Source organism: Gadus macrocephalus, chromosome 5, assembly GCF_031168955.1.
Source record: "Gadus macrocephalus chromosome 5, ASM3116895v1".
In the NCBI taxonomy this organism is placed as follows: domain Eukaryota; kingdom Metazoa; phylum Chordata; class Actinopteri; order Gadiformes; family Gadidae; genus Gadus; species Gadus macrocephalus.
The window spans coordinates 17,525,766-17,594,411 of record NC_082386.1 but is presented as its reverse complement, the minus strand read 5'-3'; the positions used below and the strand labels follow the sequence as shown (position 1 = coordinate 17,594,411).

Sequence of the window (68,646 nt, the reverse complement as noted above, 5' to 3'; positions counted from 1 at the left end):
GGGAATCAAACCCAGAGCCTGAGGACACTGGGGAATCAAACCCAGAGCCTGGGGACACTGGGGACACTGGGGAATCAAAACCAGAGCCTGGGGACACTGGGGACACTGGGGAATCAAACCCAGAGCCTGGGGACACTGGGAACACTGGGGAATCAAACCCAGAGCCTGGGGACACTGGGGAATCAAACCCAGAGCCTGAGGACTGGGAATTACACTCTAACCACTACGCTCCCTCTCTCTCCACCCCCTCCTCTCTCTCCACTCCCTCCTCTCTCCGTCCCCTCTGCTCTTTCTCTCGCTGTCTCTCTCTCTCAACCCCCATCTCTCTCTTTCTCCACTCCCGTCTGTCTGTCTCTCAGTCTCTTGTCTCTGTCTTTCTCTCCCGAATTTTTTTCCCCCGAACATGTCCCCCGCCCCCAGCTGAAGATCCTGGTGGAGGAGGTCTCTCTCTCTCTCTCTCTCTCTCTCTCTCTCTCTCTTCCCCCCCCCCCCCCCCCCCCCCAGTATATTCATATGTCTCTTGCCCCCAGCTGAAGGTCCTGGTGGAGGAGGTCTCTCTCTCTCTACAGTATATACATGTGTCTCTATGTCTCTCGCCCCCAGCTGAAGGTCCTGGTGGAGGAGGACTCCTTCAAGGTGGCGGTGGACGGGACCCACCTGCTGGAGTTTGAGCACCGGATGGGGGGTCTGGAGGAGGTGACCCTGGTCCGGGTCCAGGGGGACCTGCGGCTCTACAGCGCGGCCCCCAGCATGATCTGAGACCCCTACACCCAGAACCCCACCCAGAACCCCCTACACCAGGAACCCCACCCAGAACCCCACCTGAAACCCACCCAGAACCCCTTACACCCAAGACCCCCCAGGACCCCTTCCAGAACCCCGCCCTGCTTTAGTTTCTCCGGGGCTAACCCCCCCAGCCTCACCGGTCCGATTCTCCTCCGTCAGTGGTGGTTCAATCAAAGGGCAGTGCTGGGCAGGTGGCTTCTAAAGCATGAAAAAGCGTATCCTGTTGAATTCTATGTTCTTATCCGATTTTTCCCTGGATCTGGCTGAGCACTTGCATTCATCATGCATTTATCATGCTGGTTTAAGATGAATACCATGAAATTAGCTGTCAAAGCATGAAAAATATCGATCAGTATTTTATTATACATTCATGTTCAATTTTGACATTGATTTGGCGCCCGCTTGCAGTACCCTCTCGGGCCACCGGAAGGCGGTAGTACATATAAGGGAATCGCTGATGTAACAGACAAAATACAAAACACGCACTGCAGCACACACACACACCGCAACACACTGAGGACTCGAGCGTCAACCTCGAGTCCTCAGGAAGCCCTTCTTGTTCAGACCACTCGCTGGTGAAAATATACAGGCACATATTCAGAGAAATCAAAAAAATCATATTTTACGTTAGTACTCTGAGCATCTGAACCACTTTGTGTCTATAAAGAGTGGCCTGTGTGGTGGTTTGCTACACGATTAATTGTATTATTTTGTATTTTAGACTAAAAGACGTTTAGCTGACGGTGACTACCACTAACACGACTAATAAACTATCACGACTCACGAAGTAGATCGAAAGCAAAGAGTTGGGCTGTCTTTCATGTCTTTCTGTCCGTCTCCATAGCAACGCACCAGCAGGTGAATCTTTTGTGTTCACTCTCTGCGGTGCTGATTGGTCAAATTAGCCTTTTTTCTGCCTGATCCATATGCATGACCTTGTTTGCTATTTGCTGATAATTGATGAGCTGTCTGTCCCGAGACGGGACCACCCATCAGTCAGGGGTAATGTGAGGTGTCGTTTCGTTTCTTTTGAAGGGCCCCTATTTTACCAGCAGGTGTGACGGCCTTTCTAATTTGACCCCTTTAGTGACATCACAAGTGGCCGGGTCTGCGCTGGTGAATAAATGCAATTGTATCCAGTCCACTGGGAGGTGGGTGGTCTACTCATCATGCATACAGGTGGACCGTCCCATGTGTGCTGTCACTACAGGGGACGCCTCGTCAAGGCTGATCCGCGTCACACCCTGTGGGGGAGGCCGGGCCTTTAAGCAATATTTATGAGCCATGTTCGTCCCCTGCCTTTCTTCAGTCCTCTGTATTGTTTTTGGTCACATTAAGTTAATGGTCACGTTAAGTTTTACAGCATAGGATTTACGTTTGAAGTGTCATAAACCATGAGTAGGTATTAGAGGTTTGAGAGTGATGAGTGGAAGGGGTGGTAAACATTTTCTCGCCAAAGACGGGATGGTTGTATTCGAGATTGTATGCGTATAAATAAAGACAGACAACCGTACGAACCGTGTGGATTGTGAGTTATGTTAATTAAAGCAACCCAAGACTTAAGTTATGAACTTGGAACATACTGAAGATAAATATTATCACAAAATCTCTAATTCTAAACGTGCCACGGATTGCAACCTTATTGTATTATTGTATCCATGCTCCTTGGTCTTTTCTCCATGCTCCTTGATCCATGCTCCATGCTCCTTGGTTCAGTAATAGGTCACCCATCTAAAATAAGAAGTGCCGCGTCTCAACGGCAGGGGGCGGTACGATCCCTGCAGACTGCGCGGGGGAAGAAGACATCCAGCCAGCAGACAAAACCGAAAGCGAAGCGATCGATCAGAAGTACTGCATGAGGGGGAAAAAATAGTTTGTCCCCCCCCCCCCCATCTTCGGATACACAGGAGTGTAACAAAATATTCACTGTACCCTATTTTAAACATGAATGGCTCGACGCACTTCGTCGCCAACGTGGTGGACATCCAGCTCAAGCGGGGACCTTCCGGTAAGATTGAAAACTCCTTCAATGAAATACCACAGCTAGAAGCTACTTAGCCGCTGTAGCCTCCAGCCTCCAAATCCCTCTTTTAAATAGAACCATGCAAAAGGTTGAATAATCTTCACAGATGGACTTTGGAGAAACAGCGGTCGCTGCTAATGCCATGTCTATGATACAATAAAATGTGCGTTGGGCATCTCCAAAATGTCCACTTTTCGAGATATTTGAAGGCCCCATCGGGTGACAGGAAACTTTGGGTTTTGCAATGACGTTGCCATGATTTCTCCTCAGTAGATCAGAAGAAGGCAAGCCTTCTCATGTTAACCATGTTAGTGTACACATGTCCCACTGTCACGTCGTTGGCGACAGAGGCACGCACATTGCTTATGTAGCCTTCCCAATGTTGCATGTGAAATTGCGTGTGTAACAATTTATATTGTTATTTTCGTAGCGCAAGTCAGTCGTTATAAAACGCGCTTCGTATCAATATTTTGTTACGTCTATACTCCTCTGCAATATTCGGACAGCTTGAACTTTGACAAAATTAGATAAATACTTTATATTATCTGGCTTTGCCGAGTTGGGGTTAAAGTCATAAAGACCCGTAACTACCAAGATTAGAATGTCTTTCTCGTTCTCCGATCATCAAGTGCGTGTGTGTGTGATTCCTCAGGCCTGGGCTTCAACATAGTCGGAGGAGTGGACCAGCAATATGTGGTCAACGACAACGGCATCTATGTGTGTAAAATCAAAGAGAACGGCGCGGCAGCACTGGACGGAAGACTAGAAGAGGGAGACAAGATCCTGGCGGTGAGTGGAAACACAATCTCTTGTCGTGGTGGTGCTAATGTTAGAGTAAACAGGGCTGCCGACACGCAGGAAGTCAATGAACCGAGGTTGTTTCATTATTGATGGTAGCAACCGCCCAGATGACTGGGCACCTAGAAAGTCCATGTTTGTGCTGATGTGGAGGTCCTGGTTCACAGAGGTCTGTCGTTGGTCTGTGTTGTGTCATCAATGAAATCGAGAAGATTCAGCAGAATCTTGTGATGATTCGAGGCTTGACAGTGAAGATTTGATTCGGGGGTAAACCTTTTCCATGTTGTGGTTCACTTTTATAGTATACCGCGTGTAGTTGTGTGAACCTTTAGGCCCAAGGGTCATTACACTGTCTTCCACAGTGACCTAAGTAACAACATAACTTAGGCTGGGAGGAGGCAGGAAAGTGTATTATCAGAAACACCTTAATGGTGTGCTTATGCTACAGAAGCCTTAGGAATAACAAATGCAAGCTACGTTATTATCGTATATTCATTTATTAGCAGTTGGCCATAACCACTACAACAGATATCCAAATACTTTTCTAAATTCCACACCTCAGCTGAAGAAAGGTCAAGACTACCTGTGCTATATAATCACACATCACCACAGTTAACACATCGTAACATACAGGTCAAGACTGTGGCCACAGGGTTGGTATCTGGAATTCTGTTCAGTCTGTAACCCTATCTTGATAGATTGGTACCACAGCTGATAATCTTTATGTGCTTCACTGATATGAATTTGCATCTCGGTCCCTGAGGCCAGCGGTACTTTAGATACTGCCTTTGTGTTTTTATGGTTGGATAACCTTTTAAGGTATCTCCTAAAATACAATGGCACGTATTATTTCAATCGACAGTGTAATAAAACCCTTTAGAAAAATAAAATACAATACAGGCTAAAAGCACTTTGAAGATATCCCTGTTTTTAAATGGTTATGGGAATTACAGTTTGCATTACGGATGGATAAAGACTGTTAATCTAGGACGCAAGACTGGACCGTAAATCATGAATAAAAAACACAGTGAAACTTTACAAAGGAAATGTGTTTTTTGCAGCCAGTTGGAGTCGCTGGTTTCAGCAGGTACTATGGCGCTGACTAGTGGTCCTTAAGGGGTACTGCACGAACGGAAGGAAATTAGTGCATTTGCTCGGCATTAGTGCATTTGCTCGGCAAAATGCTCCTGTTCTTTCCCCCCCCCCCCCCTTGGAGTCACGTGTTTTAACAGAGTCCTCTTCATCATGTTCTAACGGAGTCTTCCTCATCGTGTTTACTGGGTCTGTAGATAAACGGGAACAAGCTGGAGAACTGTAACCACGGAGTGGCGGTGGACCTGTTCCGGAGCGCCGGCGAGGACATCCTGCTGCAGGTCCAGAAGAAGGTCAGCCTCGCATCAGATCAGATCTCAATCCGGATTCGGCCTGTTCGCACATGGTTATGAAGCGTTACATCTGGACCCTGTTCAGAGTTCCCGTAGACTCTGCACAGCCTGCCCCCTTTGCTCCCCATTACCCCTACACCCCTCCTGCACACTTATTGTACGTTGTACGCCCTGGAACTTAATTTACGCACTTATTTTGAAAGCAACATTAACCGTTAGAGCAACATACATTTTCATCAGCTACGTTGTTTTAACGGTTATTGATACTTTTTTTTTTTAAATAATCGTCTATTCATTACGTGTGTGTGTGTGTGTGTGTGTGTGTGTGTGTGTGTGTGTGTGTGTGTGTGTGTGTGTGTGTGTGTGTGTGTGTGTGTGTGTGTGTGTGTGTGTGTGTGTGTGTGTGTGTGTGTGTGTGTGTGTGTGTGTGTGTCCCAGCACCCGCCCCACAGGAACGGCCCCTCCAGCCCGGATGCGGGGGGGGACTCAGCGCTGCCCGCTCTGGGCGTGCTGGTGGGGGTTCTGGGCGCGGCCGCCCTGATGGCCCTCCTCTACCTGCGCTTCCAGCCGACCCTCCGGAGGCCCTTTTAACCAAAGACACCCCCCCACTACCGCCCCCTCTTTTATACCCCTGGCCGAGACACTTTACCCGGACCACACGGGAAACGATTAACACAGTAACCTAACGAGACGTAGAACCATCCTTTGTTTGGGGGTGTTGGTAGATATGAAGGTAGCCGGTGCCTGCCCCTTGTTTTGCATATGTATATGTACCTGTATTTATGTATATGTTACACGCCGTAATCGTAGAGGTGTGATCGCCGCCGCCGCCAAACATGGCGCCTGACGTCGTTCTACGAAGGGGAGACGACTAATGTAGCCCATGCACTACAAGGATTCCTTCGTAATTAGCGTAGGTCAAAGGTCACCGCATAGCACCCGACATTTCAATGCCACCCCCCTGTGTGTGTGTGTGTGTGTGTGTGTGTGTGTGTGTGTGTGAGATACCAATTCACATCACTGTTCATCCACAGCGCCTTTTCACATCAGTGACCAATCACAGCCCGCAGGCGGCCATGTTTCTCTCCCCACCCAGGTTGTGTGTGTTTAAAAAAAAAAGAAAACGGGGTGTGATTTCCATGTGCATATTTGTCAAACGAAACAACAAAAGCCATATAAGTGCCGCTTCATGTATTGCGTCATGAGGGAAGAGAGGTGAACTGCTATATTTAATGGACTCTGATTGCCTTGTTTCCATTCTGTACAGGTTTGTCTGGTTGGCTCATGGGATGCGTAGAAATGGTCGCGTTCAATGGAACACAGTCACTGATGGTGTTATTTGTTAATTGAACCCCGTCGTTGTCTGCCGAATATTTTGCATACCGACGCTAATTGGTGGCAATGAAGAAAGTCACGTGTTGATTGGGTGACGGAGGTCAGGTGGTTCGATTGATTGACCGCAGCTAAATACTTTATATTTTCACCATTGCGGTTGGGAAACAAAAGTTCTCAATCTAAGAAAAACACCACCGACTCGTTGTTTTGCACTATAACCACGGTCTCAAATCATTCTGTCATTGCCTAGAAAGCCCAGCGGGTGTTTTTGATGAGGGGGTTAATTGCCATGATTGCTTTTGTTCATGATCAGTCAGTGTGAGGTGGATGTCTTGGGTTTAACATAGCTCTAGTGTGTAAATACATTTCGTTTGGCCGTGCTGGATGAGATAGTGAGTATGTAAACGTATGCCAGGATGAAAGATCAGAATCATTAAATTATGCAAATACTATGTGTTTGAGGACCAAGCACCTATTAAAATTCATGTTGAATTCTCTTATTTGTACTTTGGTGTATCTATACTTTGCGTGTGTGTGTGTGGGGGGGGGGGGGGAAGAATGATTGTTGTTATTTCCGATTATTTTTAATTTGAGGTTATTGTGTTACTGACTCACAGCCGATCCGGATCCACATACGCGCATCGTTTTCGACATCGGTTATTGGAGGATGTTGCCACAGAGGTGACTGATGTAATCAAATGCTTCCCCCTTCAGTGTGCTCTCATTCGCTGAGGGATAGGGCAGCGGTGTTCGTCGCCGTGTAACTCTTGAGCGATTAAACTGATCGGAACATTGTTAAATAAAAATAATATTTTTAACGAAACACTACTCCGGTATATTCGGTCCCGTTACGCGGATATTCACCGCGGCGACTTTGAAAGAAATTGATGCCAACAGAAGCGAGTGGAGAGAGCGGCTACGGACTACCGTCCACGGGAGATGCTGCTAACTCGGCGGATGTAAACCTCCGTATTGTGTCAACATGGCTCCAGCATCCTCCGTGACTGCTGCTTCCCTCGCTGTGGCGTTTTTTGCCTGAAAAATGGCTAGTGGTCGATGGGTTCGCTCCAGCTGCCTTCCCCCCGCCGTGGACGCCCATGAGAGGAGAGTGATATCGGCCAATGTGATCTCTGTCTTCGATTTGACCGAGTCGTTTGAGGCCTACCCTGCCCTAAGGATCAAGTTTTTCCATCGCTCACTGCTGCTGCCTCTGATCGCTTCGTCCATTCAAATTTTTTGAGGAGTCTTAGTTTTCTTTCTGCGAACTACCCCCCCCCCCCAGCTACCATCAATCTGTTCTGAACAGACTCCCCGGTTTCTGGCAGCGGGCGGTGGGCCGCAGTCTCCAGCCGCTCGATGCGCTCTGCTGGGATTTGATTTCAGGGCTTTTCGATTTTTTTTGTGGAGCTAAATTGATTGTGACATATCGCCGGGCATGATTTTTTTTGTAAACACTTGTAATTCTCATTTCTTCGGACATTATTCTGGAAAAACAACTTCCCTTTCGGGGGGGAAGGGGGCTGCTTGCCTCCACTGACCGAGAGAGGGCTGCTGTAGAGCGGTCTCTGATGTCCGCGCTGTCCGCTAGACTTGTTGTTTAGTGCGGGGCCACCAAGGTGCTGAAACTACTACGACACGTAGGCTACAGGACGCTCGCCTTATCCTCTCAGGTTTAAACCATGGCAAATGAACCTGTGATCCTTAATGTGTATGACATGGTAAGCAACGGTCCTCCTCCGCTTTAATGAATACAATGCATGAAGGGTAGTCGGTGTGGGCTTAAAAAGTGTGCAAAACACGGTTGCACGCCAAGCGTAGTTATTCCTAGTGTCTTGACATTGTTCTACGGTGTACACAGTACACCATCACTTAACCCTCCACAATACACTCCAACCAAATCGACGCCTCGGCGCCCTGTCCATCATATCTGATCCGAGATCAGATACACTACAGAGAATGATACACCGCTGGCCCCCAGTGGGACATAACGTCCTGACGGAGTAATCTGCAGCCATGACAGGGCTATCTAAATCCCCTGTCTATAACTTATATTTAATCGCCTGCCTTTAGGCTTACATTTTTTATATCTTCCAATCCAAGATAGTTCCGCTGACCAGCGGGGTGAATGCATAGGGCCTCCCCTCCACAGAATTTCTCGACACGGATCATAACCAAATAACACCCTTTGTTATTATTATTATTTTTTGTCATTGTTAATGTTGCATACGCGTCACAACAGTGTGTAAAGTTGTCTTCGACGCAGGCGCATTGGGTGTGAACAGTCGTCGTTTTTTTCAATTTCAAATTATTCTCGTCTGCCACAAAAGCTGGCCGTTTTCAAGTGTGTGATCTGAGTCCCACGATCTCGCGTGATCACCCCCACGGACGGAACACAGACGAGGCCCATCGTTCAGGCGCCCACTACATGCTCCACACATGTGAATAATGTACTACCAAGTCGACTTAGCCGCATTATTTACCACTATTTCTCAAATGTTGCATTTTAAGAAACTTACATTTGATTCCAAAAGCACAAATTTTGAAAGAAGTTGGGAGTTGGTGCATGCCTATATCGATGTGTACACGCTTCAGTGATGGTCTGGGAGACTACGGTTAAATATTACTATGATTGCGTGCTGGAATTAATAATGACTAACTGTATCACACACACACACACACACACACACACACACACACACACACACACACAGTCTCAAAAACAGAAGCACAAACGGCATGCACATAGTCTCACACACATTGAAATGCACACTCACACACACAAACCATACTTCCTGCAGATGGTGTCACACACACACACACACACACACACACACAGATATCTTCAAGTAGCCTCTGAGATGAGGACCTAGAGGAGGCCCCCAGCAGACAGCTGAGGGGGTCGGGTTTCAGTGTGGCTCCGCAGGGAGTCCGGGCTGAGGCACACTGCCGCTTTCGGGCTTCGTAGACAAAACGACACAGGAAGTGGACCATATCTGCCTCTCGGCGTTTTACCAGAGAGCGCAGACGAGCTGCAGGGGCAGGGTCGTTTGGCGGGGAGGTTGATTAGCCCCGAGGCCGGAAGGGAACGGGTTTGATCCCCGACGTCCACAGTCGAACAGTCGGCCTCACATTTACATTCCGGGCATTTAGTAGACGCTTCGTCTTGCATTTGCACCCTTGAGCCAGGCATCCCGACCCGCCGTACCTCCCCCCTTGATGACCTGCGTCTGAATCCACCGTCAGAGACACAGGGGAGGAGGGCCTCGCCGAGTGGCGCCAACGCTCTCCGGCGCTACAGCGCAGACAGACGGGTCTGGGCGGCCTCGCCTCTGAAATCATGCCGTCGCTCCAGTGACGCTCTGGCATCTCTGCCCGGCCGCTGGAATGTTGCGTGGGTGTGCCGGTCACATGGTCACATGGGGGGGGGGGGGGGGGGGGGGGGGCTGGCATTCCGTCAAATACCAGCCGGAACAGACACTTGAGATGTGACAGGAGGGAGAGCGACGGGTGATGTCCACAGCAGAGTGCTGAGCTGGGAGGAAGAGGAACACGGCGGGTTTCAGGGGAGAGTTTCGTTGTCATGTTCGAGATCCCAGACTTCTTCTTTTGTACCCTGAAGACGTTGGTGGGTCAGGGGGCAGCACACGGGGGGCCAGTTCCTCTGTCAGAAGACGCATGAAACACGACACTGTACGCAGCACAATGCACAATGCTCTCTAGGGGCTGTCAGCCCCCCCCCCCCCGCTGCACTCAGCCCCCCCCCCCCCCCCCCGCTGGGTAGCAGCCACTCCAAAGGGGTGACGGCATTGGTCAGGATAATTGTGAGGCAGCAATCTTGTTCTGTGATTAATTATTGACGGCTGGCCGTGCATGGATAGCTTTTAACGTCGGTCCTTTAACGCAGGCCGGAGGGGTATTGGACCCGGGGTCAGATGGGTTAGCAGGTGCAAGCTACTGGCGGGAAGTAACACTGTGTGGTTCCTTGAGTGACTTCCTGTTTCCTGTTAATCTGTAAGCATCAGCGGTTAGCGTTGACGAGTGTAGAAAAGACCGAAAGACGATTCGATGCTTTCGGCCCATGAAAGTATTCAAGATGAAGTGCGTGTGTACTGTACTGCTTGGAGGACACACGCCCACACAGACAGACACAGACACACACACACACACACACACACACACACACACACACACACACAAAGTATACTAGTGTGGTATAGACTCAATTAATTAATGAATAAACCTGCAGCCATCCTGCACCCATATGTGGTTGCCAGGGAAACGTTGCAGTGCAGCTCCTAGGTTCCCAGCTCCAACGACTGATGACTGATGATGTTTTGATTGTTTATCCTCGCTTTGGATAAAAGCGTCTGCTAAGCTAAATCAATGAATGAAAATCAATGATGTATGCTGCCTGTGCATTAGCACACTCTCTTTGATATCAAAAAATACATTGCGGTGAATTAATTCCCTGTTCCAAACCGATCTATACTGTGTGTTGACCTCTCGTTTTTCTGTCTGTCCTTTCTCCGTTGCCTTAGTACTGGATCAACGAGTATACCTCCAACCTGGGCATTGGGGTCTTCCACTCCGGGATCGAGATCTACGGCCGAGGTAAGGACCGCGGCGGCGGACATGTTGGGGCTAGAGCCGTGGTTTGACAGACATGATGCCATCCAATGATGGAGTCATCAGTGAGTCATCACAGTGTGTTATTGTGGGTGATTATGTAACGGCCATTGTGTTTCTCAGAGCCTGACTAGGTCAGAGAACTTTTCTTAATAACTTGAATTTAATTTTCTCCATGCAAATTCCTTCCCACATACAGTTTGTGCAATCAGTTATCAGTATGAAATGTAAATAACATGTATTATTTGCATATGTCATGGATGATGCCTTAAAGGGCCTCTGTTTTATCACCAAGGGCGAGGCTGATTTCAAAGTGTATCTCCTGGGGACATCACAAGTGGGAGGGTCCACCCAGACAGATAAATCATGTTAACGGCCTACCCAGTGGACTTTAACCCACTGGTATGCCTGGGGGTCGATCCATCACATAGTGTTGTACACAACCCCACTCGCTGATGTCACCAGCGGGCAGATTTTGAAATTGGCTTCTTATGACTCACTGCCCTGACACCTGGGCGTGAAACAGAGTCCCTCCTCGGGGCAATGTCGAACCATCAGACCTGGGGTCGGCAGAGACCGCCGTCCTACGCAGCGCTGACCCCCCCCCGTGTCTCCGACCTTCTGCTCCCCAAACGTAGAGTTCGCGTACGGCGGGCATCCGTACCCGTTCAGCGGTATCTTCGAGATAAATCCCGGGAACGCCAGCGAGCTGGGAGAGACCTTCAAGTTCAAGTGAGTCCCCCCCCCCCCCTTACACCCGCTGGTCTACACACAGTCACCCTCAGGGCGGCGTGGTGTAGTGGCTTATCTCTCCGCTGAAAGGTCGTGGGTTCAATCCCCAATGTCCTCAAAGCCTACCTGTAGCCGTCGTGGACCGAGGTCCCCTTACCTGCCTGCTTCTTAACGACATGTGTTGCACAACCTTGTGTATTTAATGTAAGAAGATGTCTCTGATAGTAGTAATAGTACAGAGGGATATTACCAGATGGTGCACACTAACACTCATGCACTGATGGTGGGGTCGACGATGCCCATCCGGTCTCTAGTTTTGTCGGGAGCCGTCGTTCGAGGACTCCTTGAGCGACGCACTTCAGCTCAGAGGAACCGGGGGTCCGACCTAAAGGCCGAGCCCCTGAGCGGTCCACTGCTCCGGTTGGTGATTGCTTTTGCGTTTCGTAAACAGGGAGGCCATAGCGCTCGGCACGACGGACTTCGCCGAGGAAGACATGGACAAGATCATGGAGGAGCTGGGGAAGGAGTTCAAGGGGAACGCCTACCACCTCATGCACAAGAACTGCAACCACTTCTCCTCCTCCCTCTCCGAGGTCAGTCCTGGCCCGGCCTTCCTCTTCTGCTTTTCTGTCTGTGGAAGTTTAGGTTCACTAGATACCTAAACCAGATAAGGTAACAATGTTCATGAAGTAACAATAGCTTCGAAATTCGCATGCACAAATAGATCATTCAGTCAGGTAAACTTTATTTTTTGCAAAACTGCATGCATCTGCAAAACAAGAGCAACAACACAATTAGAACCAGGATTAGTTTAAAATGAACAACATTTAAAATCTTAATCTTGACTTGAAGCAAGCTAAACTAAATTGTTAAAATATCTTCCCATTGTACTGTCCTCAAGCCTGAAGACTCCCTAAAGACTTTAACCCCTTGAGGTTCTACTTCCTGTCTGTGCGTCTCCGGTTCTTTAACCCACTGAGGTTCTACTTCCTGTCTGTGTGTCTCCTATTCTTTAACCCCTTGAGGTTCCACTTCCTGTCTGTGTGTCTCCGGTTCTTTAACCCACTGAGGTTCTAGTTCCTGTCTGTGTGTCTCCTATTCTTTAACCCCTTGAGGTTCCACTTCCTGTCTGTGTGTCTCCTTTTCTTTAACCCATGAGGTTCTACTTCCTGTCTGTGTGTCTCCGGTTCTTTAACCCCCTGAGGTTCTACTTCCTGTCTGTGTGTCTCCGGTTCTTTAACCCCTTGAGGTTCTACTTCCTGTCTGTGTGTCTCCTATTCTTTAACCCCTTGAGGTTCTACTTCCTGTCTGTGTGTCTCCTATTCTTTAACCCCTTGAGGTTCTACTTCCTGTCTGCGTGTCTCCTGTCCCTCCAGCTGCTGTGCGGGCGCGAGGTTCCCCGCTGGGTGAACCGGCTGGCCTACTTCAGCTCCTGCATCCCCTTCCTCCAGAGCTGCCTGCCCAAGGAGTGGCTGACCCCGGCCGCGCTGCAGAGCCACATCAGCATGGGCCTGCACAAGGACGGCCACGGCGACCCCAGCGACGAGGACCGCTCCTCGCCGTCCTCCCCCACGGGCGCCGGCGGCAGCGGCACCGCCTCGGGCTCGGGCTCGGGCTCCTCCCACAGCTGCCGCCACAACGCGCGTCTGAGGGGCGGGTCTTTCCCGGCCCCGTCTCTTCCGGCTCCTTCTCCGCTCCCCCCCCCCCCCCCCCCCCCCCCCCTCCTCGTCGTCCCCGCGGTCCCCGGCGACCTCTGACCTCCTGAACAGGACAGCCTCGCGGGTCGCCGTACGACCCCCGAACCAACCAACCACCTGACCTCACTCTGCCCCGCCTCCGGGTGCGGAAGGAGGCGGGGACAGAACAGAAGGAAGACCTCGTCTTGGACCTCATCAGCGGAGCGGAGCAAGACACCCCCCCCCCCCCCCCCCCCCCCCCCGAGGCGGCCGGACCGCCGCGCTGTGAGACGGACAGGCAGACGGACGGACAGGACCCCCGCGGTGCGCTGAGAAGGTGCTGAACAGGCTCCTCCTCCTTTTCTTAGTAGTTGTGTTTAGTATTTGTCCATGAACCTCTACACCCGTGTCAGCCTTTTACCCACCACCCCTCCCACCTCCTCTGGCTAGCTGAGACGACACAGGCTACCAGGAACTCCTAACCTGCTGGCAGTCGGGCAATACTTGTTGGATAACCTCTACGTGGCCTTGTATTCATACTACTAACCCATGCTCCCCCCCCCCCCCCCCCATCTTGAAGAGGTTTCCGATGGGCCGTTGTTGTTTTTACAATCTGAAATAGTAACATCTAGAGTTATCAAACGTCCCGGCTAGACAATGCCTCAACCCAAAACCTTCTTGACGGTGGATTTAGGTAAAGGTCATTAATGAGCAGGTAGGGGTTAGGGCATCTTGCTGAAGGATTTGAGCAGACTTGGGAATCGATCCCAGTACATGTCGACTTGGAGTCTAAAACCCGACCTTCCAGTGACCACTTAAATAAGCTGAATTGACCCTGAGGGCCTAGCTAGTCATATGTACAATTAATGGTTATTTCCATGTAATTATCCCCACTGACTCACATGTTTATATTTCCAGACCAACAATACGTTTGACAGTAAAAAACTTCAATGGAAGTAGCTTTATGGCAACCAGATGCAATGGAGAATCATGGGAAATGTAGTCTTTATTCCTGAACATGCTCCTCTCTCTTCTTTAGCCTTTAACATGCCCGTCAGCATCTTAGGGGCCCCATATATGAATGGAAACAGAGGTTTGTGGTCGTAAAATATTTATAATGTAGATGGGTAATGTAAACTTTGAGCCATTTCTAAACCTTTACAAACACTGTCTGATTTATTCTGGTTCCTCTATCTGTCATTGAGGAACTGGAAATGTTCAGTACAGTCATGTTGATGAGGTTTGAGGACAGGAGGTTTTTATTTTGAAGCAAATCAATGTAAAACGAAGCAGCTCTATAGACAATAAACAAGAACCTGACTTTCTCAAAAAGCAGTGGATGCTCTTAACTTTTATAATGAAGGAAACTTTATATTACAACAACAAAAACAACAACTGTGTTACTAACTTCCTCCGTTTGAAATGCAGTTCTGACCTGTACTACTGCAATGTTCTTCTACACCAAGTGTCTGGGTGGAGCTCAGCCTAATCACATTGGTTCTCCACCCAAAACTCCACTATCATGGCTTTATATTTGTTGACAAAAGGCCTACATACCTGCTATATACAGGTAGCATTATACAAGGATAATGTGATTCAACATGAATTATTCTGCCCATTATATTTCTGTGTATATTATTTAGTTAGAATCAAGAACAGTGGCCCTTTAAAGAAATGAAACCTTTAATTATTGTAATTCTTGATATGTTAATTCAATATTGATTACTTAATTCGTATTAAACAATATGGTGCTGAACTTTAACCCCCTTGGTCTGCGGTCTGCGGCTGTATTTGTCCAAATGAGATGGAAATAGAAAATGAATTAATCATTGTTTTTCAGTACAGACAACTGTTTTTGTTGTTTTGTGTTACTGATTCAATGCAGGCTGTCGGTACAGCCTTTTTAAATCTCCAAGCATGTGTATCATTGAATTGCCATGTGTTAACGTTGTTAAATCTGAAACATTAATCCATTCATGGGCTATCCTTAGTCTCGCGACCCCTCTCTCAGGAAGGTATACGTGGCCATTCAAACAAACTTAACAAGTGTATAACAAGTCTAGTTTATGGATGTATGTGTAAACCATCTATTTTAATGTATTTATTTTTTCATCACCGGTCAAGTCCTGTTACATTTCATCATGTGTCTAGCGTTTTATAATGGTTTTATTTGACGGTTTTTAATAATATGATTGATTACACTTTGGATTGATTGCAGTATTCCATGCTCAAAACATTTGGACCGACTGACAGCCAGACAAACCTTTTGATCTCCATTGTATTGTGACATCCGTAACCATGTATGTTCCTTTCCTAATGCAAGAAAGTTTTGAACGGTATGCTGTATTAGAATAAATTCAGACAAATCAAATAACAATGAAACTTTCTGTATATCCTAGTCGAGACAAGATATGTGTTTTTTTTTAAACCATTGTCTACTTATTGGACGTTATTAACTTTTTTGATTCAATCAATTACTTTTGTATCCTGTTAAAATATGTGTTATAGGCCAATAGTGGCCTACATATATCATACTGTATACATCTACACAATAGGGCTATATAACCCTTCCCAAAGAGTAATACATTAGATGCATCATCTGATTTTGTCAAGTAACACAACTAACGTAAGGATTTACTCCCAAAAACATAGTCCTTAATTAGGCCACAACAGGGTACAATGTAAATTCGCTTTCAATGTAAATTCGGTTCCTAAGTAGTACCGCTGGGTTGCCATGACCACGATATGACGTGTCGATTTTTTAGGGTTACTACTGAAGCAACTTATTAACGCACTTTGGGTCATTTTTGTGAAATGTAGCCTTAATATATATTAATTTAGTTACATAATTACTACCTTAGAATATCTAAAAGGTGTTTAATTATATCGTACCATTTAGTCTGGAGAACATTTAGGTGCGACGAAACAGCGGATGTGAACCAACCTGGCAACCCTTCCTCTTCCTCTACTGCCGTTTCGTACTTCGCACGGTCTCGCCATTTTGATCCAACCACCAAACCCTGAAGTTGTACCACACTCTCAGATTTAACTCACTGCAGAGAACACCAGACGAAACTTATGTGAGTATATGTTTGTGATTGTATACGTGTATAGCAACATGGATTAAAATGTTGTGGGTGATTGTTTTAAATAGATGGCTAAAACGAGGCTGACTCGACGCTAGCTAAATGCTACTAGCTAACCTAGCTAACGCTACCTCCTCGTTTGCATTTCTTCCTAAAGTAATACTAGCCGGGGTTCAGTTGAGTGCAAAGTAAAAATAACGTCGGCTCTGAAATTAACCTTCGGCCGGCTGATTATATGGGGCTGAACCAGTACTGAAGCGGCGTGGTCTCTCCCCCAGTCAGTGCAACATGAGCGGGTGTCGTGTGTTCATCGGCCGCCTCAGCCCGCATGCCCGGGAGAGAGACGTGGAGAAGTTCTTCAAAGGATACGGACGGATCCGGGAGATCAACCTGAAAAATGGATTCGGATTTGTGGTAAGTTTTTGGTTTTTGTTTTAAGCTGATACGTTTTTATTTTGAACTCGTCGAATCAATGGACCTTTTTATAAATGGCTCGAACTAATCCTAATGTTTCAACAGGAGTTTGACGACCACAGAGATGCCGACGATGCGGTTTACGAGTTGAACGGAAAGGAATTGTGCAGTGAAAGGTATTTATGGAACTCACAAAAAGATATTATTTATTAGTAAGAACTACAAGTAAAAATTAAAAAACAATTATTTCTATATTGCGTCCCCTTGTGGCCAACGTTATTTGTACTAGTTTATCAAATTCGTCTGCGTCGACACGTTACAGGCACGCCTGGATGCTCTTAATGGTTAACGCTCGGTAAAAGTCCACCAATGTGTAACTTTTTCCCCTTTCACTTCTTCAGGGTCACAATTGAGCTGGCTCGTTCCAGGAAAGGAAGGGGTGACGGAGCCGGCCCAGGGTCCAGCCGCTTCTCCCCACGGTTCAGCCAACAGCGTCAGTCCCGCAGCAGTGGATCCAGGTAGGCATCTTGGTTTCCCCTCATGGTGGGCTCTCCTTCTGTTTCTTGGTAACCCCCACAGAACCAGTATTACGGGTTAATCCTTGGTTCCCCTCCCCCTTCTCTTCATTGTGAGGCTAAGGTTACCCGTAGTCTACTTCAAGACATCTTGGGATACTAATTTCTTACTTTTGTTAGGGTTAGGCGTGTTGAAAATGTTACGACTTTCGTCCGATAGTGCAAGCAAACTAGGGCTCAGCCTAACACTGCAATAATTCGGCACACATCTTCGGCACCCCATATGGCTACATGACATGGTGGTACTAGCCGTGCTAATGACTCAATTGTAAACCTTATACAATCTATTTATTTTTAGTTGTGGTATCCCACTGTAAGGGGGTCTAGTCCTGCTGTGCAACCGGCCTGTTGGCCACTGGCTCAAGCTCATCTCTAATTGTTGTTCTTTTGTCAGGTATGGCCCCCCTGTGCGTACAGACCACAGGCTCATAGTGGAGAACCTCTCGTCTCGTATCAGCTGGCAGGTGAGGATTTCAATCTGTTTGTTCCCATGTATATTAACTGCCATCTGATCTGTCTAACCCTGTACTTTCCAAATGCAATGAACAGCCTTTGTTAACCTGTTAAATCACATTGTAACAATGTAGTAGACTCAGTATAATTACAATACATTCAAATTTAGCTTCAGTGTTCTCTAATTTGACCGTGGTTTCTTTCACAGAAGGCACCGTTAATACGGCTGCTCTTTTTTTTTTAGCCGCTGTTCTCATATGGTTTGTCTGTTCGGAGCTGCATGATGCACACCCTCGCGTTTGAGAGGCTGCAGTGCATAGCGCCCTCTCCTGGCTGTTTGTCTGAATAGTGTCCATTTGGTGCCTCTCCTTACACGCAGTTGCTGCTGGTCTAAGTCTTGGCGGGGCCCCCTAGCGGGTGAAAGTGGTCTAGCGCAGGATACGGTAGCTTAAGGAGGTCTGGCGGTTCTGTGGTCTGGCTTCCCCCACGACTGCTGTAACCCCTTCATCCCGTTTGGGTCTTTTTCTGTTGCTGATGGAGCTTGGTCGGGGGTGTGGAGTGGGGCGCGCACCCCTCTCCTCCGTCCTCCTTGCTCTCTGGTGGGTCCTTGCTTGTGGAGGCTGGATTCCCAGGTGAAGGCCGTGGTCGTTTCTCAAGGGCTTAACACTGCATTGGTTCCCCATTGGTTTTCTATGTGGACTCGTGGCTCTAGGCTTTAATCTACCCCTGGGTATGGAACGGTAAGTAGCAATAAAACTCATGTGATTGGGGTATTTTCTTTTTTATTTAAGGGGTTGGGCTGTTAAAACTGTAGATGGGTAGGGGAGCTACATATGAAGGGCTGTAGATGGAGGGACGGTAGTTAACAGTAGTTAATTAATTACACTGTACTTTGCGGGAACCCAATATTGATTAGCCACAGATAGATTTGTAATTGAGAAATAGACTTGAAAAGATTGTCCACTAAGCCATAGTGTGTTTATATATCTAAATATATTATCAATGCCCTGTGAATACCTTTTTTTTAACACTTTCCTTTGTGTTGGCCCATGTAGACCTACATTAAGTGTACACATTGAAACTTCATAAGAATAGAAACTAGTATAGATGAACCCCACTGGTACCTAGATAAGGTGTTGGGTCTATGGCAGGACACTCCCCTTTTATCTGACCCATCACCTTGAAGCAGATTTGAAATTTAAGGACCCAATTACTGGGACTTATTTTCTTTCCCATCAACGTACCAATGGCTGATGGAAACTCTCAGTACAAACACAGCACTCCACCTATTGGCCTGACACGTACAGGTGTAAACGCTGTTAACTGTTGCCTGCCCTGTTTGTTTTTCTTACCAGGTTTGAAAAGGATTTCAATGACACTAGACGGTCACTTGTTTTGGTCCTTCGTTAAACGTCTGTCTGCCCCTTTTTGCGCCAACAGGACCTGAAAGACCTGATGAGGAAAGTAGGTGAAGTCACCTTTGTGGATGCACACAGAACCAACAAAAACGAAGGGTAGGTTGTGGACCTTCAGGAGAGACCTGCTCCTTTCCCACCTCACGGTCGCATGTGTTCTGCCAAGAGGAAGGGGTGTTGTGTGCGTTCTAACACAGGGTTGCTCTCGCTTCGATACCCACAGGGTGGTTGAGTTTGCGTCTCGCAGCGACCTGAAGAATGCCATCTCCAAGCTGGATGGCACAGATTTGAACGGACGAAAGCTGAAGATCTTTGAGGATCGCAGAAGGAGGTGAGAATTCTGACCGGGCTACACAAAATAGACGCCCGTGTGGAGTTATTGCACGCCGATTTAATTAAGTTGACAAAAGTAGCAGTCAAGTACAGTAATACACTAGAAAATAATAGAATACAGTAGAGGTATACCATAATCCCATCTACATTTCTGAATAGATGTGTGCTATTTGGGGGATTGTTTCAAGTTACATTTTATTTGTAAAGCACTTAATCACAGGTCCAGTCTCAAAGGGCTTAACAGGCCGTATATTTATGACACCCCCCTGACCCTAGCCCCCCTGAGGTCAAGAAACACTCCCCAAATTAGCAAGGAAGGAATTCAGAGTGGGGATCCCTCCTTCCAGGGACGATCAGGAGTGCAGTGGGTGCCGTAATACACATGCATACAGGCAAAACATTTGTCTTCCAACGCTGGGCCTACGCACGCTCATAGTGTGGGTGTTTCCCCAGAGGGCATCAAGCCCTGCCCCTGGCGTTGTCGGGGGTTCTCGATGTGTTCCGACGAGGGGTAAACCTTAACACTCTCCTTCCTGTCTCCACAGCCAAAGCAAGAGCCGCTCCCGCAGCTACTCCCGCTCCAAGAGCCGCTCCGCGAGCCGCCGGCGTTCCCGCAGCCCCCGCAGCCGCTCCCCGCGCTCCCCCAGCCGCACCCCGGAGCGCAAGTCCTCCCGCAAGCCGGCGGCCCGCTCCCTCTCCCACTCGCCCTCCCGCTCCAAGTCTCGCTCCAAGTCCCGCTCCAAGTCCCGCTCTCGCTCCCCACGGCCCGCCCAGACCAAGCAGGCGTCCCGTTCCCGCTCGCGCTCGGTGTCGGCCGGCAGCCGGCACTGATGGCGGGCCCGGCCCCACCGCCGCCGCCGCCGCCACAGCGTAACGGACTGATGCACGGACACCACCACCACCCTGACCCCACCCCTGTTAGCCGGCGACGGAGGCGGCCGGCCCTCCTTTGATCCGGTGCGGGTCGCTGACCGGCTGGCGGGGCAGGGCCTCTGTAAGGAGGCAGTCTGTTCGCTCTAAATGCTCTTGAACATTGTTCTGCGGTAACGTCGTTGCTTCGTTTTTTGTTCATGGTTTGTTTTCCTTTTTCTCTTTAAAATCCCTCCAGCGTGTGTCGGGAGCTCTTGAGTGGTGCGTCGTTTCGTCTGGTTTAGCGTAGGCCTTTTTGTTTGGTTCTGGACAAACACTTGAGTTCAGTTTTTTTTTTTTTAATTTTAGGCTGAGCGCGTCCGTCTCTCCAGAGTCAGCGAGTGAAGTGAGTCTCCCCCAGCAGTGGTGTTGTGATGTGGTCACATGCTGTGACTCCGTCGGCCATGAATCACCTGGAGTCCTCTTAACAATGATTTATTTTTCTGTTTTTACATTCACTGCCCTGTTTATGTGAAGTACTGCATGCTCCATTAACTTAAATTCAGTTTGCGGTCTGTGGGTGTGAACTGGCCGTGGTGTAGGCGTCCTTTTGGCTTTTCAATTCTTCTGTGTCAGTCTATCAATATTTTTACAGTAAAAACCTGGTTTTAATGTCTGTCATGTAGTCCGTTTTTTGTGTCGGTGCAAGTCGTTCTCTGGACTGCTCACATTAAAGAGGCCCTTTTTGTTTTGTTAGCGGGCTCCAAAAGATGAAGGTTGTCATTGCGTCTGGACTTCGGAATGATCTTGACCTGGGACATTTCAAACCATCTCCAATGGCCCTCTTGACTATACCTCATTTCAACAGTAGTGATAACTTGACATGCAAATCTAATAACATTTATAAAGGTGAAAAAGAAATGTAAATATTTTGAGTTTTATTAACACTTCAATAAAATTTGGTCCAATTTTAAACTGGCTTGCTTTTTTATCACCCTGAAATGAATAGATGAAGGCTGTTGCATTTGTTTTAGACTACTCCTTTTCCGTTGCCATGATCGCCCCGTGGACAATGAGAATGTACACGGGTTTCAAACTTGAGGCAGTTTGCATGTCGTCCAAGAGAGGCTCAGTGGAGCCTGAAGTCGTCGAGCTGATAGGGTTAAAGCTAGCCAACCAACCCGGTTATGGTAAACGGGTAAAGGTTGGGTTTGTCAGTGAACTCATTGTTTCAGCTCGAATTTGAACACCATTTGTGGGCGACAGTTCAAGGAAATTGGGCGGCGTGTTACGACAGATTGACACATTGTGATACTATTTGAGTACAGTCATTGGGTGTTGGCGTTGTAATGAGCAACGTATATAAAACATGACCCATCGTGGTGTGATACTTAGAAGTAACCAGTGGTGTAGTCTATTTTATTGTAGTGGGTATACTGTGATGATTCCCTCCCATCCTCGTACAAACCCGTCCCACCGGTACGTGTACGTGTGTGGCGCTTATGGGATGTCGCACCACACTCACCAACGCAGGGGTCTACAACCCGCTGATTTAAGAGTATAACGATTATCAACAATCATGGAAAGCTGAGTAGGTTTATCAGTTTTAATAACAGTATGAACAAATAGAACACAAAAATGAAAAGTTGTCCTTTGTATAGCAATAGCACATGCTAAACAAGGACAAAATCTACTCAAAATAATTTAATGAACTGTTTACAACAATGGCTAACCAGTGCATGAGAAGGAGATGACAGGAGACTAATGTTTCACGCTTTCAATTGCTCTAATTTGAGCTCTTACTGTTGTTATCTAACATACTCATCTAAAAGTAACAAGGAGATATAAAGTGGGATTAAAACATTGTCTTCTGTTGACTACTTATTATGTGGTTTACACATTAATATGGGAGTACTGGACACACACGCACGCACGCGCGCACGCACACACACACACACACACACACACACACACACACACACACACACACACACACACACACACACACACACACACACACACACACACACACACACACACACACACACACACACACACACCCACACACACACACACACACACGCACACACACGCGAGAAGGAGGGGCCGCTTCGCGCTTCGTAATAACAGAGACGGGGCAGAACGCGAGCCGAGCGCGCAGGGGGAATTTTATGAATGGTGAATGTAGGAGATAACTTCCCCTGCTTAAAGTATTTTATTGCAGTTATACCCAACCGGTATTTGCGAAAAATAAACACAGAAGTGAAAGATCTGTCACAAGACGATTGACACGTATCCGTGCACATTTTTAAGTGGGTACACGCAAATCCTGGTGCGTTCCTAGTGGGTATACGGCGTATACCTGCGTATCACGTAGACTACACCACTGGAAGTAACCCTCCCTTCGTCTCGGAGCTAAACCCAAAACAAACCGCTGCTTTTGCGGCACTCCAAGCCTCAACACGCACCTCTTTACACGGCGTCTCCGGGGGGCGGGGCTTAGACACGGCTGCGTGCAAAAAACGACGCTGGAAGCCGGATATGGATTGGATGCGGACGCATTCACCTGCACCGATAATGTCAAATGCTAGGGTACATTGGTTTCGTTGTCTTTTATTTACCATTCTCCTCAGTACTGCGCTGACGGCAGAGGTCTCCCTGTGGAATGTCTACCTGAACTCGGTGAGTGTGCACGGAATCTGGACGCGAGACCGAGTGCGGCTCCCACAATGCTAATGATGCATAGCAGCTCTTAGCTAGCTAGTTTAGCTATCTCATATTTATTAACTCGCTGAGGACAACCGTTGATATGTTTACGGGGATGTGAGCCAGCAACAAAGCGATCTGTATGACGTGCACTTGTTGTTTTTTTAAACAAAGACAACGTTAATATGCGTTACAGTGTTGACAGTGGAGCACTGCCCCTGTAGAGCTCTTGAATAGTAACGTCCCATCCCTATGATTGCCTCCCTACGGGGAGCATCGAACAGAGCTTGTACATCAAAATACTAATTTGCTTGATTTATTGGTTGTTGTTCATAGTACACCCGTATCCAGAGGTCTCGAGAGTTGTAGCAATGTAAAATCCCAAATAAACGTAAATATACTGTAACCTAGGCTAAACAAAACTTTGTGTGGCCACGTATAATAATAATAATAATAATAATAATAATAATAATAATAATAATAAATGAAATGTATATAGCGCTTAATATGGTACTCTAAGACGCTTTAAATATTGCCCTATCAAAACTATGTAAGACAGACTAGGAATAAAAGAAAAACAGAGGTTAAACATGAAGAATAAGGAGGGAGTTAGGTGGGGAAGGCTAGTGTGAAAAGGTATGTTTTGAGGGCAGATTTGAAAGAAGAGAGGGTTGGAGAGACTTTGATGTGGGAGGGGAGTGAATTCCAAAGGGTGGGGGCAGCAACTGAGACGCGTATCACATGAGACACGCTGTTTCGGTTTCAAACATGAGAGCAGTTTTCATTCCATGGTGACAAATATGTTCACGATTATGAATTACTCCACGATGACCAAAACCCCATTGCAACAACGTCCTCCCATGCTTCAAACGTCATGATGAACAAGCCCTACTGGCCACGATCAAATACCATCAGACATTATATGAACCATAGTACCCTTCATCCATGTGAAGGTGAAACCTTTAAACAATTGTTCTGTATCTGAGTTTGTCTCCTTCGTTTGCAGTCGCAAGATGTGGTCTTCCGGAAGACCTTGTATGCAAACACTACTATTTACATGAATTGTAAGTACTACCAAGTCGAACTCTGTACAGCCATAGATGGCACCAGAATGTCTGTTGTTGTCACTTGTTGTCATGGTTGATGTGAATAAAGTTTCCTTTCTCTTGACGAAGTCCTGGGGCCGGCGGAGTCTGCGCCTTGTGACGCAAACCTGGCCTTCAACATCAGCTGGTACCTCCGCTCCTCCGTGTGTTACAACGAAGTCTTCAACACCCCGGTCAGTGTGAACTTCATGTCTTTGTTTCCATCAAGTCGGCAATATATAATATACATTACACCATATAATGGTGTGATGTATATAATTGTATAATTGTATGACAATGTTTATGTGTGAAGCACTTTGAGTCTACCTTGTGTATGAAAAGTGCTACATAAATAAAGTTGCCTTGCCTTGCCTATTGTTTCCTGATGGTTAATTTTGAATTCAGACCACTAGAGGGCAGAAGTAGACCCCCTTACTCGTTGAATTTTGACATTATGGCAATGGCTACATGGCTTTGATCAATGATCCTCCCTGATGATTCTTTTTACGAGCATCATGGTTGTGGTTGTTGAGTTCAATTCACTAAAAAAAACGTTTTCATGTTCATTCTGGCACCGCCGTTGATTCGTTAGCCTGTGCAATGAATTCAACGGTTGCGTCGGCCTGCGTGAGCTCACTGGCAGCGTGTTGATGTGAATATCTCCATCTCTTCCTTCAGGACAACAAAGCGATCAACATGTTTGGTCTGGAGAGCATGCTGAAGGACGACTGGAGCGGCTACTACAGCCAGGGATACATGTACTTCGACAACTGCTCCTCTCTCTTCCTGCCCAAGGTCGGCAGCTCTCGGTCTAGGCAGCTGGTGTTGAACACCGATACCTTTTTTATATGTGTACATTTAAATCACTCCGGTGACATACTATACCACCAGGTGTGAGTGTGAATAGCCGTTACGAGCCGTTTTGAAAATCTGCCTCTTCTGACATCACAAGTGGGCGTATCCACCTGGATGGCTGATGGGCTGATCTGTCCAGCACACTTCATGTCCCCTTTTAAATTGACCACACGTCGTGGTTCAATAGACTTATTTATTTATTTATTTCTCCACTCTGCCCCACACCAGGTGTACCACGGAGACTTCAACAGCTACCAGCCCCTCTCCCCACCCAGGGTAAGGTCCCGACCATAGCCCCCCCCCCCCCCCCCCCACAGAGCAAGCTAGGCTCCTGGACTCTGGGCTGGCTGGTCTGCGGCTAATGTTGGCTAGATATGTGTGGTTAATCTTGCAGTCTTATATTATAAAAGAAATCGGACATTAACAAGATAATTACTAATGCTACACTAGAGTGTACACCCTGTTTTATATGTTTTCCATTTTTTTTCTCCTCTCAGAGCGATCCCTCCAACCAGACTCTGATATGGATGGATAAACCGGTAAGTGTCTGGGCTTGTTATTTTGATACTTGACTACGATATCCCAATTTTGGGATAATTCATGGGGATTAACATTTCTGGACCCCCAATCAATGAACCCCAATCTGGGGTTATTATGTTTGAATAATAATCTGGGATTATGATCCGACGGTGGCAGGACATCGGTGCGGTGGCCAAGGCGTGGGAGGACGGCCCGTATCTGTTCATCGTGAAGGTCCAGCCCATTTTGCGCCGCGGGGAAGACGTGGAGGACAGCACCTTCTCCTTCACAAGTGAGAAACCTTCCCCTTCTTCTTTCACATGTAGAGTCGTTCCCGTACTATTTTTCCTTCCCGGTTCCTGAACTTGGGTATCCGCCGATAGAGAGTATATACCGATGCAGCGTCTAGCATTGTGACTTTTAATAGCACTTAAGATGACCTCAATTTAAAGTCAGTTTAGTATCGGAGGAATTTCCAATACTGGTACAGGTATCGGAACAACTCTTCTCACATATTTGTGTCGGAGTGCAAATGTGTCTTTAGAACTGACCTCTGTGGGAACCCATTATTGTGAAGTTGCAGCCGTGGGTAAGTGATCCTTGTGGTTCCGGCTGATGTATCATCCTTGCTGTGTTGTTTCTAGTGAAAGTGGAGATGAAGGGATCACATGACTATTCGTCCCCTGCTGATTGGCCGCTGATGATGGTAGGTGATTCCTTACATCAATGAAACACTGCAAAGAGTTAACATTCTACACATTTGAACTACTGTTTATCCATATTTGAGACTATTGAATCACTAGTAAATTAAGATTCTTATTCTTCATTAAATCATCATCACTTGACTAAATTATTTCATTATTATTTCATGATTCCATTGGTGGTCTTTCAAGCACTTTGTTCCCTCATATTGTAAGTGTTGGGCACAACACTCCATAAAGTTTTGGGACATTGAAGACCTCTTACCCGCTGTTGCTCCGCCCCCAGTTCTTCATGGTCATGTGCATCGTGTACGTGCTGTTCGGCGCCCTGTGGCTGTTCTGGTCGGCCTGCTACTGGCGGGACCTGCTGCGGATCCAGTTCTGGATCGGGGCCGTGATCATCCTGGGCATGCTGGAGAAGGCCGTGTTCTACTCGGAGCACCAGAGCATCCGCTACCAAGGAGACTTCGGTCAGCGTCCCGTTGGCGGAGTTCAATTCATTCATTTGTCGTTTGTTGAGAGGCAGGTTCTGGCGAGGGGCTGGGGTGTTTTGAGCCGAAAGGTCCCTGGTTGGAACCGCAACGTTTTCGGTTCTACCTGTAGGGTTTCTTGGGCAAGACGCCCCCTCCCTCTATCGGCTCCTTAAAGGGAAAACAAAACGTGTTTTTTAAATGTATTCTCATTGTCCACAGTGATAGGTGCTGCGATATTCGGCGAGTTGCTTTCTGCCCTGAAGAGGTCTTTAGCCCGAATCCTGTTCCTCATCGTCAGTCTGGGCTACGGCATCGTCAGGTAAGTCAAGAGCACCGTAGGCAAGGAAGAGCATCATAGTAACATAGTACAATTCCAGCGTCTTGAGCTATGATTGACTGTTGATCACATTCTCTGATGGTTTCAGTACACGGTGGGAGATGGTCAAGCTTGTTGTTTAATTTGGTCGCAGTCGGTATCAAGCCAGTCATAGAGCTAGCTTGATAATTGTCAGAGCCACGATCTGTCGGAATACAGAAGCCAACCCACCCCTTCAAGCCATTTGGCCCGTATGATTGGCTGATTCCACTTCCTTGTGTTTTGTCATTGGTGCAGGCCCCGGCTGGGCACCACAGTGCACCGGTTAGCGGCGGTGGGCCTGCTCTACCTCCTCTTCTCCTCCGTGGAAGGAGTGCTCCGGGTCACCGGCGTAAGTCCCCACTGACCCCACGGTCTGACCACAACATCACCATCAAACACTTTGACAAGAAGCACCCTCACAACCTCAATCAAAACAAACGTGTGTGTGTGTGTGTGTGTGTGTGTGTGTGTGTGTGTGTCCCCCTGCAGGGCTTCAACGGTACGGTGGCCTTGGTGGCTAACCTCAGCCTCTCCCTGATCGACTCCTGCGTCATGTGGTGGATATCCTTTACACGCGCATGGCTGTGTGTCCGCTTTTTAACAGGGACTCTTATTTTGAAAGGATTTACACCCCTGAGCCTTTCGGTCGGTCAACACACTTTTGTACATTTTTAATTAAAATGGTTGATGTTGAAGGGCATTTGATCCATATTCATCCGCATCGTTTGAACCTCTCTTAATGAGAGCCTGGCCGGGGGTTGTCGTGGTGATGGTGCTCCGCTCCACCCGCTGTTTCTCCTTGACCTCCTCCTCCTCCGCCCACATCTTCATCAGCCTGTCTCAGACCACCCGCCTGCTGAAGCTCCGCAGGAACGTGGTCAAGCTGTCGCTCTACCAGCACTTCACCAACACCCTCATCTTCTCCGTGGTCGGTGAGTGTCCTGGAGGGGGGGTCTGTCTGTGGGGGGGGGGGGGGGGTCTGTCTGGGGGGGGGTCTATCTTTGGGCCAACACTTTGATATCAGAAACGAGATCAATGCCGTGTCTGAACTGGTCCACTTATGTACCATTAATAATAATAATAATAATAATACATTTTATATTTATATTTATTTATATTCAAGAATCTCAAAGTGCTTCAGAGAAAAAAATACCAAAAAACTATTAAAAAAAGGGGGAACCTCAAAGAAAGTTTAGCTGAATGCTCTTTTAAAGAGATGGGTTTTGAGGTTCCGTTTAAAAAGAGCCATTAGTGTGTGTGTGGTTTATAAACATCTGTCTGTGTTGTTTACATGTCCCTCTTATGTTCTGCGTGTGTCTCCGCAGCCTCCATCATCTTCATCATCTGGACCACCAAGGTCTTCAAGATGGTGGAATGCCAGACGGTAGGTGTGATCGACGTCGGCGGGCGACGGCGACACTCTGTTGCCATGACTCCCTCTTTTTATGTACCGCCCGTTGTTGAGTCTCGGGTGATCAAACCTCGGCCACTGTCCCCCCCCCCCCCCCCCCGCAGGGCTGGAGGGACCTGTGGGTGGACGACGCCTTCTGGAGGCTGCTCTTCTCCACCATCTTGCTGGTCATCATGGTGCTGCTCCGGCCCTCCGCCAACAGCCAGAGGTCGGGGGTAAACAGGAAGCGGAGGACCCACCGCTCCCTCCCGAATGTCTTGCAGTCCATTTTAAAACCAAGGCTGAGAACCGAAGGACTGTGTTTGCCTGAGGCTCCCGTCCAGAGTGTCTTGCTGTAGCACGACGGCATACTATAGCATGGGCGGGGCCAGTGGGAACGTAACCCCTACCCCTGGCAGTGCTGATGCCATGCTCCACTCATTGAGCCACACAGGCTAACTGTTACCAAGTAGTGTCACCGGTAACTTCCTGGTTTAATTAAGTTAAATGTAATCCTCATGACTTTATTAACTGCTTAGCAACACCACCCTGATCTTGTATCTCGCCCGTCCGATGTTGAGGATGCCCAGTGTGAACGGTAAGGTGGGTTAGGATAGAAACCGGGACGTTCGGGATCCGGTCCTGATCTCATGTGCTCATCCTCTCTCAGGTTTTCCCATTCACCTCTGATCGATGAAGACGATGACGAAGAGGAGGCCAAGGAACCCATGTTGAATGAAGCGTTCGGTAAGGACGAAATAACTTCTCCCTCCAGAAGCGCATACCCCACCTGTAGGGGGGGTCCGGCATACAGGGACCGCACAGTAACATTGACCCCCCCCCCCCCCGACACAACCATATCTATTGATGGTAAAAAAAAAAAGGTTTTATCTTACCAAGGACTTATCGTATCGATCGAAAAAGACCTTTCCTTTTGAATATTAAGTTATTGAGGAAGGGCTCTGACGGTGTGCTCGGTATCTTCTCTCCACTCTTTCAGAGGGGATGAAGATGAGGGGCTCCAAGCCAGACACCAACGGCTCCCAGAAGCTGCTGAGCAAAGAGGTCCGTCTTCTGCACGCTCCTCCTCCTCCTCCTCCTCCTCCTCCTCCTCCTCCTCCTTCCTTCCTCCCGGGCGACCCGTCCAACGGGGCGCCCGTCTGTCCATGTGTGACGTCGGGCTCGGGTCCGCCTCGTCTGACGGCCGTTTGCGGTTTCTGTGTCTTTGTCGTTACAGGATGAGGATCTCAAGTGGGTGGAGGAGAACATCCCCACCACCGTGGCGGACGTGTATGTATCTCGCATTAGGGCTTTGCATTTAATCTGATTAATGAATCTAATCTGATTTTAATGGGGGGATTAGAATTTGGTGTCAAACGATCTCCAAACGGATCTCCCAATATAATCGAGTTGAAGGGATTATTATTACAGCTGGATACATATTTGTACTTGATAATTTTTTTCATGTGGACTTTTCAAACCGTTCTCAGTTACAAAGTGTTGTTTGGAGAGTAATGCTAAATAAATGCATCATGTTTTCAAACTCAAAAATAATCGTGATTTCAATATTGGGCAGCCCTATCTCACATTAGTTCGGGGTCGTTGGGTTCAGCGCTTCAGAATACGAGTCCTGTCACTGCGGCCATGAGCATGGTGAACGGATTAGAAATAACCCTGTTTAGAGGCCCACTGGTATCCAGCCCCCCCCCCAACCCCAAACGTGTCATCACAGTAAAGAACACTGCTTTGGTTTGGGAGTATTTACCATGTTGGACATTCCCGGTCCTTTTTCCTAACTTGACCTTTCTGACGTAAGTGGATTAAAGTGACTGAATATGGTTGGAGTTCCTGGTAATCAATGGATCATGTGTTGTACCTCACGGGCCTCGTTTACCTCGTCCAAGTGTCGTGGCAACTGACGGAATGATGGATCCTGATAACATTCAGGCAAGACAGAAAATGACCCTTTACTCTTCTCCCTCTGTCTCCCTGTCTCTCTGTCTGTCTGTCTGTCTCTCTCGCTCTACAGAGCTCTGCCTGTGATGCTGGACGAGGAAGAGGTAAAGTAGCCAACAGCTTCCCATTCAAAGAAACCGCAGTGGGTACCCGACCTCCACAGTGCACCACTTCAGTTCCGTTTTGTGCGTTCATCCTCCCTGTTCCCTTCGCAGGAAATCCTCAAAACCAAAATGGAGAGATCCAAAATGGAGTAGGAGCGGCAGCTGAGAGGTCGTGACCGGAGAGACGCCCAAAGGCATCGCAGCGGCCGGGAATGAAAAGGCAAAGTAACGGAGACGGCATGGAGTGGCTGTCATGTAAATGAGAAACCAAAAAAAAAAAAGAATATGATTTGGACACAGCCTGTGGTTCCTATTTTATATTATTAATGTTATTATTTATATATTTTTTTGTATTTTGGGAGCTATGTGCCACTGGGCGTGGTTCTTGGTTAGCCTGTCGTTGGCTTCCACTCTCGTACGGCCTGAAGGTTTCTACTGCAAGACGTAGATTAAATCACAACCCATTAAGCTACTCATTCATATCACCTGTTTTGTTTGGCACCAAGTCGGCAAGTTTATTTATTAGTTAATTTATTCACCTTTCAACCCCAAACACACTCAGGCTCCACTGATTGTACTGGACTGGGACCTGGTAGGACCCAGTAGTAAATAACTGGAAATAACTGGTAGGAAATAACGCTCTCACTGCTCTCCCTACGTTGCACATACGACTTGGTGGCCAACCGAGAAACCGTAACAGAATGTACAAACCTCTGAAGGATCCTATGGGCAATTTATTCACTGGGCGGAAATCTTCTGATATATCTACTTCCTGTTGTTAAATGTTGTGGTAAAATAAACAGATTTGCACTACAACGTTGGACATAATGCACATGATTGAGAACTTTTCTTTCTACAATTAATATATTTTTAATTTCCTAATGCAGCACGCTGTTAACTGCAGTGGTCCCCTGACAGAAACGGGTTCTGTAAATGTGCCGCTGGGTGAAATATTAGGTTGAAGATGATTGGTTATATTTGTACTGTGACCTCGCTGCTGGTGCTGAACCTGAGTTGGTTGTATTTGTTGCGACGCAGATGTTCTGAGGTTAGAGCAATGTGTTTGACTTCCTGGTTTTGGCATGGCAAAAATAAGAAGTCAATGTTTTCCATTTGACCCTTGACCCCCAAATCGCCCCTTCTTCGTCAATCAAGGGATACCTGTATAATAGTCTGGCTTATAAAAACCTCCTGAAATCTGCTCTAAATTGTGATGTGTTGCACAGAATGATACATGACTTGGTCGTCATCGCTATGGCATTCTTTAGAATTCTTCACTTTCTACAAAGGCTAACGTTTATTTACGTCTTAATTGTGTGTCGGATGGTCTTGTCGCAATTTAACCCATGCTTGGCCGATCTCTATACTGTATATGAGCACTCACCCTATTGTAACAGAAAAAGGGAATCTTGATCATCCTGTAATTAATCAGGTCTGTCTGACTTCATTTGACAATATTTTATATTTATTTCTCTGTCTTCACTAAAGACACTCCTCCTAAACTGGATGAATCATATGCCGTCCTTCTGCACTCGTCAGAATATGTGTGGGCTTTTGGTGTATATTTATGTTTAATCTTATTTTCATTTGACTTGTTTCTAGAGGAATTCGAGCTCTTGATTCTGGTTGTCTCTCCAAGTTGTTATTAACAATTGAATGATATTGTATGGCTTTTATTTGTTTGTCCTGGAGTAAAGTTTTTATTGAAACCTATATTTTGGTCATCATGTTTCTGTGCACTCTTTTTAGAAACAAAATACGTATCTATTATCTGTTCTGTGGTTCATAAAAGTAACTTTCTGGGTATACCATATTTAGTTTTTTGTTTCATTTTTTTTCATTGGGACGTCAGCGAGTGGATACCTGGCCTATTGCAGTGACTACAACTGAATGCCTTGACATAACCGGCCAGCACCCCATCACCTGTTATACTCTTATAAACTAAATTATTTAAAATGTTTAGCCTTAATGTACAGTATGTATGTCAATTATGGCACCCATTGCACTCCTGATCATCCCTTAAAGGAGGGATCCCCCACGCTGAGTTCTTTCAAGATTTCTTCCTTGCTAATTAAGGGAGATTTTTCTCGACTTCTGGGGGGTTGTCTCATAGATATATTTCCTTCCTTCCTTCGATCACTTTAACTGTGATCAAGGGCTAAACAATTGAATTGAAGTCAAGGGGAGAAGGGCGCGGGACAACCGCTCCTTGCCCACTTTATCTTTAATGCTCACTGTTCCTTTAATGCCTACTGTACCTTTAATGCTGTCCTCGTGAGTCCGCTGATTTCGGGTCACGTGCCTGTCAAACCTCCCGTTCCTCCTTCAGGCAGCGATCAACACAACTCGTAAACTAGCATGTTGTTGGACAGCCCAGCTAGCCAACCGACGCTACCAAGGAACTGCAGTGCTTACGTCTTTATGTTTTAGTTTAACACCTCAGTGTGAAACAAAGACATTTTCCGGTTGTACGGACTGTCACAGGATACAAACGAAGCCATGTATTTTTGCTCTGGTTGACTGCTAACTTTGAGCTAAGATAGCTTAGCTAGCCATCAGATGGTTTGTTTTGGTCGAGGTGGACTGGTGACATAAAGAAAACAACAGCCCGTCTCGGTGATTTTTACACGCCTTGGGTTCCCTGGGGCGCTGATGTGTTGGTTCCCCTGGCTCCACATCAGTTGAGATAAAGAAACACGCAGTGGATGGAAACATGGCGTAAAGGCGTGACGCCGAGACCCAAGGTGTTGTCAACAGGCAGGGAGACAGTCAACAGGCAGGGAGACAGTCAACAGGCAGGGAGACAGTCAGTCAGTCTGGCCAACTCCAGCCGGCCGTGGAGCCCATCTCTTATCACTGAATCGCCCCTAAACTAGTTCGACATGCACGACGCGTATGAACCGGTGCCTATCTTGGAAAAGCTTCCCCTCCAGATTGACTGCCTGGCGGCTTGGGGTAAGTTCCTACACCACCCCTACCCACATCTCGACGAGTTTTTCCTTTCCTTAAACATCGTACAGGCAGTACCGTGGTGGTCCTACGTGGCTCGTAGGTTTATAGGGACGTGATTTCGCCGACATGAATGACTCTCCCGTGACCGACGCGACAGAAGAGCTAGAAGCTGACAATGCGACATTGTGTTGGGGCATGCCTGGCCATTTCACACGGGAGGATAGTGTGGAAGAACGTTCTATTCAATGTATCGATATTTTATTGCTGGTTCCAATTGAAGCATGTTAATGTTGTATATAAAATAATTTAAAGGTCTAGCCTTTCTACATAAATACTCCCAGATATTTTCTTAAAGTTGTGTGGTATGAATCAAATGAAAAATAAACTTGGGTGTCACTGTTCAATTTGTGTCTGTGTTCCTTTAGAGGACTGGCTTCTGGTTGGCACGAAACCGGGACACCTCCTCCTCTACCGGATAAAGAAAGATGCAGGTGAACCTGCTGTTCCTAATAGTCTATCTGCACAGATTTTATTCTTACTGGGCTACCTGTAGGTTCGTTCTTGAATAGAATGCCTAACCCCTAATTGCTTATTAATGTTGTGTATCTAAATCGTGCAGGATAAAAGCATCTGTCAAATGATCAGAGGGTGGGGAAGTTAAAACAATCAGGCCTGAAGTTGTTGTATATCATTTTTATGATACCTTGAGTCATACCTTCTGTGACGTACACACCTGACACCCCTGGATTCATTGCTATAATCATTTCTGCATATGAATGCAGAATCTGTAGGCAACGGGACATTATTTTGGTATCAGAAGCGCACTGATTTCCATTCGTAGTATGGACCAATCACGTTTTGAGCGGGCGTCATCGTACAACGACTATTTTAATCGTACAATGACGATTTATGGTTTCTGAGATCGGCCCAGGATGAAAGCTGCTTTCTCCTCCACAGGCACCAATAGATTTGAGGTGACGCTGGAGAAATCCAACAAGAACTTCTCAAAGAAGATCCAGCAGGTATACATGTGGAAAAGGCATATTTTCAAACGGCTTATAATGGCTGTCACACATCTGGTGGCCTAATATCGCCCCTTTTGATGAAATCATTCTGACATATCAAGTTCTTTTGTGGATGTTTTTTTAAAGTCCTTCCTGTTTGTCTCTGCAGCTCTTCGTGGTCTCCCAGTACAAGATCCTCGTCAGTCTGCTTGGTAGGCTTTTCTCGACCCTAGTCAGAGTTGTTGATCTCCCATTGGACGACCACGTTTTACATTTTAATGAAAGCAAATGTTTGCGGCGGTGAAGCACCGTTGCCTAGCAGCTGAGAAAAGGTTTCTGTTTCTTGGCCTGTATGCGGAGCAGGTTGTGCGCTTTGCTGTGGGCTTGCTCTGCTAGTTCATGTTCCACAGTACTGATTTGTAATAGATATAATTGAATGTATGTACAATATTAAGTTGCTAGGTTAACTGGATGCTCCATGTTGTGTGGCTGGTGAGCGAGGATTGGAAACGGCACACAAATATGCCATGATTGCATGACTGCTTTTTCTAGTGAACAACAGTGTGCAGTGAGTCATCAATTGAGGAAGCTTTCTCATGTCTGGTCCAATTTGTTTGTTCATGCAGTATTCTCTTTAGCTCTCTTAAGTTGACCTCCAGTGGATGCACCATGAGTTGTTTGGTATCACCCCACAGAGAACAACATCCATGTCCACGACCTGCTGACCTTCCAGCAGATCACCGTGGTGCCCAAGGCCAAGGGAGCCACTCTGTTCTCCTGCGACCTACAGGTCAGACACGCCCCTCTCTACAGCTTACTCCCATTGACCTTACAGGCCTTGTCTAGCTCATTGATGCTCAGACACGCCCCTCTCTACAGCCTACTTGCATTGATCTTACAGGCCTTGCCTAGCTCATTGATGCTCAGACACGCCCCTCTCTACAGCCTACTTGCATTGATCTTACAGGCCTTGTCTAGCTCATTGATGCTCAGACACGCCCCTCTCTACAGCCTACTCACATTGATCTTACAGGCCTTGTCTAGCTCATTGATGGTCTGACGATGACTTCATGCATGGCTCATTACCCGACATGTTGTGACACTCACACTCACAATCATGATTTAGTTACCTTTAACAATCAGCGGTTAGTAATTAGCAGTAAGTCTATGACTTACTTATCAGCACTCATGATTTAGGAATTATCAATCGTCATGTAATTAATCATAGTTCGATTTTTAACATCATTGCATGATGAAGTAGTTGGTCTCATCCTGTCATGCAATAATTAGTCTTTTAGTATTCTTGATTTAGTAATTAGGCTGAGGAGGACTAGCATCAGACTATGGTTTAGTAACGAGTATCCTTCTGGATTAGTACCTAGTGAATGATCTAGTAATGCCTGTGTCCTATGATCTCCCCCCCCCCCCCCCCCCCCCAGTCCGGCTCCGGAGAGGCCAAGCTGAGGATGTGTGTCGCGGTCAAGAAGAAGCTGCAGCTGTACTTCTGGAAGGACCGGGAGTTCTACGAGCTCCAGGTGAGACCACGGCCCGCCTGTCTCCAGAAGAGAACCCCGGGTGTCTTTAAAACAAGTGCTGCCCCTCCAGAGGCTGCTACACCTCGCTCACTGTGTGTGTGTGTGTGTGTGTGTGTGTGTGTGTGTGTGTGTGTGTGTGTGTGTGTGTGTGTGTGTGTGTGTGTGTGTGTGTGTGTGTGTGTGTGTGTGTGTGTGTGTGTGTGTGTGTGTGTGTGTGTGTTTCAGGGGGACCTGGGGGTACCGGACATCCCCAAGTCCATGGCGTGGTGTGAGAACTCCATATGCGTGGGCTTCAAACGGGACTATTACCTCATCCGGGTAGGTTTCCGACAGGAAATGACCTCATTATAGCCATCCCCTCACCACTGACTCCCACCGCAGTCGTCTGTGAAAACGCGACTCTGCAGTTTTGCTCTCTAGCGACCGAGTCTTTCAGCTGTACTTAGATATTTTATTATTATTATTAACCTTTATTTAACGAGGCAAGAATTTTCTTGAGATCAAATTATATTCTATATTCCTATAGACTCGTTAGCCCAAGTGACAATTTGTAATTGAGAATTTCCCCGTTATAAAAATCCACAAAATGTACAAATCGAAAATAATATACAAATACGTATCCAGCTGTTTTGCCATTTCTATAAAACATTGAATGAATAAAATAACTATACTTAAAAACTAGATTATATTAGTTTGGAGATCGAAAAACCCAAATCACAACGTTTGAAGATGCGTGACGCAAATATCGGAATCGCGACCGTAATTGGATCAATCGCCCATCCCTACCTCAGCGTCTGTGCGTGGAGGCCAGAGCCTCGGCTCCCTGAGCTGTGTCTCCGCTCACTCTGAGGTGTGAACCCTCTTGGCGCGGTACGCTAACCTGCTGTGTCTCTGTTGGGGTTCCTCTGGGGCGGTCCGCGGCCCAGATGGACGGGCGCGGGTCCATCAAGGAGCTGTTCCCCACCGGGAAGCAGCTGGAGCCCCTGGTGACGCCGCTGGCCGACGGCAAGGTGGCGGTGGGCCAGGACGACCTCACGGTGGTGCTCAACGAGGAGGGCGTCTGCACGCAGAAGTGCGCCCTGAACTGGACCGACATCCCCATCACCATGGGTAGGTGACCTCGTCTTCATCACCGGGGGTAGGGGAACTCCTCTTCGTCACGTCTTCGTTCTCATTGTTTCAGGAGACGAGGTGGTACAATTATACTGCAGTGTCTAAGACAGACGGTAGGGGAGATAATACAACTATTGTGGACATCAATACTGAATAACGAAACTTTTTATCTCCACTACTTGAGTAGTAGTGTTAATGTACATCCCTAAAACTGAATTTGTACCTTGACCGTTGCGGCAGAAATCATTGAGATGGTGTATGCAACGTTGTGGAAACTACTTTCTAAATAACGTTAGTCTAGCCGCAAGGATGTGTCCACTCAAGAAGTGTGTTGGCGTTCATCAGCTGGTGTATAATCTAGGTGCATTGATTATGGTGATGCTCATCACGCACAAACCCAATTACGCCAACGCCAATTCAGCAGGCCTCAGGTGTTTGGCAGGAGCTTGCTGCCACCACAAATACATTTCAGCAACGAGCCGCACAGAACCGCTCCCCTCCATGTCCCAGAAGTAGTGCTTCCCTACGTTTAAAGTCCTGTTCTCCTTTCAGTCTCTTCCTCCTCACGTTCTGCTGCAGTGCTTCAGTTCTGGTTCCTTCTTTTACCGATTCCTAACTTTGGTTACTCACCCCCGGGCCCCGGCGCACGTGTCTGGTTAACTGTCTGGTTGTACATTAATAGGTTTAGTGCTACATAATTGACATGTTCACATTTCTCTTCTTAAGGTCCCCTAATATATACTTGGAAACTGTTTACCGATTCATAACCACTAGCAAACTACTCGGGGATACTTCTTCATGGGGATGTTGGTGTTATGGAGAAGAGTTGGTAACCAGTATTGTCTGGCCTAAAAATGTTGGGAGAGGAACCTCTGAGCCAGACGCTGATGCTGGATCAGTCTGAAGGGGCACGTGTCATGCCTGCTGGGTCGCAGGGGGGAAATGAATACTGGGAGCAGGACTTTACAGATGAATCATCATTTCCTGTCTTATATGATGGTGTTTTATGAATGTAGTTTCTGCACAGCATAGTTTCCTCTCCTCTACTGTACGTAGACAAGTGGTTCTCTGAGGACCAGCCTCCCGGGGACCGGTCTCGAGGTTTCAGACTTCCCCTGTTTAGTTAGTCTATACTACAAGCTAGCTCTCCAGAGTTTGTGCGAACTGTGATGGGATGGTGCTAATTCATTGTTAATGACTTCAATGACGATGTTGCCTAGCCCTGGATTCTATCAACCTCATTTGATCCTGTATTACTCCTGATTATTATGGTCTGTTGATCATCATAATGAGGTGGATAAGGATGATTGTTGTTGATGACTTTTGTTTGTTCATTTAGTTGGTGTTAAACCGTGTGTGTGTCTCCACCCGTGTGTGTGTGTCTGTGTGTGTGTGTGTGTTTGTGTGTCTCTGTGTGTGTGGGTGTGCGTGTGTGTGTGTCTCTGTCTCTGTCTCTGTCTCTGTCTATGTCTCTGTGTGTGTGTCTCAGAGCACCAGCCGCCCTACATCATCGCGGTGCTGCCTCGCTACGTGGAGATCCGCACCTTGGAGCCTCGTCTCCTGGTCCAGAGTGTGGAGCTGCAGAGGCCCCGCTTCATCACCTCAGCAGGGTGAGCACACCTTAAACATCAGTACTTGATATCATATAGCATAATTTTTATGTGTCTTTCTTTTTATCAACGCTCTGTTCATGCATGTTATTATCCGTGCAATGGAATATAAAGATGCATTCAATAAGTATCAATGAATGACTGAAAGGGGATCACTCCCCTTGTATTCCACTTGTTTCTCATGATGCTGGTTGACTCTTGTGGACCAGTGGCCTGCAGTGCAGAGGCCGTCCACTAGGGGGCGCATGGCAGCTGCTGATCTGCAGTGCAGAGTCCGTCCACTAGGGGGCGCATGTTAGCCGCTGAAAATTTAAAACATGAGTTGACGTTTAGAATTCTCCCGAAGTGGTTGGGAGGGAATTCTAAACTGAAGGCAAAGGGATGAGTGGCAGGTGGAGGGCTGTGAATCAGACGTGTTGTCAAGATCTGTACCAAGAATAACGAACAGACTGCATAATAGTAGACTCCAGCGAAACAATCCTCAATCATCCCGGTGTTTTACACTCCTCATCCCGGTGTTTTACGCTCCTCATCCCGGTGTTTCACGCTCGTCATACTGATGTTTTACTCTCCTCATCCCGGTGTTTTACTCTCCTCATCCCGGTGTTTTACGCTCCTCATCCCGGTGTTTTACGCTCCTCATCCCGGTGTTTTACACTCCTCATCCCGGTGTTTTACGCTCCTCATCCCGGTGTTTTACTCTCCTCATCCCGGTGTTTTACTCTCCTCATCCCGGTGTTTCACGCTCCTCATCCCGGTGTTTTACATTCCTCATCCCGGTGTTTTACGCTCCTCATCCCGGTGTTTCACGCTCCTGATCCCGGTGTTTTACTCTCCTCATCCCGGTGTTTTACGCTCCTCATCCCGGTGTTTCACGCTCCTCATCCCGGTGTTTCACTCTCCTCATCCCGGTGTTTCACACTCCTCATCCCGGTGATTTACGCTCCTCATCCCGGTGTTCCCTGTTTCCTTCCAGGCCCAACGTGGTGTACGTGGCCAGCAACCACTTCGTGTGGCGCCTGGTCTCCGTCTCCATCGCCAGCCAGATCAGACAGCTGCTGCAGGACAAACAGTTCGAGCTGGCCCTGCAGTTGGCGGTAAGTCACCTGACCTGCGAGCCAGGGGCAAGAGCCAATCAGGGGTCACCAAGACGGCCTGGTGCCCTGCGGATTGGCTCTTTCCCCGGAAGCTTCCGTCTGTGTTTCTCTGTCCAGGCGCCTGAAAGATGTACGACTGATGTGTGTTTACATTCGTGTTGAGTGGCCAGGTCTTACCTCCGTGCAGTAGAGAGTACACCAATAAATATGGCTGATTGTTGTTACACTCAGATCAAATGTAAATGTTTTAATTGTCCACCTGCAGTTATCTGTGAAGCTTTCAGTCCCTAAATGGCAAACGGACTGCATTTATACAGCGCTTTTCTAACCCTAGGCCACTCAAAGCGCTTTACAATGTTCACCCATTCACACACGGACGGCGGTATCAGCCATGCGGGGCGACGGTCAGCTCGTCAGGAGCCGATAGGGTGAGGCGTCTCGCTCAGGGACACCTCGACACAACTAGGAGGAGCCGTGGAATCGACCTAGCAACCTTCAGGCTACCAGCCAACCCCGCTCTACCTCCTGAGCCACATGGCGCCCATACACAGTCCCTGCACGCATGATGAAACCTCCATCAGTAGGGGGCGCTGTACCCCAAACTTAACGTTCTGAATGTTTCTCCCCATCCTCCTTTGATAATGTGAGTATTTCTGCTCCTGATCAGAAGATGAAGGACGACTCTGACGGAGATAAGAAGCAGCAGATCCACCACATCCAGAACCTGTACGCCTTCAACCTGTTCTGCCAGAAGAGGTTTGACGACTCCATGCAGGTCTTCGCAAAGCTGGGCACAGGTACGGTTGCCAGCCCTGGGCGCTCATGTGGTGTTGGGTGGGGGGGGGGGGGGTCTGGAAGATGGAGAATGGGGATTTACAGACACGGTTTTCATTAGAGGAACCAAACACTGGGCTTGAGTTGCGTAATCAAAACCCATATTTGGTCCAACACAGGCTTTTTATACTCCTGTTTGTCGGCCTAGTTGGCCCCAACTCTCCCAACAAACTAAATGGACTGCAGCCTTCATCGTTTGGTGCACTCCTTGGCGAAAAGTGGAGAATATTCCAATAATATGATGCTGGCTCTTAAAGTTTTTTTATGGGAATACAGAAATGTCCTTGTAAAAAAAAGAAATCCTTCTGCTGAACTATCATGCAATCAGGGTTCCCGTGCTAAACTATGATCCTGTCCTAGAATATGCTATTCTTATCTTGACTTAAGTATCTAAAATATGAATTAGGGGGGGGTCACAAGGGGTACTAGACTGGGTACCCCCAGCCTGTTCTGCAGGCGATTTGAAATCGCCCTGCCCTCCGATACGCTTTTGCGGGAGCCAATCACCAAGCTGGCTTTTCCCCCTGGCGTGCTATAGGCTGGTTTAACACAATGACGACAGAAACGCGACGGCATGCAGCCGGTTGCGTGCACACAGAGTCCTTTGAACCCGTTGATCACCCCTCTTGTGCTGAAGAAAATGACAGTAGCCTCCCCAGACCAACGTGCAGTCTAGGATTGAGCTTGGTCTGGCGACAGCCAGGCTAAGGGGGTGCATGACTCTGCCGTGTCGTCGTCGTCGTCCCCGTCCCCCCCCCCCCAGACCCAACCCACGTCATCGGGCTGTACCCCGACCTGCTCCCCTCGGACTACCGCAAGCAGCTACACTACCCCAACCCCCTGCCCACGCTGTCAGGGGCGGAGCTGGAGAAGGCCCACCTCGCCCTCATCGACTACCTCACACAGGTGGAGCGTGTGTGTGTGTGTGTGTGTGTGTGTGTGTGTGTGTGTGTGTGATGGTGCAGGTCCCACACATAGTTCATCGTGTGTTCATAGATGGAGTTAAAATGTTGTAGTTAGTAGGATGGGTTTTATTTAAATAGATTAGGTTTTATAACATCACATGATGGCAACACATACATTAACAAATTTATATTTCCATTATTATGCTTTCTGATAATTATCACCCATCCATATGTTTCTTTAATTGTGTGTGTGTGTGTGTGTGTGTGTGTGTGTGTGTGTGTGTGTGTGTGTGTGTGTGTGTGTGTGTGTGTGTGTGTGTGTGTGTGTGTGTGTGTGTGTGTGTGTGTGTGTGTGTGTGTGTGTGTGTCGGGAGCAGAAGCGCAGCCACCTGGTGAAGCAGCTGAACGACTCGGACCCGTCCACCCCCTCCCCGCTCATGGAGGGTACCCCCACCATCAAGAGCCGCAAGAAGCTCCTGCAGATCATAGACACCACCCTGCTGAAGTGCTACCTCCACGTGAGACCTCCGTCACCCTCGGCCGCCCCAGTTACCTCCTATGCACTTCCCCTCTCCTTACCTCCTTCTCTCCTCCTCGTCATCTCAACTCCTCTCTTCATCTCATAATCTCGCCGACTTCTCCTCTTCTCATCTTTTACCTTCTGCTCCTGTCCTCCTTCCCTCATCTTCTCTCCTCCCCTATTCTCCTCTTCATACCTCCTCTCCTCTCACCTCTCCTCCTCTCCTCTCTTCTCGCCCTCACTTCTCCTGTTCTTCTCCTCTCGCCCTAACTTCTCCTAATTTCCTCATCATCTCCTATCCTCTTCTATTCCTGTCGCCTCCTCCTCTCCTCCTCTCCCCCCTTACGTCTCCTCCTCTCCTCCTCTCCGCTCTTATCCTCTCGTCTTCTCCTCTCCCCCTCACGTCTCCTCCTCTCCCCCTCGCGTCTCCTCCTCTCCGTCTCTCCTCTCTTATCCTCTCGTCCTCTCCTCTCTTCTCCTTTCCCCCTCACGTCTCCTCCTCTCCGTCTCTCCTCTCTTATCCTCTCGTCCTCTCCTCTCTTCTCCTTTCCCCCTCACGTCTCCTCCTCTCCTCTCTTATCCTCTCGTCTTCTCCTCCCCCCCCTCACGTCTCCTCCTCTCCTCCTCTCCCCTGGTCCTCCCTCCCCCTACAGACCAACGTGGCCCTGGTGTCTCCCCTGCTGCGTCTGGAGAACAACCACTGTCACATCGAGGAGAGCGAGTACATCCTGAAGAAGGCCCACAAGTACAGCGAGCTCATCATCCTCTACGAGAAGAAAGGGCTGCACCGGAAAGGTGAGCCCGGCTGACCCTGTAGCAGTGTCCACGCCGCACCCCACCTCGGTGGCTTTCACTGGGCTCCTCCATCCTCTTTCCAGAAGGACGCAGGGTGGTGGCGTTGAAAGCCTGTTAATTGTAAGGTTTGGCAGACATGACGATGGGGTTCAACGCTGCCAGGTAGGAGATCTCCCTGCGAGTAATCCAACTGTAATTACAGTTGGATAAGACTGAAATACAAGACTTTCCATTACGTTACTGAACAAGGAAGATAAGGTGTGCTGAAGCCGGGGCTTATTGTGCCTACCTGGCATAATCATGGCATGTACCTCCATTTTTGGACAGTGGCCAAGGCTATTGCAAATATCATAAAGGTAGATTAATGCTAACTTGTGTGTAAACACTTCTTCTACAGTGACCTTACTCAAACCCATAGGCACGATGACAACCTACCAGGCTTCTGACCCTACGGATGCCTGTCTAGAAGGACATTATTTAGAAGAGAAAAGGTCTTAAAGCGCTTAAAGATTTGGAGACATCGTATTTTCCACATTCTGAAATCGCCGTCATCTGACCTTCTTAGAATGAATGAAAAATGAATCGAAAGAAGGGAGTGAAGGATGGATATTATATTTCTTCGCATTTCACAAAAAATTGAATATTTTGTTGCTAGATAAGAAAACGGGTTTAATGTCAAATATTTACCCGATTCGTCATCATTGTAGGCAGCGGTACGCTGTAATCTTCAACTAATACGTTCTAAACTGCCTTAACAGGCTCTCTAATGAGGTCTTCTATTTGAATCTGCGCACACGCTCACGTCTGCCTTCCTAAAACAATGACAACTGGGTCGGCTGGTTATGAGAAGTCGTCCCATAATCACAATAATAGTCCGCCTCATTAACACCCATGAACTCTAGACTCTAACGAGTCCTTGGCTTTTTGATACGGCGGAAAAAATACGCTTAGGAGAAGGAAGAAGGATTTAGAGAGGGCTTGGATGGAAAGGTTGTATAAGTCACTAAACACCGCAGCAGTCTGCCAGATGAGAGGACACGCTGAGCTGATGCTGGGCCCTCGCAGCTTGCCATCACCGTCAGTCATCGGGGATAAACACAGCAACAACAGAACGACCCATCTGGAGACGATTCCTCTTCCAAGGAGTTCGTTTCAACTTTAGGTTGTGACGACAGCGGCCTGATGGCGTTGGCTGGCCTGATGGCGTTGGCTGGCCTGATGGCGTACGCTAGCCTGATGGCGTACGCTAGCCCGACGCCAGGGCTGTGTCACTCCCTGGTGTCTTTCCCCTCCGTACGTCCCCCAGTTTGGACGCGAGGCCTGTCATGGTAGAAAGGTTGTGGGTTCCAACCCCGATCTCCGCGGTCTACCTGTCCCCTTGAGCCAGAGGCCCGTCACCCTGTCTGCGGTTGATCCACAGGCGCGACATGAGGGAACAGTAGATACGTTATCGTGTTAAAACTGATTTGTGACGATGCTAAAGTAAATCAGCATTTCGGAAAACTACTTCTATAGACATGCCTCATGGGATGTATTTTTATTGTTGTTGTTGTTGCGGTGTTGTATAGTTAATGATATTCATTCAAACTTAGTTTCCCTGTCCTGATTATATTTTATGGTTTGTTTATTTCATTTGCATGTTATTTTATCATCAAGCCATGAGCCGCGCTGTGTCAAACAACCCTTCTTAGAGGTGGAGGGGTCGTGGTGTGTGTTGTGGCTGCCCCGGCGGGGTAAACATTGGGTTCTAATCAAGCCTGCAGCTATTTGTTGTGATGGTGTTAGTGTCTCTCGCCCTCTCTCTCTCTCTCCCTCTCGCCCTCTCTCTCTCTCTCCCGTCGCTCTCTTTTGGTGCAAATTCAAAACAGCTGTTCGCGGTCTCGAATTAAAATCACACATTGCTGTTATCCAATTCCTGTGGACAATTACAATTCAGAGAGATTTATGCACCCCCAGTGCGTCCAAGTAATAACTCCTGGATCATTTCAATCCATTCATCTCTAATGCTCTTTTGTTTTTTGGTTTGTCTCCTCCTCTCTGTCTATCTATATCTCTGTTTCTATCTCTCTGTGTCCATCTCCATCTCCCTCTGTCTCTATCTTATTACATCACTGTCTCTCTTTCTGTCTCAACTCTGTCTCAACTCTGTCTCTGCATCTCTCTCTCTCTCTCTTTCTCTTTCTCTTTTCTCTTTTTCTCCCCCCCCCCCCCCCCCCTGGGTGACCCTAGCCCTCCAGGTGCTGTTGGACCAGTCCACCAAGGCTAACTCCCCCCTGAAGGGCCACGAGCGGACCGTGCAGTACCTCCAGAGACTGGGTAGGCAGCCGCAGCATTAGCCCTATGCTAAGATTATATACCAAACAGCATTAGCCCTGTGCTAACATTATATACCAAACAGCATTAGCCCTGTGCTAACATTATATACCAAACAGCATTAGCCCTGTGCTAAGATTATATACTAAACAGCATTAGCCCTGTGCTAAGATTATATACCAAACAGCATTAGCCCTGTGCTAACATTATATACCAAACAGCATTTGCCCTGTGCTAAGATTATCTAACAGACGGCAAGAGCACTTTGCTTAGATAATCTGAACAGCGTTATCGCTATGCTAAAATGATGAAATCAGCCATGGGGCTATGGTAATTTGATGAAAATAGCATTGGGGCTATTTTAAGATGATAAAAACAGCGTTTGCTAAATGCTCAAAAAGTCTCACAACCATGCATCCATAATAAGAGTATGAAACCGTGTCAGCTCTATGCTAAGACTAGAAAACCCTTCTCCCATAAAAGGTCTCCATGATACTCGCTCTAGCCAGGTAATGACAAAAGACGCCCGTGTTCTTTCTAATGGGGGAGGATAAGAACTGTCTGACACCTTGAAGGCTCTAGACCCCGGGGTGAGACAGGCGAAGGAGGGAGGGAGGGAGGGAGGGAGGGAGGGAGGGAGGGAGGGAAGGTGTGGGGGAGAGCGTATGAGTGAGTGGCCTTTATGTGCTTTTCCATGGCTGCGTTCCACCGAAACCTTGTGAATTGTTAATAGGTAGAGCTCATAGGTGCGTCACCCCCTCATACCACTTCGCCCTGGTATGGGTCCGTACTCCTGTGGTCCTTGGCTGCAGGTCTTTCCATCTCTCAGACCACTTTTCTGCCCCTCCTCCCTTTCACAATGAAAGGGGTTTTATTGCCAGGTAACTTTAGCACATGCTCAGACTTTCTTTCCGGTGTGTTGGTGCAGTAAAGTATGCAGTAGCTCAGGAGGTAGAGCGGGTGGGCTGGCAACCGCGAGGTTGCTAGTTTGATCCCCGGCATCTCCCAGCTCCATGTGTGTCGAGGTGTCCCTGAGCACGGCGACTAACCCTAACTGCTCCCGACGAGCCGGCTTTAACTCGCATGGTTGACTCCGCCGTCGGGCTGTGAATGTGTGTATGAATGGGCGAACGTCAGGCAATACTGTAAAACGCCTTGGATAGAAGCGCCGTATAAATGCCGTCCATTTACCAGTAAACTGCAAGAATATAAGGAATAAAGACGTGCGAGTGTGCATTCGCGCATATTCAGGTAATGCTCTCCTCGGCTCGACCAAACATCTTGGAGGTCGTTTTCTCTGCAGTATCCCCGTCGATACACCGCTCTGATCCACCCCCCCCAGCTCTGCGAGGGCACTTCAGGGGAGGTGAGAGGGAGGCGAGCGAGGGGTTTTAAAAGGCTGCCTCTCCCTTAGTCTCCAGAACGACCACTGCAGTCGTCTTTACAGCCCAGAGCGGCAGGGAGGGGCGGACAAACGACTGTAGTTTGCAGGTCATTTAGTTTATGGTTTTGTGATTGGGTTGGACTTCTCCGGTCTTACAAAAGTTTCGTTGTACTTTTTGGAGGCATGAGCCATGAGCCATGAGTCGTGTAAACCGCCACCTCAGCAAAAACATCGTATGGATGATATTATTCTATCCGTTTTAATCCCAGTGCGACATTGCAGCTTGCAAACTAATTATGAAGGCGTCCAAATGAAAACCTTCGCTAAATATGAAATAAAGTGAAATAGTTAAGGCAGAATAGGAGAAATGCATCATTATAGGCTAGCCCTCTGAGGATGCGATTGCTATACAGTATGCATACTGTATGTAAACCATTTACATATGAATGCAGTATAGTAGTGTATAGTGTATACATGTGTATATTAAGTGTACTATAATAACACATTCAAATACCATACCACCAGGTTCTCTGCTGTAAAAGATGTGTGTTTCTGTTCCTTACTTCTTCCCGCAGGAGTGGAGAACTTGGGCATGATCTTCGAGTTCGCCCCGTGGGTGCTGAAGATTTGTCCCGAGGACGGGCTGAAGGTGAGTGGAAGGCGACGGTTACCACGGCAACCGCCTCCTCGAGCGGAGCCTGTTGAACTCCTCGTCGCCACGCGTCCTATCTCTTCGCTATTAGAAGCCCTCCTTATACTTTAAATGATTCATGCGTGGACGTGCGAGGCGCTGACAGCCTGTCACCGTGACGACCAGACCCCCCCACACCCCCCCCCCGCCCCCTGTAACATGAAGCCGCCTTGTCATAACAACAGAGAGCGCTTCACACTCGATGAGGCCGGCTCAGGTTCTGTGATTAAGGTGCACAACAGAAACCGGTTTACGTTGAGGTCCCGACGATGGGGGACACGAACCTGATGCACAGCCTCGTTGTAGAAAGCCTTTTGTTTTAATTTTTAAAATTAGTTTTTTATTGAGTTTTCGTACATTGTACATTGTTACATTGTAGTCAACATTGTAGTCAACATTTTAACTGACATCTCAACATCCTTACTGATGATACCTTTTTTATTAAATAAAAACGATTAGGCCAAAACAAGTAATAAATTCGGAAAATAAATAATATAAAGATTTGCAAAAAATAGAAAAAACTGCGTGGTTCAAATTTACAGTTGTTGGCATCTCTGACCACAGCTGAATGTAATTTTCTTGATTAGATCCTAATGCGCCACTCATCTCCAAAGAGGCTTAAGTACTTTCTAAATGAACCTTGACAGTTCTTTAGTAACTCTTATTAATTTTAAGATCGGTACCTGACATGACCTTTAACCCACAGGGTTCAAACAAGGTCACAAAAGTCAACTTTGCCTGTAAAAATCCTGACCTTCCCAGTTCGTTCCAGCGTTGCCGTTTTCACTACATTTTGATGGCTGGCTGTTTAATACGTTTTTTTACTTGCATTTAGTTATTTGCGTTTTTCCATTACGCTGAGCTCAGCAATTGTTCCGGCAATTTCCCCAGGGATCATTTAAGAAATCTGAATCAGAGCAGACCACGATTGCACAAACTCAAAAACCCTTTTTCCCTCTTCCCTCCTCCTCTCCTGCCCTCCTTCTCTCTCCTCCTCCTCCTTCTCTTTTCTCCTCCCCCCTCCCTCCTTCCCGCCCTCCCTCTTCTCCTCCTTCTCTCTCTCCTCCTCTCCTTCCCTCCCTGTCTTCTTCCTCCTCCTTTCCTTTTCTCCTCCTCTTCTCCTCTACCTCCCTCCTCTCTCCTACTCTCCTCTTCTCGCTCTTCTCTTCCCCTCCCTCCCTCCTCTCCTTCTCTCTCTCTCTTTCCCTTTCTCTCTCTCTCCTCCCTCCATCTTGTTCTCCTCCCTCCTTCCCTCCCTCTTTTCCACCTCCTCTCTCTCTCCCTCTTCCTTCCCCTTTCTCTATCTCCCTCTCCCTTTCCCTCTCTCTCTCTCCTCCCTCCATCTCGCTCTCCTCTGTCTCTCTCTCTCTCTCCCTTCCCCTTTCTCTATCTCTCTCTCTCTCTCCCTCCCCCTCTCCCTCTCCCTCCCCCTCCCCCTCCACCCTCCCCCCTCTCAGATCTTCACGGAGGACCTGACGGAGGTGGAGTCCCTGCCCAGGGACCGTGTGCTGAGCTTCCTGCGGGAGGGCTTCAGGGAGCTGGCCGCCCCCTACCTGGAGCACATCATCCACGTGTGGGAAGACCCGCGGCCCGACTTCCACAACGTGCTCGTCCAGCTCTACCTGGAGCGCGTGCAGGGCCTCATGAAGCAGTACCTCAACTCCCTGCCCGAGGGTGAGCCTCAACCACCCACCAGTCATTCATCCGTTCATTCATTCACTCGTTCTTTCGTTCGTTCGTTCGTTCGTAGCAGTACATCAACTCCCTGCCAGAGGATGAGAGTGAAAGACCCACGATCATGCTTACATTAATTAATTAATTAATTAATTCATTCATTCATCCATCCAACCATCCATCCGTGATTCCATACCTCAAATCCCTGCCAAAGGGTGAGAGTTAACGACACAGCGGTCAGGCTTACATTCATTCATACATTCAATCATTCGTTCATTCATTCAGTGCACCCTTCATGAAGCAGAACCTCCACTCCCTGCCAGAAAGTGTGAGACCCTGCTGTGGCCTAGTTAAGGACCCACCGATCATGCTTTCATTGACTCATTTATCATTCATTCATTCAGCATTACACCCATTCATGAAGCAGTGACTCAGCTCCCGGCCAGAGGGTAAGAGAGTTAAAGACCCACGATCATGAGTACATTCATTCGTTTAATCATTCAGCAATCCGTTAATTCAGCCAGCAGTCCATATTTAATTTACCACTACCATGATAATTACTATGATAATTATCCCGCACAACCCATACAATTGGCATAAAGAGATGTTTCTAGAAGCTATAATTGGGTCAGTAAGGCTCATCTCCGGATCGAATCATCCCAGGCCATTCTCCGAGAGGCTGTCGGTTCCCATGGTTTCCTCCCCGCCCTCGTCTTCCTCCCTGGGAGCGGGAGAAGCCAAATTCATCAGCGACGGCCGACGTCATCTGAGCCCTGGAGCATATTCATTACCTCCCGACGCATGGATCTCCCCCAGAACAGCCCGACAAACCCGCTGACTCCCCCGCCTGATCCCGGCGGCATTATTTATGCTCCCTGTTTTCGTGGAGATTTAGTGATTACGTCGCCACATATGGAGCGGCTTTCGTCTGGCGTCGTCATTCCAGAGTTGTCTCTCTCTCCCCCGTCTCTCTCTTTGAGCTCGGCTAGTACAGTCTGTCCTGGCCGAGAGTCACATCTGTCTGTCTGTCTCTCCGTCAGGGGGGTCAGTGACCTAGGCCCAGGACGTGGGCGGGGCCCATGATCTGTGCGTGGGCGGGGGGTGGGGTCAGTTACCTGGGTGTGGGCGGGGCCAGGGACCTGGGTGTGGGTGGGGCCAGTGACCTGGTTCCTGGGCATGGTCAGTGACCTGGTTCCTGGGCGGGGTCAGTGACCTGGTTCCATGGTGTGGGCGGGGTCATGTGAATTGGACCTCGTAGGTGCATCAGCATCGATCACATGGCGACCGTTGAGCCTTGCCAGGGTAAAACAAACAGCTCTTTGGTTATTTAGTGGCTTGTGGGTTTTATATTGTTCCTGCCGTGACATAAATCCACCAGCTCCGCCGGCTCTATTTAATTTAGTTTCCTTTAGTGCATTTAAGTTTAAAAGAAGCCACTCCCTGGCAATTGTCTGTTCAAGTTTATTTATTATCTGTCTGTGTGTCTGTGTGTGCAGGTGTGAGCGCCGTGGCTGCAGGTAAGGAGGAGGGGGACCTGGGAGAGTTCCGGTCCAAGCTGCTGGACTTCCTGGACATGTCCTCCAGCTACGAACCCGCCAGACTCATCAGTGACTTCCCCTTCGACGGTAAGGAGCCTCTCTCCTCCTCCTCGTCATCAAGCTACTACCTGGGGGGCGGGGGGGGCGGGGGGGGGGGGGGGAGGAGGGGAGAGAGTCCGGGTCCAGTCTATGATGTTCGCTCTGGATAGTAGTGACTGCCTGATGTCTACGAAGTGAACTCTGAGTTATAATAGAAGACTTGGCTTGCTATCTGTTTTGAATCTCTCTCTCTGTCTGTCTGTCTCTGTCTCTGTCTCTCTGTCTCTGTCTCTGTCTCTCTGTCTCTGTCTCTGTCTCTGTCTCTGTCTCTGTCTCTGTCTCTCTGTCTCTGTCTCTGTCTCTGTCTCTCTCAGGCCTGTTGGAGGAGCGAGCTCTGCTGCTGGGCCGCATGGGGAAACACGAGCAGGCGCTCTTCATCTACGTTCACGTGCTGAAGGACACGCGCATGGCAGAGGAGTAAGGAGAGCTCACCACCACAGTTCATGCTGGGATTCCAACTCAAACCACCACGGTTCACACTGGGATTCCAACTCAAACCACCGAGTTTCATACTGGGATTCTCACTCAAACCACTGTGTTTCATACTGGGGTTCTCACTCAAACCACCACGGTTCACACTGGGATTCCAACTCAAACCACCACGGTTCATACTGGGGTTCTCACTCAAACCACTGTGTTTCATACTGGGGTTCTAACTGAAACCACCAGCTATGCCTCTTATGTCGATTTACAGATGATTTATTATGGCAGGCGGCCTACATTTTAGGAGTTGGGGCCTTGGTTCATATAGTGGCATTGGTACAAGAAATGTGACAAAATGAAGTACAGAATATGAAATGACAGTATTGATTATACATCTTTACAATTATTATTTATACTGAAAAATATTGTTTTAGTGGCTGAACCATAATTTAAGTTAATTTCAGTTGTAATTTGTTTGTAATTGCTTGACTTAAAGTCTCTCTCTGCTCTCTTTAGATACTGCCACGGGCATTACGACGACCTAACAGAAGGAAACAAAGATGTACGTACTTTGGATAACTATAACAACTGCAATAACTAACTGCAAACTCAGTGTGTCGGTAATAAAGGGCCCGTGACCAGCTGTGGTCGCTGCATACATAAAACATCTCTTGCAGAATTCTTGCGGGGGAATTACTCAATCAAATGACCTCATTCTTGTTCCGAAACCTTTTTGGATTTACACTTGCCAGCCGTCATTAAGACAAGTAATAATGTATTGATCCCCGAGGGGAAGCTCAGGAATGGCTTGTTCAAAACACGGCTCATTGTCACCAAGGCAACCCCACTCTTAAGGGCGGATTACGGTTCCACGTCGAACCGCAACGCAAGGACCACGCAGACGCTTCGACGCAGTCGTTGACCAGTTTTGGTTCTGCGTCGGGTTTTAGCGAACGAAAGCAACAGCGAAAGCACTATGGCCGTCTGAAAGGACGTAAAGGGTCCGTGAACTCCCTTGCGTTGCGTCGACGTGGAACCATTATCAACCCTTTAACGGGATGGAATTGTAGACCGTATGAAACGCTTGACACAGACCACACTTAAAGATCTCCTATTATACTACTTTTCTGTTCTTAATTTCTTATTAATGACTCCTAGAGATCAACCTGACACGAATCACAGCACAAAAAACTATGTAGATTTTCGGGAAACTCTCCCTCTCATCTGGGCGCTTTCAGCATTCTCTGTCCACACTCGGCTTCGTCCTTCTCCGCCCCCCTCCTGCCAACCCCACTCCGTTGTGATTGGTTACCTTCCGGAAGAGCATGTTGCAGCATTACCATACATGGAAAATCCGGATTGTTCTACGTTGATAAATCCCGGAAATTTGAACAAGTGAATGTCGACCGGCGTCCCTAGTGTTTAGCGCTCTGCACAGCCACCCCAGACGGTCAGCAGGGAATACGCCTAAATGCATGTTCATCATTATTTGACAATTTAGTATGGTTAAACATGACTATAAATCATTATAACAACGTTTATTGGTCATAAAATTTGAAAAAGCATATTAGGTGCTCCGTCAGCGAAGAGTTAAGCGTGCAACGTGACCCCCTCCGTCTGCAGGTGTACCTGTCCCTGCTGAGGATGTACCTCTCCCCCCCGGACGTCCACTGCCTGGGGCCCATCAAGATGGAGCTGGCGGAGCCGCAGGCCAACCTCCAGGCGGCCCTGCAGGTCCTGGAGCTCCACCACAGCAAGCTCAACACCACCAAGGTAAGCTAATGCTAGTGCTAACCCTAAAGCTGATGCTACACATGGCTCCGCCACAGCAAGCTCAACACCACCAAGGTAAGCTAATGCTAGTGCTAACCCTAAAGCTAATGCTAACCTTAAAGCTAATGCTCAACACGGATGCACCACAGCAAGCTCAACACCACCAAGGTAAGCTAATGCTAGTGCTAACCCTAAAGCTGATGCTACACATGGCTCCGCCACAGCAAGCTCAACACCACCAAGGTAAGCTAATGCTAGTGCTAACCCTAAAGCTGATGCTACACACGGCTCCGCCACAGCAAGCTCAACACCACCAAGGTAAGCTAATGCTAATGCTAACCTTAAAGCTAATGCTCAACACGGATGCACCACAGCAAGCTCAACACCACCAAGGTACGCTCGGGTTATTGCTAACCCTAAAGCTGATGCTTAACACGGCTCCACCACAGCAAACACCACAGAGGTACGCTAACGCTAGTGCTAATCCTAAAGCTAATGCTAAACACGGATCCACCATAGCAAGCTCAGCACCACCAAAGTACATTAGTGCTAGTGCTAACCCTAAAGCTATTGACAAACACGGGTCAACCACAGCAAGCTCATCACAGCGCCAATGCTATTGCTAATGCTAATGCTAAACACGGCTCTTCCATTGCAAATTCGAAACCCAGGTAGGCTACAGCTTAAGCAAAGTATTGCTAAAGGTAATGCCTTACTTGTATCCCCGACTGCTAGCTTAATACCTGCAAGGTACACTAGTCCTAATGCTAAAGCTAAAGTCGCTCATGCTCAACACAGCTGCCGCCACCAATCTCCACGTCTCGACTGTGCCTCTAGCCTAATTTGCATTATATTTGCATATATTTAAATGATTGGGTGGGAATATTTTCCTTGCGAGGACTTTCCAGCATGATGAGAAAGACCTTCCCGGCAAATGGAGTAATTATTCTTGTTTGGAAAAAAATAATGGGTGACAACTCAAATATTTGTATTATAATACCGCCGTTGGTGATTATTTATCTCTCGTTCAACGTTTTGGTTGATGAGAATGTGTTTAACTGGCAGATTCAATTGAATCATGCCGGGTTCTGTTTGTGGTTGTGTTGGGGCGAGGCAGCCATGAAACGATGACTCAGATGTATAAAAACGGGCTCGGCTCTGAAGCCCGCCGGGTTTTGGGCTACAGACCTGGCGGGAGGACCGCAGTGGAAACATCAGGGGGTCTGGACTCCGGCCACGCCCGGTCTAAGATTAGAGCATCCTCCTCCGGCCACGAGAGTCAACCGCACACACACCACACACAACTTCCTGCCGGTCCTCCAAGCAGACAGACCCAGGGCGGTCAGACCTGTGTGTGAGGTTCTGTCTGCGTTCCCATGGTTTCCACCTCATCCTACGGTCAGCTGTGGAACATCCCAGCAGACAGACACACACACACACACACACACACACACACACACACACACACACACACACACACACACACACACACACACACCAGCCGTCGCCCGGGATACAGACTCAATCCCAACGGGCGGGTTGGACTAGCGTAGAGAACGGAAGAACTGAACGTACTCGTTAATCGCTAAGACAACAGAAGCTCCCACACAGAGATGGACCCACCCCACTGGATCACGGTAAACACCGGTCCACCCAAAGTGGGCTTACCTGCCTGGCTTCCTGTTTGGCTTCGAAGCACCTTCCCCCTGAAGAAAGCTGTGCTTGCCTGCACCAGACACGCCCTCCCCTCCCCTCTCTCTGTCTGTCTGGCCGTTGGTCTGTCTCTGTGTGTTTCCAGCGGAGCAGGATCTAGTGTGGAAGGTGTCAATGATCTGTGTCGGAGAGCACAGACGTTTCAAATTAAAAGCCCCCCCAACCCCCTCTTTCTGTATGAGAGTGGAGGTTTATTGCTGTGGCTTTGCTTGGATAGCTCTCCTCCCCTCTCCTCCCAACAGCACCTCGTTGAGCTTTAGCGTCCCTGTGCTTTGGTTTTCCCTGGCTGCGCTCCCAGAGCCGGCCGGGCCGACCGAACGCTCCCAGAGGAGCGTGTGGAAGACTCTCTGTGAGGGCCCGGAGACGGCTCGGTGTGTGTGCCAGTCACACACCCACCGCCATATAATACACCACATATATGTGGTGGATTAGCCTTCGTTAGGCAGCGTCAAGCTAGCTAGTTGCGCCGAAATGAACGCTAAATGGGTTAAGCTAACTAGGTGGTTCATTAGCAATTGTTGAGCTAGTATGTTAACGTGGGACTATAATCAGCCTTTTAGACTTAAATGCTATCTGGGTTTAGCTAGTTAGCTTGAAGAAACTAGAAATGTCACCTTTTCGATTTTACCACGACCCATTTTAGAACCACTTTACTCTCTATGGCTGGATTCGGGCGGGTTCAGGCATCATTTTCTGGTTTTCTCGTACTGTAGTCGCATACAGCCTGAACCCTTCCGCCCCATTCAAGCCGAATCTTCCTAATCTTGTGTAAAGTGTTCTCAAATCCCCATCGGACAGTCCTTATCCCACCTCCAGCACCATCAGGAAGTGGCTGGGCCCAAACGGCCGAGGACATGAGCTGGAGAGACCGAAGAGCAGCCAGGGTACAGAGCTGGCCTCTCGGTCGACAGGGTTCAGAAAGGGAGGCAACATCCCGACATAGACCGAAGACTGACCGCAGGGCGGTGACACTTGCTAAAGAAAACAATGTCTCCCCGTTTCCCTCATGAAACCGAGCCCACCGTTTACTATCCAGCAGATGCTTTTAGCCAAAGAGTCTCGTGAATTTTATTTTAGATGCATGTCATTAAAGAGCCAGCATTGGCCCTCAATATGACATCTTCATCCATGAAGGTGGACTGCGGACATCGGGGAGTCAAACACACTCACCACTACATTTAGGGCCTTTAGCAGACGCTTTTATCCAAAGCGACGTACAAAAAGTACATTTGTCAAAGTACAAGAAGGAGAAACAATGATATATCGCTGTCGGTACGGTAAGAATGTTCATAGAACCAAGTGCCAAGCACCAACAATCGTTAGGTTAACCCCCGTACACAACAATCTTTTTTTTTTTAAACGTTTCATTGAAAGTGCAGAACAGCTTTATACATATCTGTACATTATTTTAGATTTGGACATTTTCTTTTTGACCATTTTGTGTATTTTTTAAGGCGCAATGTGTTTTTGGGAGAGACATGCTTAATAACTACATCATGTTTTCAAACTCAAAAATAGTCGTGATTTCAATATTGACAAATAATCGTGATTATGATTTTTTCCATAATGGAGCAGCCCTAGGATATAGAGTCTAGGTCTATTCTGATCCAATCGACCACTGGCGTGATTAACCTGGTGGCTTGTTGTTCTGTTTCAAAAATTTAGGTTTTTATTTGTCACTTACTCACACGGGATGTGCAGTGAAATGTTTGTGTGACATAAAATAAAATACAATAGAATAAAATAAAACAAATTACAATATAAATTTTAACAGAAATTAAGGATATTATAGATTATAGAATTGTATTGTTTCCAGGCCATCCACCTGCTGCCGGCCAACACCCAGATCCGGGAGATCCGGGTGTTCCTGGAGAGTGTCCTGGAGGAGAGGGCCCAGAGGAAGCGCTTCGACCAGGTGCTGAAGAGCCTGCTGCAGGCCGAGTTCCTCCGGGTGAGTCCTGGGCAGTGTTGGGAACGTTACTTTAAAAAAGTCATTGGTTGTAGTTACTCACTACTTGTTCCAAAAAGTAACTGAATTACTCTATAATAAAAGTAACTAGTTACCAGGGAAAGTAACTATTTGCGTTACAGTAAAAAGATAAAGTTGCTATAGGTCAAAGAATTTGGATTTTTCTGAGCAGTTTTCACTACGCCTTAATGTGTTAAATGGTTGAACTGCCCATCCAAGGCCCTGATATACTCCCAACTGAACCTTAATTTGCTTGGTTGCAAAGGCTGTGGAACATCTGCCGAATACTGCAGAGAATGCCAACTTTTCATCGGATTGCTCCGGACTCGCCATTTCTGCTGCCTCATCAAATCTGTTTGGTGTGTGCATGTGCATGTGTGTGTGTGTGTCTGTGTGTGTGTTTGTGGCGCGTGTGTCCTGGCTTGTGTGTGAAAACACTGGCTCTGATTGGCTACCATGAAACATGACTCTGCCTTAGCCAATCATAATCGCTTATCTCGTTGTTAAGCCACCCGGTCTCCTCACTAGCAGTTTGTGTTTGGAGCCAGGGGTGCTTTCGGATTACGCAGTTTATTCAATCAATTCATAGTAACGCACCGCATTTAACGTACAATAACGGTAACGGCGTTGTAACGACGGAAACAGTAATTAGTAAGATTACCCCGTTACTGAAAAAATAACGGCGTTACCAAACGCCGCTCTTTAAAGGGCGTTATTACAAACACTGGTCCTGGAGGGGAGGCGGAGGCCTGGGAAGGCAGCGGTCCATCGGAGCTCCAGTTAGTCAAAGTCAGCTTTATTGTCGATTCCAAAACAGGTACAAGACAAATAGAGGAATCGAAATTGCGTTTGTCTCGGCCTCACGGTGCAATAAGTAGAAGGGGATACAATTTGGTAAAATGACGCATGATGTAATATATCTATCTATATATTTAAGCAATAGATCACGCCAGGCTGTGGTATGTGCTCATTATACCACTGTTAAGGGGCGTTGTCCGGCCCCGACGCGCAGCGGAGGGCCGGCGACCCCCTTCACAGTGGTATAAATAGATAAAGTTGTGGCTTTAATACAACGGTTACTGTTATGGCGAAACGAAAGTCATAGACACACTACATTTAAAAAGAAACAAGAAAAAAGAAAGTCAAAGTAGCCGTTTTGTTAAAGAATACAAAAAAGTAGTCCCTCCTGGCTGCCGCTATGCATCGACGGTCGCTATGCAACACACTTTAGCGTCCCTCCGAGAGAAGGCTCCGATAGAGCGGTTCGCCGGCAATTTATCCTATGGAGCAGTTCACTCGCCGTGTGCCTAAGCTTTCGTTAGTCTCTCCATCGACTTGCTCACTCCCGGAGTAACAACATTTACACCCTCTCCATCATCCAACATATGTTTTACTTTGTAACTGTTTCTACTTCCAGGCGCGGAGTGATATGCAAACTTTCACAAAATGATCGAGCGTCATAGCAGTTATGTATACGCTCATTATACAACAGTTGGGAACCAATCAGATCGCTGGATTTAGGTCCCCCGTTGTATAAATAAATAAATATATAAATATATATATATATATATATATATATATATATATATATATTATAATATTATATATATATATATATATATATATATATATATATATATATATATATATATATATATATATATATATATATATATATATATATATATATATATATATATATATTATAATATATATATATATATATATATATTATAATATAATATAATATATATATTATAATATAATATATATATATATATATATATAAATTATAATAATATTTACAATTAATTATCATAATTTCTCATTAGTGGTTGTCGGTTGGGGTCCACCACTCCAGGGTTGGAACCAGGTGTACGCTGGGGATTCTGTGGGACGAATTCAACCGATTTTGCATCATCGGTTTAAAACATTGGACCACAACAATGGTGAAACCCAAATTGGTTGAATTCATCACATCATCCACCATTTAACCAATCATGTTTTCATCATTGGTTTACTTCATCACACGACAATGAAGAACCTGTCATTGGTCGACTGAGGTTCTCCCCGTTGTGCCTGTGTGGAGCTTTCCACCAGACTCCCTTCCTTGTTTCCCTCTGAAGAGATGACGTAATTATATTGATCCCTTTAGCGGATTCCCTTCTCCTCTCAGGCAGAACAGGGTGTGGGCCCCATTAAGTCAGTTCTGTTTGTGTATCCCTTAATCACGTTTGGAGTCTCACAGGCCCCAGGATGCACAACACAACACCCCGCACCCCCCAGTCCTCTAAAGGCCAAACAAAAGCTCCCTCTGCCCAGAGGGGAGGAACCTTGCGAAGGACCACCGAAGTTGTGAGTGCAACGCTGCCTCTCACTGCTGATGCAGCTGCCAGGCATTTTGCTGAACCGTACTTTGAAGGGCTCATGGTCTTCCACAACGAAAGCCTTAATCCTGACTATTCCAACGGACACGCAGCCCTGATACTTTAAGGCCTTCTCTGTTTGTACGGACATTGATTATCTCCTCCCTGGAAGGATCTGAAAGTTTGGGAGCCCTGTGGATTCAGAACTACTACTTAGAAAGTCTGCAATAGGAAGCAGTCCAAAACTATTTGAAAGAAGTAACTTCCAATACTCCTTGGAAGAGGAGATTTGTGGATCAATTCGAATCTTTGGGTTTTCTGTTGCTGGGACTTTCCTCTGTTCCTGGTGGCTGAATGGAAGCCCGTATATCCTCTTCTTGGCAGCCTAATGTGAATCCAGAGTAGCCTTAAAACAAAGACAATTTTACCTAATTGGTTGTGTGACAATCCCAGTGCTTCTTCTGCCCATGGCAGGGAACTCAATCAGCCAATAGCACGGTCCGAGGAGGGTCGGTCGTTTCCGGGTGGTCAGACATCAAGGCAGGGAAACGTCCAGTAAAAGTAATCTATTGACCATAATAATGACCTTAATGATAGTCATATCAGTCATGAGGGAAAGGCGAAGTGAAAGGAAGCACTCTGCTCCAGTTGCTCTGACAACAGTTGTCATGGTATCCTTTTGTATACTCTGAAAACGGGACAAACCCCCCCCCCCCCCCCCCCCCCCAATTATTTTAAAGGGTTTCATGCACTTAAACCAACTCTGAGAGTGCTACTTGAGGCTGTTGTTGTTGTTGTGTCTGAATCTTACCCTGGTCTCAACAAAATCCCCTCCTCCTCCTCCTCCTCCTCCTATGTCATCCTCCTCCTCCTCCTCCAGGTCCAGGAGGAGCGTATCTTCCACCAGCAGGTGAAGTGTGTCATCACGGAGGAGAAGACCTGTCGCGTGTGCAAGAAGAAGATCGGGAACAGGTAAGGGGCGCCGCGCTCCTCCACTCCTCATTATCCCCCTCATTACCATACAGAGTAGATCAGAGGCTGAATGTTAAACGGCCGCAGTGAGACCCATTTCATTGTCCATCATTTATGCACACTTTGTGTCGCACAAGACCCATTCATTTTCGATAAATTGATGCACATTTTGTACATTCTGATCGGTTGAAATCCGACAAATGTGTTTCACGGATCGTGACGGCAATTTGAATGCATGAGAACAGAATTTTCTTTCACAATGCGCTTTTACTGCATTTAAATCTTCCGCTTCCTTTTCCAATTGCTTTGTTAATTGTGTGTTATGTAAATCTGTTTGGTAATGTATATCTGTGTGTTATTGTCCATCTGTGTGTGTTAATGTAAATCTGTGTGTTCTCTTTGTGTGTTAAGTCCATTTCTGTGTCCATCTAAATCTGTGTGTGTTAATATGAATGTGTGTGTTCTTTGTGTGTTTGCTGTGCAGTGCGTTCGCCAGGTACCCCAACGGCGTCGTGGTGCACTACTTCTGCTGCAAGGACCGCTCCGCCTGCCCCACGGACCACTAACCCCCACCCCGGGACCCCCACCCTGGGACCCCCAACCTGGGACCCCCACCCAGGGGGGGCTGATGAATAAGGCAGGAGACCCCTCTCACCGTGCGGACCCCACGGCCTTTAGGAGGAGGATGAGGAGGAGGAGGACGAGGAGTCGTGTCTTCATCACCGGAGCCTCGCCGTACAGAAGACACTCTGGCCCCGTCTCCCAACACTCACTGGATGCTTTTACCCAGAGTGCACCTGAGCGCCCCCGCTCCTTCTCCTCCTGTGTTGTTGTGTTTTATTCATGGTGTCCAGGGGAACTGGGTCGTGCTGATGTCATGCTCCCCTGCCCGGAGCCCCGACGCCGGACCTTCTCCTGGAGGCACCTCGCACTCTCCCCTCACTCCCTCTCCCTCCCTCTCCCCTCACTCCCTCTCCCTCCCTCTCCCCTCACTCCCTCTCCCTCCCTCTCCCCTCACTCCCTCTCCCCTCACTCCCTCTCCCTCCCTCTCCCCTCACTCCCTCTCACTCCCTCTCCCCTCACTCCCTCTCCCTCCCTCTCCCCTCACTCCCTCTCCCTCCCTCTCCCCTCACTCCCTCTCCCTCCCTCTCCCCTCACTCCCCCTCCCTCACTCTCTCCTCTCTCTCCCCTCCCTCACTCTCCCCTCCCTCCCTCTCCCCTCACTCCCTCTCCCTCCCTCTCCCCTCACTCCCTCTCCCTCCCTCTCCCCTCACTCCCTCTCCCTCCCTCTCCCCTCACTCCCCCTCCCTCACTCTCTCCTCTCTCTCCCCTCCCTCCCTCTCCCTCACACTCTCCTCTCTCTCCCCTCCCTCTCCCTCCCTCACTCTCCCCTCCCTCTCCCTCCCTCACTCTCCCCTCCCTCTCCCTCCCTCACTCTCCCCTCCCTCCCTCACTCTCCCCTCCCTCTCCCCTCACTCTCTCTCTCCCTCCCTCACTCTCCCCTCCCTCTCCCTCCCTCACTCTCCCCTCCCTCTCCCCTCACTCTCTCTCCCTCCCTCACTCTCCCCTCCCTCTCCCCTCACTCTGCCCTCCCTCTCCACTCTCTCCCTCCCTCTCCCTCACTCTCCCACACTCTCCCCTCTCTCCCTCTCTCTCCCCTCCCCTCCCTCACTCTCCTCCTGCTCGCGGTTCATCGGGGGTCACTAATGGACTCTCGGTTTGGGGTGTGGTCAAGCGCGGTCTACCACCAACAGGGGGGGAGAGAGAGGGGGAGACGAGGAGAGGGGGAGAGAGACTGATATCTGACATTGTCCAGCTGGCCCGTGGCTTCACTCCCCGACCTGATGGAGAGAATGAGACTCTGAGGTAGAGGAGCTGAGTGATGAAGGCCCAAATCCCCTGAGGGGAGGGGGGGTTGCGGACATGATGACGTCATTCTCTCCCTCTCCTCCCCCAGGTCCTGTCGCTCCTTTCATGTCATGTGTGCTCGTGACTCTTATTATAAAACACAATGCCTTGTGGGACGGGAGACTGTACTCCGAAACGTAAGTCATCCGTCTGTCTGTCGGTCTGTCTCACCTCCTCACTGTTTCTCCGTCTACCCTGCGTGTCCACCGGTCTGTCTGTGTGTCCACCAGTCCGTCTGTGTGTCCACCCGTCAGTGTTTCTCCCCCCAGTCTGTGCATCTCCTTAATGCCTCCAGCATGGCTTTGGGTGGCGGCTCTCGACAGCGCTGTGTGTCAGCAGCACGCCTTCCACCAGTGTTCCTCTGTGCGATCGCGATATATGCACCGCAGTCCTCCCCCCCCCCCCTGACCCGGAGAGACCACCAAGTCTCCATCCTGGTTTCACGACGGTCGGTCCTCATCAGGCTGGCGGATTAAACCTTCCTCTCGGCGGCTGGTAATCCTTCCCTCACACACCCGCAGATTAAAAGACTTTAACGCCCGGAAGACCGGTTATCTGAAGGCTTGAATCACACGCCTGTCCAGTAAAAAAAAATGATGTGTATCAATCTAAAGATATCTAATATAGAGACTTTTGAGGGTCATTGTGTTGTTACGGAGACGTTGACATCAAACCTGTAGCTTTACCCAGACGGAGGCTTCAGTTAGTTAGAGCAACAGGAAATGACTTGAGGAATTCTTAATTAATGTTCTTTATTTAACGACCGCTCCGAGAACAGCCGGTACGGACGGCTACTGACTTGCCAGAGGGCACATCGGCAGGGGTGCGAGTCCGACCGCAATCTGACAGGCTGCCTTATCTCCCCGTGATTTGTATGAATTAGCTTGATTTGTAACTCTACGGAGGTCATTTGTGGAGGGGGCGGAGCTAAACCGCCCCCCTGTAATCGAGTAATAGGTTTGCACACGTTCACTGTATGAGACTGTTATCCTTGTTTTTGTACAGTCCCACTGTGTATACTGTACAAAGTGCTGAGCGCCCACAGGGCAAAGGTCACGAAGAAAACGTTTGCAACGAGCACTTATTAAATGCAGCCAGCGTCCTGTGAGACGCTCTGTGTGTACAGCTTCAACCAATAAACATGCAGCTCCTCTGACCGGCTGTCTGTCCTGCCTCACACCAGTGGGTGGTCCGCTCGATTCAATTCAAATAAATCTTTATTGGCAATGAGAACATTTACAACATTCACATAGCCAAAGCAGATGAACAATAAAGAGATCAAAATGTGAAATACAAAATATATGACTCAATATATGGAAAGTGAAATGACAAATGAGGGATCTTATAAATTGTTTCTGCTATAAATAATAATAAATCAAAGATACACTCTGAATACAATACAAAACGCTTTCGTCCAAAGCCATTTGCATCGAGCTTTAGAAAACATCATTGACATTCGTTTTGAGGAAAATCCAAGAGGGAAAGAAATTATGGTTATTATAGCGGCCGATGAATGATGGTTAAATGGCGTATCGACGGAACCGGAACAAGGGAGACTCTGTAAAAAGTTGTGTTCTTCTGCTTTATCTTTCGTCCAGAACTTATTCAGGTTTAGCCTGCTCCATGGGCCGCGTTCACATCTAGCGTTTTTTGTCAACAGTCGTCTACAGTTAATTTTTCGTCAACAGTCAACCGTTGACTGTTTGTTTTTTTGTTTTTTGTTTTTAGTCGACCGCCGGAGCCGCGTTCGCCATCGGAGAGATCAGACGCAACACGCTGACTTGTGTTGCTAATGGTCTCCGCACGTTCAGCTGAACCAGAACCGCAGCGCGACGACACTGGCCTGAGTCACAGACTGGCTCCCGACTCCTCCACCTCAACCAGCTGCCGGGCGGGCACGGCAGGAGATGCTGGAGGAGGAGGTAGAGGAGAGCAGGTTGGGTTCAGAGGGGACCTCAGAAAAACCGAAACCGCTTACTCGTAAAACATTTACAAAGCAACATTTTTATTATAGTGAAATGGAATCCTCACCAAAACATGTGAAAAAAAACCTCTTGCCCTCTCTTCATCTGCACCATAAGTAATGGGCCTGGTTTGTAGTGGCTGTTTTATCAATAAAACACGAAACACTAGGTTACAAGCCTAATGTGTGTTAAGTGTTTATCAATAAAACACAACGTCCGCGGTTGCCAAGGGGACTGCGGTGCTTCAACCCTCGGTGCGCTGTCGAACCGCGGCCGTCTGGCGTCCGCCTGAAGCCTACCTCAGCGGGCAGCGTGAGAGCACGCTTGGCTGATGACTGTTCCAAGAGGCCCACGCTGTGAGGAAAACATATTTGGCTGCCATCACCGCTAGCTCTTGCGACCCATCAAAGGCTACACGAGTCTCGTCGCAAACGCCGGCCTATTTCGGCTCCCGTCGGAAGGGCCCCTCCGGATAGGCCCTATTTAAAAATAAAAACAAAACAAATCGGTTGTTTTTGCCACCATAAGGGTCGTTCCAGTGTGTCAGCCAAATGGGCACACTAAATTATTCAGTGTGTGTGTGTGTGTGTGTGTGTGTGTGTGTGTGTGTGTGTGTGTGTGTGTGTGTGTGTGTGTGTGTGTGTGTGTGTGTGTGTGTGTGTGTGTGTGTGTGTGTGTGTGTGTGTGTGTGTGTGAGGGAAATGGTGTCATGCCTTGGAATGGGATGGGGTGTGCGAATGGAAAGATCATGTGTACGCGGTGAAACCAGGAGTTGACCCAGAAGCCCCAGAGATGCTGGGTCAGTCTGAGCCCGCCTCGCCTCTCTACAGCCGCCAGCTTCAGAGACGCGGAGAGAGGGGCGTGGCGGCGCAGGTGAAGTCAAGTCACTATTTATGTCTGCTTGGTTTGATTGCCCCCCCTCTGCGTTTACTTCACCGCGTTAACCCTCACCGCCTCTCGTTCAGTGTCCTCTGTAAGAAGGTGAAATAACATGCGAATTGCACGTGACGTAGGCCTAAGTTGTAGAGAAAGATATAAGTAGACAGATAGACTTGAAGATATCGATTTATATAATATATTTATTTTAAATATGATATAGGTTTGTTATGTATCTGTGTATCTTTATTTAATAGCCTATGTATATATATTTTCTCGTGTATAATTCTGTGGTCTTCAGCGTCTGTAGCATCACCTCGAGTCGCTGCCGTGTGGGCCCCAGGCGCTCGCTGATCGGACCCCCAGGATAACGACGTGTTCGTGAGGCCCGTCGGTGCATCACGAAGAGTAATCCTCCATGCATCCGGATATGAGAAACTAGAAACCCCTATTATTTTCTTCCTTCGATGTTCATTTAGGTCGCTGGGAAACAGACTTTAGTTCAACGACATTTCTCACAGACGAATAATAATAAAACATGACGTCACCAAGTAGGAAAGTGTGATTTGGAGAGCACGTGAGTCGACCAATCACAGCCCGGCAAGGTGGTGGAATCAATTCCTTAAGAATAGCTTTTCTACATTTTATGCAGCAGTGTAACGAGAGAACACAAATATTGGAAAATACAAGCCTGGTCACCCGGGGTCATTTGGACACACACACACACACACACACACACACACACACACACACACACACACACACACACACACACACACACACACACACACACACACACACACCACCTCCCTCAAGCTAGGATATGAACTCTGAGAGATTGTCTTCTTCCTCCTCTATCTCGTCCCTGACAGTTTGTGTTGTGTTTGCGCAGGACACACAAACTCACGCCACTCCTATGTACTCACAGGCCCTGGCTTGTACACACACACACACACACACACACACACACACACACACACACACACACACAGCCCTTCCTTCCCATTGGTCAACGCCTCCTTTATCATCACAGTGGAATTCCATGGAGTTTCTGTTTGCTTGTTGTGCAATGGAATCTGAGTGTGTGTGTGTGTGTGTGTGTGTGTGTGTGTGTGTGTGTTTTTGTGTGTGAAAATGTCTGGTGTGTGTGTGTGTGTGATAGTAATAGCTACATTTGTGTGTCTTAGTAGGCATATGAGTCCAGTCCTGTGCCATTGGAGTGTGTGTGTGATTGTTCAAGTGTGTGTGTGTGTGTGTGTTGTGAGGGGCGCGGTGTGAATTAACATTGTGTGTGAGTAGGCCTATGTGGGCCATCTGTGTGTCTGAGGAGACACAGGGAAGAGAGAAGAGAGAGAGACTTCCATTTGGACCAAACCATAAAATATAACAGGACATATTGCAATACAAGAATAATGTGATCTATTATTGATTGTCCCGGATTCTCACTGTACTTCTAAACACATCCAGTGACATTTATGGGGTAGATCCTTTGGTACTTACATGAGCAGTACATGGTTAGCCTGGGTTATATTGATCATAATGCGCTGAATGTAACACATGAATGTAAGTCCAGCTGTGCTGTGCTAATACTGTAGTGTAGAGGTTAGCATCTACGGCTAGGTCTAGCAGCTGTGTTGACGTGAGAAAAAACAGTGGCTTTTATTTATCTCTCGCTCTCGCTCTCTCTCTAACGGCTTTATTGGCATGAAGTACATAATAGCTACGTTGCCAAAGCAATAAAAGTAAAATAAGTTGCAAATACAAGATAGAAGATAATCCCTGCCGAACCCCAAAGACACACACTGGCCTGAGGCCCAGGAAATAGAATGTCCCCAGTCTCCAGATGTTCCAGAACTGGTTTCCTCTCCTGACCCGCGGATCTGGTCCCTAATACCCAGAGGGGGGGGGGGGGGGTGAAGGACAGAAGGACAGTGAGTGGATGTGTGTGTGGAAGAGAGAGACAGAGCAAGAGAAAGAGTGTGTTTGTGTGTGAGAGTAGGCAGTTTTCATGTGTGATTGGGACAGAATGCTAGGAGTGTGTGTGTGTGTGTGTGTGTGTGTGTGTGTGAGACAGTGCTAGGAGTGTGCGTATGTGTGTGCATGTCTGTGTGTGTGTGTGTGTGTGTGTGTGTGTGCGTGTGTCCCAACTCTTTCCCATCAGCAGTGCCCCCTGCGGTGCCCATCCCCCCTCACTCTTGCCCCCCAGGACCCTGTTGCCCCCTGTCCACTTCCATCAGGGCTCCAACACCAGAACCACCACCACCTCCACCACCACCCAGCCCCACCAACACCTGCTCCACCACCACCCAGCCCCACCACCACCTGCTCCACCACCCCCACCTCCACCACCACCACCACCACCACCACCTCCACCACCACCCAGCCCCACCAACACCTGCTCCACCACCACCCAGCCCCACCACCACCTGCTCCACCACCCCCACCTCCACCACCACCACCACCACCACCACCACCTCCACCACCACCCAGCCCCACCAACACCTGCTCCACCACCACCCAGCCCCACCACCACCTGCTCCACCACCCCCACCCGCAGCACCTCCTCCACTACCACCACCCCATCCCTCTTCCATCAACACGACCTCCACCACCACCATCCAAGCCCACCTCACCCACCACCTCCACCACCACCATCCAACCCCACCTCACCCACCACCTCCACCACCACCATCCAAGCCCACCACACCCACCACCTCCCCCCCCCCATCATCCCTCCTCCAACACAGACCACCATCTCCACCACCACCCCCTCCTCCACAATCAACGACCAACACCACCGCCTCCATCAGCCCTCCCAACTCCAACACCACCAGCCCTACCACCACCGTCTTCTCCACCACCACCACCACCACCCCCATCTCTCCCCCAACACACACAAGTCGGTAATGTGGGACTTCTTTGTGCTCTTGGCGGCCGTGAGAATAGAACGGGCCCTCAGGGGACAGAACATGTTCAACAAGATCCGTTACAAGAAAAGATTAAAACAAGAAAAGACAAATTGAAAGGATAGAGATAGATTCTCTCTGCTTTGCATGCTTCTTTTCTTGTTTAATTGATTTAAAACAAGAAAACAAATCAAGATATATCCTTGCACTTTCCATATTTAATTTATTTTAAACAAGAAAAGACAACCCTTGTGCGTAAATAGTTTTTTTTTTTTTTTTAAATAAACTATTTACACACACCTGCGCGTCTCTGTATAAAGGCTTTAATCAGGCGCTGTAATCAATTCCAATCATCAAGACATCCAAACACAGAGCTGGCCTGATCCGGACGGATTAGGGATTCCGGGACTTTAAAGGCATCAGGGAACATCTTTTGTTTTTGTTGCCCGGCTGGTTCCCGTTAGCGTATAGCCGTTACGGTTTCACAGCAAGAATAAAACATGAGCAACCGTGATTTTTTTTATTCTTCACTCCGTTTTCAAATCCGATGTGTGTGCTGACATTACCCGGAGCCAGCTTTGTGTGAAACGAAGCAGGGCGAACAAGATGAGCTCATACTTACAGCACGAGTGCTTTTCTTTATGGAGCTGGAAATACAATGAAATAACATAAATTAAATGATTCACGAGTGTGAGGTGGACTGAGTTCGGGGGCCCCTGAGTCCAGCTGCGTTCTGCGCTCGTGGCCTCCACGCACACTCTGATTCTCTCATGTTTGCTCCTGATTTTCTCTTGTAGACTTTGAACTGTTTAACTATTAAAAAGGCCTCGCCGTGAGGTGAGCTCCCTCGGTCTGGAACGAGTCCAGAAGGACGTGGGTCCCAACACCGGCTCTTCCAGGCTCTGGAAACGGGAGGCTCAGACCGTATACTCATGATTTATTCAACTCAATCGCTTACACAGTCTGCGGAACACAACCGCCCCTGTTGAAGATCGTCGAAACCGCCTGTTCCTTTGAGCCTCGCGGTAAAGATCAGGGTTCGGCTGAAGCGTCCGATTGCCTGTGGCGCAAAAGCGCGG

At 48.0% G+C, this 68,646-nt stretch overlaps 7 protein-coding genes across 11 annotated transcripts in view; all 7 read left to right on the top strand.

The window, feature by feature from the left end:
* The window catches only part of lgals3a (lectin, galactoside binding soluble 3a), a 7,099-nt gene extending 4,800 nt beyond the window's left edge, over positions 1-2,299 (top strand). For all 3 annotated transcript variants that reach the window (XM_060051581.1, XM_060051580.1, XM_060051579.1), the window contains exon 6: positions 604-2,299. In XM_060051581.1, the coding sequence (XP_059907564.1) occupies positions 604-759 (156 nt within the window). In that variant the 3' untranslated portion in view covers positions 760-2,299. The remainder of the gene's footprint in view (positions 1-603) is intronic.
* Positions 2,300-2,555: 256 nt separating this feature from the next.
* synj2bp (synaptojanin 2 binding protein) lies at positions 2,556-6,824 on the top strand. Its single transcript, XM_060051715.1, has 4 exons — positions 2,556-2,794; positions 3,462-3,598; positions 4,897-4,992; positions 5,431-6,824. Exons 1-4 carry the CDS (start codon positions 2,731-2,733, stop codon positions 5,581-5,583), a joined length of 450 nt encoding a protein of 149 aa, XP_059907698.1. The 5' UTR covers positions 2,556-2,730; the 3' UTR covers positions 5,584-6,824.
* A 120-nt stretch (positions 6,825-6,944) lies between these two features.
* On the top strand, positions 6,945-15,759 carry LOC132457380 (deubiquitinase DESI2). 2 transcript variants are annotated; one of them, XM_060051665.1, is made up of 5 exons: positions 6,945-8,045; positions 10,866-10,938; positions 11,592-11,685; positions 12,137-12,278; positions 13,062-15,759. In XM_060051665.1, the coding sequence occupies exons 1-5, from the start codon at positions 8,007-8,009 to the stop codon at positions 13,440-13,442; spliced, it is 729 nt and encodes a 242-aa protein (XP_059907648.1). In that variant the 5' UTR covers positions 6,945-8,006; the 3' UTR covers positions 13,443-15,759. The 2 variants fall into 2 exon arrangements, with proteins under 2 accessions (XP_059907648.1, XP_059907649.1); XM_060051666.1 differs by lacking the exon at positions 6,945-8,045 and having other exon boundaries at positions 10,876-11,018.
* Positions 15,760-16,283: 524 nt separating this feature from the next.
* Positions 16,284-21,461, top strand: srsf5a (serine and arginine rich splicing factor 5a). Its single transcript, XM_060051650.1, has 8 exons — positions 16,284-16,441; positions 16,726-16,861; positions 16,967-17,037; positions 17,263-17,379; positions 17,831-17,900; positions 19,330-19,403; positions 19,528-19,635; positions 20,183-21,461. The coding sequence occupies exons 2-8, from the start codon at positions 16,736-16,738 to the stop codon at positions 20,466-20,468; spliced, it is 852 nt and encodes a 283-aa protein (XP_059907633.1). The 5' UTR covers positions 16,284-16,441; positions 16,726-16,735; the 3' UTR covers positions 20,469-21,461.
* A 1,499-nt stretch (positions 21,462-22,960) lies between these two features.
* On the top strand, positions 22,961-32,346 carry LOC132457289 (transmembrane protein 87A-like). The gene is made up of 21 exons (XM_060051522.1): positions 22,961-23,168; positions 24,199-24,256; positions 24,368-24,471; positions 24,956-25,072; positions 25,361-25,408; positions 25,630-25,671; positions 25,829-25,943; positions 26,296-26,357; positions 26,639-26,822; positions 27,045-27,144; positions 27,439-27,532; positions 27,673-27,746; positions 28,009-28,115; positions 28,509-28,567; positions 28,699-28,802; positions 29,244-29,320; positions 29,574-29,638; positions 29,811-29,863; positions 30,603-30,633; positions 30,745-31,207; positions 31,240-32,346. The coding sequence occupies exons 1-20, from the start codon at positions 23,028-23,030 to the stop codon at positions 30,784-30,786; spliced, it is 1,677 nt and encodes a 558-aa protein (XP_059907505.1). The 5' UTR covers positions 22,961-23,027; the 3' UTR covers positions 30,787-31,207; positions 31,240-32,346.
* Positions 32,347-32,930: 584 nt separating this feature from the next.
* Positions 32,931-60,932, top strand: vps39 (VPS39 subunit of HOPS complex). 2 transcript variants are annotated; one of them, XM_060051439.1, is made up of 24 exons: positions 32,931-33,588; positions 34,011-34,076; positions 34,543-34,607; positions 34,759-34,801; positions 35,285-35,379; positions 36,029-36,124; positions 36,350-36,442; positions 37,051-37,234; positions 38,727-38,847; positions 39,824-39,944; positions 40,615-40,741; positions 41,542-41,684; positions 42,061-42,201; positions 42,857-42,998; positions 45,228-45,314; positions 47,271-47,344; positions 48,844-49,060; positions 50,557-50,685; positions 51,012-51,114; positions 51,637-51,682; positions 52,744-52,893; positions 56,423-56,557; positions 59,822-59,913; positions 60,398-60,932. In XM_060051439.1, the coding sequence occupies exons 1-24, from the start codon at positions 33,516-33,518 to the stop codon at positions 60,477-60,479; spliced, it is 2,625 nt and encodes an 874-aa protein (XP_059907422.1). In that variant the 5' UTR covers positions 32,931-33,515; the 3' UTR covers positions 60,480-60,932. The 2 variants fall into 2 exon arrangements, with proteins under 2 accessions (XP_059907422.1, XP_059907421.1); XM_060051438.1 differs by having other exon boundaries at positions 40,612-40,741.
* A 6,626-nt stretch (positions 60,933-67,558) lies between these two features.
* The window catches only part of LOC132457370 (polypeptide N-acetylgalactosaminyltransferase 16-like), a gene marked incomplete at its 3' end in the record, with an annotated part of 12,358 nt that continues 11,270 nt past the window's right edge, over positions 67,559-68,646 (top strand). The window contains exon 1 of the mRNA XM_060051654.1: positions 67,559-68,646. This exon is cut by the window's right edge and continues 461 nt beyond it.

Excerpts from the sequence above, each read along its gene's own strand:
- synj2bp (XM_060051715.1), top strand. The coding sequence starts at position 2,731 with ATGAATGGCTCGACGCACTTCGTCGCCAACGTGGTGGACATCCAGCTC. Across the intron at positions 2,795-3,461 it reads GCTCAAGCGGGGACCTTCCG|GCCTGGGCTTCAACATAGTC; the intron begins GTAAGATTGAAA and ends GTGATTCCTCAG. Across the intron at positions 4,993-5,430 it reads TGCTGCAGGTCCAGAAGAAG|CACCCGCCCCACAGGAACGG; the intron begins GTCAGCCTCGCA and ends TGTGTGTCCCAG.
- LOC132457380 (XM_060051665.1), top strand. The coding sequence starts at position 8,007 with ATGGCAAATGAACCTGTGATCCTTAATGTGTATGACATG. Across the intron at positions 8,046-10,865 it reads TCCTTAATGTGTATGACATG|TACTGGATCAACGAGTATAC; the intron begins GTAAGCAACGGT and ends CCGTTGCCTTAG. Across the intron at positions 11,686-12,136 it reads GGAGAGACCTTCAAGTTCAA|GGAGGCCATAGCGCTCGGCA; the intron begins GTGAGTCCCCCC and ends TTTCGTAAACAG.
- srsf5a (XM_060051650.1), top strand. The coding sequence starts at position 16,736 with ATGAGCGGGTGTCGTGTGTTCATCGGCCGCCTCAGCCCGCATGCCCGG. Across the intron at positions 16,862-16,966 it reads AAAATGGATTCGGATTTGTG|GAGTTTGACGACCACAGAGA; the intron begins GTAAGTTTTTGG and ends ATGTTTCAACAG. Across the intron at positions 17,901-19,329 it reads CGTCTCGTATCAGCTGGCAG|GACCTGAAAGACCTGATGAG; the intron begins GTGAGGATTTCA and ends TTGCGCCAACAG.
- vps39 (XM_060051438.1), top strand. The coding sequence starts at position 33,516 with ATGCACGACGCGTATGAACCGGTGCCTATCTTGGAAAAGCTTCCCCTC. Across the intron at positions 34,077-34,542 it reads CCGGATAAAGAAAGATGCAG|GCACCAATAGATTTGAGGTG; the intron begins GTGAACCTGCTG and ends TCTCCTCCACAG. Across the intron at positions 34,608-34,758 it reads TCTCAAAGAAGATCCAGCAG|CTCTTCGTGGTCTCCCAGTA; the intron begins GTATACATGTGG and ends TTGTCTCTGCAG.
- LOC132457289 (XM_060051522.1), top strand. The coding sequence starts at position 23,028 with ATGGATTGGATGCGGACGCATTCACCTGCACCGATAATGTCAAATGCT. Across the intron at positions 25,672-25,828 it reads TGATATGGATGGATAAACCG|GACATCGGTGCGGTGGCCAA; the intron begins GTAAGTGTCTGG and ends CGACGGTGGCAG. Across the intron at positions 27,747-28,008 it reads TCCTGCGTCATGTGGTGGAT|CTTCATCAGCCTGTCTCAGA; the intron begins ATCCTTTACACG and ends CTCCGCCCACAT.